Raw genomic sequence first — 72089 nt, forward strand, 5'->3', positions numbered from 1 at the left:
CGTCCAAAACATGCCTAAGTGGGCTTGTTCGAAAGCTTTGCCTGTCTACTGTCCAACCCAATGCAAATTTCTGAATTTTAAGCTCATTTGCCCCTCCTAAACTTCATTCTCCCAAGACTGCTTTCTGTGTGTCCAAAAAGTGGCAGAGGGGCCATTTTTGGGTGTTTTGTGACCTTTAGGAGACCCAAAACTTATCAAAATTTCTTTCCTGGACACCAGTAGACATATTTTTTGATGCTGAATCCAAATATGCAAACCTTTTCTTGATTGGAGTGCTAAAATTTTAGCGCCGTGCGGGGTGCGCGACGCACAGGGAGAAAAACCATATTTTTTGACCAAAAACTTTCCAAAAACACAAAATTGCCCCAAATTTTTTGAAATTTGTGCTGGGGGCTCTCTATGGAGTGCCATGCCGAGCCAAGGAAGCCTCAACCAAGATTATAAGCCTGTCTTTTCCTTTTTCCCGTTTTTCCCTTCTTGTGTCTTTCCTCAATTTTGCTTTCAAACTCCTTATTCAGGCTCTCAAACTCAAGTTTCGTGCCCTGTAATGACGAGCCATGTGTCGTAGCAGTGTGTTGTCTTCATCGGAATTATTCAACATGTTGTCCAGGTGCATGTTAACTCTCTCAAGAACAGACTCACGATCATCAATAACCTGTTGCTCCAATGAAGTGAATTCAATCCTCCTCTGCTGGGCAGTTAAGCGATCCTCACGGATGTTCTGCAGCTCCATGATCACATGCTGGTCTTCCAGCTGTTTGTTCCTTTACTCCAGATACCTAATGTTCCATTTGGCCATCTCCAACTTGAGTGTCAAGGATTGAATCTCTGTCTCTTGCTCCTGGAAGATCTCTTTCAGCTGTGCATTTTGTGGACGTATATTTGCATCATCATCATCATGAAGGAGAATGAATCCAGTCTCTCGTTTACCTGCTGGCACACCTGAAGGCCACTCCTCATGCTTGGGCTTCTTGCCCTTGTCCCGTACCTTTATTTTCGATGTATTAAGTGAGGCCCCTTCCACCCGAGGTGGAGATAACAGTCGCTTTCCTACTGCAAACAAAGTCCCGGTGCCTTTTGGATAGCCTCTCTGATGTGTGATGGAAAATGGCACCACCGTGGTCTCATGGCGCTCATGCTGGTGAGAAGGACCACCTATCTCATGCCTTGCCTCTGCTACTGCCTCTGGAGCATTGAAGAAGTCACGGGAGATGAAGTCCTCCCAAGCAATGCTCTGCAATCCCAACTGATCGTCCACCAAAATTTGGATAAGAGCAAAGTGATAAACATTGTTGAGTTGCTGCCGAGGGGTCTTGTGTTGCATGAACTTTCTCATCCTCTCTATGTTCCCGCAAATGAAAAATGGGAGCTTCATAATACACACCCTGGTAAAATGCATGAGCAACCTGATGTGATAGGCATGAAGGCGAGAAAACCTCCCCTCACAACTGAAGTATTTCATGATCAATTTCATGAGCAGAGCATACTCATCTCTCAAAAATCTGAATGGGAAAACTCTAGTGAGATGACTCAAACAACTGGCCTTAATGTAAGGCTCATAAAGTTCCCTCTTCACCTTCATCCTCTTGTGCCACTGTTCTCGAACATTCGGTATGCCGGTTGCCACTGATATGGTTTCAGGTGTCAATGTGAAAGTGACCCCTACCAAGATAGACTGACCTCCATGTAGGTGAAGTGCAAAAAGACGGGCCAACTCATGATGAATCCTGACATTTGCCACCCTCTGACAAAATTCGAAGCATGCTAAGTGCTGGAAGCAAGACATAGCGAGAGGGCATGATTGCAACTAAGTGAGGGTGTTTGGTTCATCCCTGACATGTATGCCACTCCTGGGTCTCCGGGGAGCCTGTTCTCCTGAAGCTGTGTCACTGTGGGTCTCCCCCTCATATTTTGATGAATTTTCCGATGCCATTTCTGCTGCTTGTACCCTAAATTTCTTTGCTACCCTCTAAACCCATTGAACTGGTAGATGCTTTGCAAATCTGTCACCATGGGGACAATAAAATAGGGAGTATTAGGAGGGGAATGATGAAATAGGGATAGGGGTTTAAGAGGAGAAAGTTATCATGGATTTAGGAGTATTTTGGGTATAGATTTGGTGGGGTAGGGTTTGAATGTTTAGTCATAGGAATAAAGGGGGAAAAGGGAAAAGGATTACAGGGGTGTTAGGGTGATGACATAGGGAGAATGATGCAGGGAAAATGGTGATAGGGGTAGGGTAGGGGAACACTTTGACAACCTTGTTACTGTAGCAAAACCCTAGGAGTTTGAGTTCTTTGTGTCTCCTTTTGTTGGCTTTATCAAAACTTTTGCATTTGATTCATATTCATCAAAATCCTAGTATTCTTTTCAAGTTTAATGCCAAGAGTGAAGGCAGTTGGTCTACCTTTCAGATTTGATAGGCATTCACAAAATTTTAGGTGATTTAATGGATTGTTGGGCTTTTAAGTTTGTGCGCCGCGTGCATTGTCCAGTGCGCCGTGCGCATTTCCCAGTGCGCCGCCCGCCGGGTATGCGTCGTGCTAGTGGAAAATTTGCACTGTGGCTAGGCTCCCAGTGCATCGCGCTCCCTGAGTGCGCCGCGCCACCATGTGTGTGCGTCGTGCACTATTAAATTCGGCCGAATTTGCTTGAAAAACAAGGGGTGAGGGTTTAGGGCGTTTTCCTTAGGAATCACGATGGGAATGGAGGCGAGAACAATAAGGAGTGAGGAGACAAGGGGAGGGGAGCAGACCTTGGTGACATTATTGCAAATTTGCAACCCCGTTTATCATTTTTTCTTTGATGAATTATTTTCATGGATGGCCAATATGCTTTGGATATCATTCAACATCTTACAAAATCCAAAGCATAGACAAAATTGATGAAGAAGAAGTTTCAACTTAGCCTACCTCTTGTTTGCCCACCTCCACTGAGATTTTGAAGTAGTTTGCAAGGTTTTTTATCCTCCTGGCTCTATGCACCGCATGGCAAACCCAGTGCACCGCGCACCTTATATGTGCCACGCATGTGGTGATTTTACACTACGGTTTAGCTGCCAGTGCGCCGCGTGCTGTATGTGCACCGCGCGACCTGGTGTATGCGCCATGCTCTCTGTAATCGCCTCCCAACTCACTCGACCATTCACAATATCACTCTTTTACCTTAGCACTGTCTCTCCCAGGCTTGCAATAGCATAATGTTTTTGATTTTTGGGCCAAATATGTATTTATAGGCTTGGGAGAGACTAGTTTAATTTTTTCTTCCTTGAAAACCCCCTTTCTAATGTTTTTTGTTTTGCACTTTTCATTGACTTTTAAAACACTCTGTTTTTCCTTTTTCTTTGAAATTTTGGCTCTCATGATGAAATTTTCGGCATTTCTTTGCGGGGACTGTGTGACTGAGCCTCTGGCTTTCGAAATCCATGACTGCATCTGAAAATGTCAACTGTCGATTTTTTGGAAAATTTTGCCATAGTTGACCTTGTTTGACTTTTCTTCAAAACAGAGTTTTTGAAGAAGAGTCGATGTCTCTTGCGGTGATGATGAAGCTTTCTGCACTGTAGGTGTATAAGATCTCCTTCTGGCCTGCATGGCTTGTTTTCTGGACATGTTTTTCAAGGACCAAACTGATGAATTTCTAGACCCAAACAATAAAAAATGACTCTGTCCTGAAATAGGACCAGACCTTGACTATCATGAACTTCATTGATTTTTGGACCAAGACCTGAACCAGCAGAGGCCCGTCATGAGGGAAAATGAGTAGCATGACTTTCTCCATCAGATCATGACATGTCCCTAGTGAAATGTAGCTGAGTGGATGAAGCGGGACACCTAAAATTGAAATGCACAAAGAGCTTTGATCTCTGATAGAGGGCTGACCAGACCGACTCTAACATTGGCTCAAATGGGGGATGGTAGCTCCCATGGTGGTGCCAAGAATAACAGATCTCTGGAGGAGCTAGACAGTGCCTCTTGGTCCATTGGGCTATGGAGTCATCATTTTGATAAACAGCACAAGACTCTGACTTATTTACAAAACTGGAGTAATCAAGAAATTGACTCAAACTTGACAATTGGAATAACTCAAAAACTGACTGTACATACTGAAACGAAATTGAAAAAAAATGGTATTTACAATGATAGTGGAAGCAGCGTTAATAGATCAACAATGACACCGCTTGAGCAGCCGACCATTGATCGGCCCCCCAGGACAGTCTTCCCCATTCATTTCCTTCAGAAGAAAGGCATTTTGACCTCTATATGCTGCGATTTTGAAAGGACCTTTCCACAGATTTTCGAACTTTCCGTGCTTGCCTTTCTCTTCATTCCTTGCATCCCACTTCGGCACCACATCATCCAACTGAAATTTGTCCGCTTTATCTTTTCTGTCATAAATTTTCTTTATCTTCTCCTGCAACTTAGATGTGTTTTGGAAAACTTCTTCTCTTGTTTGTTGCAAGTGGATCATTTGATTCAGCCTTCTCTGCATGGGATCTTCCTCACTGCCTGCCTCCTAAAGAAGTCTGACCACCAGGGTAGCAAGGGTGGTTGGGAATACTGTTTCTACTCCATAAAACAGCTCAAACGGTGACATACCAATAGAATTTTTCTGACTGATTCGATCTACCCAAAGTGCACGAACTAGCCTTTTATTCCAGCTCTTCTTATTAATTTCCAGCAGCTTCTTGATGATGTTGACCAAAGATTTATTTTAAGATTCTGCCAATCCATTTCCTTGCGGATGATAGGCAGTTGAATGACCAAAAATTATATGATATCTATGACAAAATTCTACCATCCTTTTCGATTTAAAAGTTGTTGCATTATCAGTGATTATCTTGTTCGGACAACCAAAGAGAGACAAGATGTTATTTTCAAGAAATGAAATGATTACCATGTCTGTCGCTTGTCTGATATGGGGCTGCCTCAATCCATTTTGTGAAGTAGTCTGTGGCTGTAAGGATCCATCTATGTTATCCAGAAGAGACGGGATGAATTTCCCCAATGAAATCCAACCCCCACTGCTGGAATGGAGTGCTCACTTCGATAGGCTTAAGTGGCAAAGGTTGTAATTTTTGTTTCCCTTCGAAAATTTGACACTTATGACAACTCTTTACCATCTTATGCACATACATCAGCAAACAAGGTAGGCCAGTAGTACCCTACTCTCAAAATTTTGTTAGCTATTGATTTCCAAAAAAGATGACCACCACACTCTCCACCGTGGAAATCTTCCATGGCTTTCTTTGCCTCCTCTTCCACTAGATAGTTTAACAAAATTCCATCGGGATCTTTCCAATACAATGCAGAATTCAAAATACAAAACTTGGCAACTTTCAATTTAAGTGTCCTCGCTTTGTTTCTAGCCATGCCGGGCGGTGGTGATAGATTTTTCAGCACATAGATTATATCAAAATACCATGGGGACAAAGCAAACATTTCAGATACCTGAAATGAAGTTCCTTCATCATTCTCCTCGGACAGGGCAACGATCAGATTTATGTCCAATGCATGCAAGTTTGATTCTGCCATTAGTTTCGCCAATCCCTATCCTTTGACCAGCTTTGCAGGCTTTATCTCCACATCGTACTCTAGCAAGGCTGCGATCCATTTTCCTCTTCTCCCTTGCAGATCGGTCTGCACTAAAACATCTTTCACAGCAGTATTAGGAACATAGGCCAGAATGTGAGAATGTAAGATATACACCCGGAAATCCTTTAGTGCCTTCACCAATGCTAGGGCTTGCTTCTCAATGATATTGTATTTCAAAGTTGCATCCCTTATAGCCCTGCTGAAGAATGCAATGGGTCTTTCATGATCATCCCTTTTCTGCAACAATACCATTGCCATAGTGTGCTCAGAGGAAAATGAAAACAATATGAAATCTTGAGTGTAATCCAGGCTGACTAGAACTGGAGCTGAAGAGAGAGCCAATTTGACCAAGTTGAAAGATTTTACAGCCTCATCCATCCATTTCACATGGCTGTCCTTATTAAGCATGTTGGTCATTTCTCTCAAGTGTTCTGCAAGATTAGGCACAAAGCGACGTAGAAAATTCATCTTACCATTGAATGCATGTATCTCCTTGTTGTTCCTAGGCAGATCGATTTGCTGAATTGCTTGGAAACGTGCTGGGTCTATGCAGATGACATCTTTTGAAATGATATGGCCAAGTAGTTTTCCTTCCTCCATGGCAAACAAGCTCTTCTTAGGATTCAGAGATAGGCCATATTTCTTGCATTTTTGAAAGACAATTTTTAGGTGATGCATATGCTCTTCATCAGATTTTGAAAACACCATCAAGTCATCCAAGTACACCACCAAAAACACATCCTTCTCATTTTCAAATGCCAATTCCATTGCACGCTGAAATGTGGCACCTCCATTCTTCAAACCGAATGGCATTTTGGCATAGTGAAATGTTCCCCATGGAGTTGTGGATGCTCTCTTATCCCTATCATCTTCATGGACTGAAATTTGGTTATATCCGGAATAACCATCGAGAAGAGACATAGAAGATGCCCCCACTACTCTCTGAAGTATATGGTCCATCTTGGGCAGCGGATAGTTGTCCTTCAATGAGACCTTGTTTAGATTTCTGAAATCAATGCATAGGTGGATCTCACCGGTCTTCTTTCGTACAGGAACTAAGTTAGATATCCAATCTGAAAATCTGATAGGCATAATGATACCTAACTTGTACAACCTATTTACCTCCTTTTCGATGGATTGCAGCAACTTTGGATTAATCATTCTCAGCTTTTGTCTAAATGGTTTCTGATTGGGCTTGATAGGTATGGTGTGCTGAATGATGCTCATATCATAGGTCTTTAAATCTAAATAATCCCAAGAAAATACATCTGCAAATGAAGCCATCAAACTGATATATTTGTCCTTGATCTTTGGCGGTAATTCTTTGGACAATTTCACCAATTTCGGATTTGCAGCTGTACCAATGTTCACTTCTTCCACACCTTTTTCCGTTGGCTGCAATGTTGGCTTGTGGGCTACATCATCGTAATCAAAAAGTTCCTCTAGGGGTATCAAGCCTTTAGGAATGATGTTATTCTTCAGCTATAATACGTCTATTTGATTGATCTGCACTTCTTCTATACCATTCCCTTTGTTCTCATCGTTTTCCACATCAATTAAGGTTTCTTTCAACTTGCCTTGGTTGAGCAGAAAATCCTTTATCTCCTCATCGTCTTGGAACACTTCTCAATGTCGCTGATTGTTTGGAATGGTTGGACGATGCTTGACATGGATTTCAAATTTGTTGCTGGAGTTCATGGGGATCTTCAAGCTGCTCGCTACCTTGGCAAGAGCATTAGCAATATTGTTTTGTATTCGTGGCACACATGTCAAGGTGTATTCGGAAAATAGATTCAGGATGTCTAAAACTGCATTTCGATAGGCCCACATCCTAGGATGTTTTGCTTGATATTCACCTCTGACATGTTTTATTACCAACTCAGAGTCGCCATATATTGAAATCCTCTTTGCATTCAGCTTTCTAAGAATCTTCAAGCCAACAATCAGTGCTTCATATTTAGCCTCATTATTGGAACATTCAAAGGCTAGCTTGTAGGAGCAAACTCTCACGTTTCTAGGTACCTTGTTTGTGGCGGAGAAAGGACTGCATACCCAATTACCAATACCCACTCCATCATTCCCTACTTCTCCGTCAAAATCCATGGTCCATAAGCCTTCTTCTTCTTCTTGCAAGTGCTGAAAATATTTTTTCTGTCCATTGCTTGTTTGCTGTCCATTGTTTTAAACTGATTTCCCAATCTTTTGTTGCTTTTCTTGTCTTTCTTTCTTCAAAATCTCTCTAAAATTTTCTATTATCTCTGGAATGTCGTCTTCTTCTACTATTTGACTATCTATTTCATTTAAACTATCTGAAAACAAAACAAATGACTCTAAATCTGTATGTACATAGTTTACAGGATGATTGATCGGTTTCTCCTTGCTTGTGATCATGTACTTCATCTTTTGTTCCCGATATAATTTCCTCATTTGTCCAAATAGAGGGATTGTTGCATAGGAGAAATCCAGCTGTACTGTCACCTTCAATTTCGCTACCCAAGACCTGGAAAGAAGCATGCCAAACCTTGGAGGAATGTTTGCTACCACTACATCCATCAGAACATTTTTCATAGGAAGCTGATCTAGACTCACGACTAAGTCTTTGATGAGCCCTATACACCTTACTCTGCTAGAATCGAATGAATAAAGATCATGATATTGCCGAGTGATGTCGAGACCAAGCTTATCCATGATAGACTTTGGCATGAGATTGTGAGAGGCTCCCGAATTGAACATGGCATTGTGTAGCACAAAGTCATGTAATCGTAAACTGATATAGAAGGGTGGTACTTCGCTCTCGGGAGACTCAACATTTGTCACTGGCCCAAAAATCATTTTAGGCTAATCATCTACCACATTTACCATGTCAGACATTGGGTCTAAATTCAACATTTCAGAAATCTTTCCTCTATCACTGTTGTTTTTCATGATTTCAGTCAAAGGTATTGATACCTTTAGCTTATAAATCTCATTCTCTAGGCTGAAAGTGGGAGTTCTTTCCACCTCTTTGACTGGGATCTCTTTCCTTTCCTTCTCTTTTGAGGTGGATGGTTGCTGTGATTTCTCTGTTGATTTCGATTTGCTACTCTCCGGAACAACCGCCTCCTTTCCCTTTCTTTGTGTAGCAGATGGATCTTTCTTTGTTGTTTCATCCTCCTTTTTTTTCTGAATTTGTTTAGCTGGTACATCTCTGTTTCGAAGGGAATATCACTATTGTTGTGTGGACAAAGCATTCATATACCCTGTTTGATATTCTTCTGACTCTTCTTCCAACACGGTTTCGTTAGCTAGGATATAATCAGTGTCTTGGTGTGTAGCTAAATTCACTGCACATTCTTCTTCTTCAGTGATGTAAGTAGGTTGCTCATCTGGAGTAAAGAGATGGTTTTCTTCGCCTATTACATTCCCTTCCTCATCTGATTCCGGTCCATGTACAAAATTCTACTGCAAAGGTGTTTGTATCGGCTGTTGTGCTGCCTGCTCTTGAGTCCGCTGATCTCTTTGTCTAATTCTATTTTGTGGCTGATGTTGCCCACGAAAGTTAGGATTCCTAACTTGTGGCTCTGGCTTGTCAAGTTTTACCCTTTCGAGAATTTGTTCTACCTTCTTTAGCAGTTAGTCCATTGAATAAGATTCTTCTTTCACCGTGGTTTTCTTCTCCGCTTTCACTCTTGCTCTTTTGGACAGCAGGTTAGACTCAACGCTGACTGCAAATTTCTGCATATCTTCCATTGTAGTCGGTTATGTCTCTCAATTGGTACGCCATGTTAGCGTCGAAACCATCCGAAAACTTCATCATTGCTAGTCCCACTGGTGGCTTTAGATGGTCTGGGATATCATTGTAGACTGCATTAAATCTAACACAATAATCTTGGACCGACTCACCATCATTCCGCTTAATTTGTTCATACTTGGCCAGAATTTGAAGGGGATTATTTTTTACTTCCCACCTGTTCAAAAATTGTGTTTGCGGCTCAGCCAAGGTAGTGATGCTTGCAGCTGTCAAACCCTTGAATCATTTCCTCACCTCACCTGCAAATGTTTGTACAAAGAGCCTCATTGCCACGTTCTCCGCATCGATCTCATGAAGTTCATAGAAATATGCCATTTTATCCACATGTTGTTGACCAATAATGTTGTTAGGAGTGCCATCAAAAAAAATAATTTTACTTTGATAATCATTTGGCATGTCATCTAGGATTTGGGGGAGAACTAGAGGAGAAAAACGGGCAACCATCATTCTAGGTGGATTTGGCCTTGGAGGTGTTGGAGGAGTACGCACAGTTTGCAAGGGGCATGCAATTGGAGTTTGGGGCTGTGTGGCAATGTAATTATCAATTAATCTATTAGCTCTTTCCATCTCAAGGTCTACATGAAATTTCGGATTAGGGATGGTGTAATCAACAGCCTTTTCGGATTTAGATTCAAACAGTGATATCTCAAATCATACGTCAAACTCAAGCTCTTCGAGATACTCAAAAATATCAGGACATGAAGGGGATTTGAACACGGGAGTTATGGTGCTTTCTTGACGAAGGAGTCTTGGGATCGAATTGTGATTTTCGTAAATGTGAGGAGGATCCAGGTTTGGATTCGCTCTAGTATATCGTCGTGGAGCCAGAGTGCTACTAAGAGGAATTATGGAACACAACCAACTCACTCAGCCTTTCCAATCCTAAGCCCATCATCTGGGAGCCTATAATTCTTATGAAACAAGGGGATTTGATTTTCAACTTGTCCCCAGTGGAGTTGCCACTATGTTAGCACCTAAATCTACCTTAGGTTGAAGAAGGAAAAAATTAGGGTAACCACAAACCACGCTCAGTCTGGTAGCTAGCCCTACCAGAGCAGGAGAGGGCTCTCTCCGAGTCACACTCAGCAAATGGATAAGAAAAATGGTCTGAGATGACTTACAATACGATGTTTACCTTAGGCTAGTAAGTGAAAAAAGGATCTTGGAAAAGATTTTTGAAAGTGACTGAACTTCTGAGATGTATATGGGACTGGCGCTTTGCAAAGAACAAAGAATTGAGAATGAAGGCACAGATTATTCCGTGAGGCAAGGTAGGCGGGAAGTGCAAGAATTTCAACTTAAGGTGACACGGAATGGAAAGATTGGTGAAGATGGTGAAAAGGGCATGGTCGCGTGAATCCTTTTCAACAGAAGAATAACACTGCATATGAAATTTTCCCACAGGCAGAGCAATATAAATTGAATTCTACCTAATCTCACTTAGAAAATTTCACTGAAATGAAACATGAAATGAAATATGAAACATAAAAATATACATATGGAACATAAGAACACATTTGCTACACTCACAACCACAAGAATCTCATGAAACAGAGCCGCTGCCTTTCATTAAACTCTCTGTCAAAAATACAAAGTGCAGAAACAAAGTTTCTATCCCACAGTCTCTCAGAAGTTACAAGCCAGCCAACCCTTTGTAAATAAAATGTATACAATATATAGAATATGTGGAGAAGAGATGGAACACCCAGGGGTTGGGAAGTTACTCAAATCATTTCGAAATGGAGATGGAGAGCCAACCATCAGCTACAGGTGTAGTGCTCTCAAGCGTGACATTTGGCTGTGGTGACCCTTTGCATTCTTCGCCACTTGGATGGATGCCCACCTGGAGAGAAAACCATTTAAAAGACGCCTTTGGTGCCAAAAAACCAAAGAGCGGATGACCAGGCCCACTTGGAGAAGTCGCGACCTGAAATTTCGTGAAATGGGAGCAAATTGGGCAGAATTTCCTCTGTGCGCCGCGCGCTTTTCTTTGTGCGTCGCGCTACTTTGGAGCCTGTTTTGGGGCACTTGCGGGTGTCCAAAACGTGCCTAATTTGGCTTGTTGGAAAGCTTTCCCTATCTACCTTCCAACCCAACTAGAATTTCTGAATTTTAAGCTCATTTTCCCCTCCAAAACTTCATTCTCCGAAGACTTCTTTCTGTGTCTCCAAAAAATGGCAAAGGGGCCATTTTTGGGTGTTTTTTGACCTTTAGGAGACCCAAAAATTATCAAAATTTCTTTCCTGGACACCAATAGACGCATTTTTTGATGTTGAATCCAAATATGCAAACCTTTTCTCGGTTGGAGTGCTAGAATTTTAGCGCCGTGCAGGGTGCGCGACGCACAGGGAGAAAAACCCTGTTTTTTGACGAAAAAATTTCTAAAAACAAAAAATTTCCCCAAATTTTTTGAAATTTGGGTTGGGGGCTCTCTATGGAGTGCCATGCTGAGCCAAGGAAGCCTCAGCCAAGATTCTAAGCCTGTCTTTCTCTTTTGCCCATTTTTCCCTTCTTGTGGCTTTCCTCAATTTTTCTTTCAAACTCCTTATTCGGGCTCTCAAACTCAAGTTCCGTGCCCTGTAATTATGAGCCATGTGTCGCAGCAGTGTGTTGTCTTCGTCAGCCTTTTTCAACATGTTGTCTAGGTGCATATTAACTCTCTCGAGAACAGACTCACGATCATCAATAACCTGTTGCTCCAATGAAGTGAATTCAATCCTCCTTTGCTGGGTAGTTAGGCGATCCTCACGGATGTTCTGCAGCTCCATGATCACATGCTAGTCTTCCAGCTGTTTTTTTCCTCTGCTCCAAATACCTGATGTTCCATTTGGCCATTTCCAACTTGAGTATCAAGGATTGAATCTTTGTCTCTTGCTCCTGGAAGATCTCTTTCAGCTGTGCATTTTGTGGATGTATATTTGCATCATCATCATCATGAAGGAGAATGAATCTGGTCTCTCGTTTACCTAGTGGCACACCTGAAGGCCCCTCCTCATGCTTGGGCTTCTTGTCCTTGTCCTGTAACTGTATTTCCGATGTAGGAAGTGAGGTCCCTTCCACCCCGGGTGGAGATAACACTCGCTTTGCTGCTGCAAACAAAGGCCTGGTGCCTTTTGCATAGCCTCTCTGGTATGTGATGGAAAATGGCACCACCGTGGTCTCATGGCACTCATGCTGATGAGAAGGACCACCTATCTCATGCTTTGCCTCTGCTACTTCCTGCGGAGTGCTGAAGAAGTCACGGGAGATGAAGTTCTCCCAAGCAATGCCCTGCAATCCCAACTGATGGTCCACCAAAATCTAGATAAGAGAAAAGTGATAAACACTGTTGAGCTGCTGCTGAGGGGTCTTTTGCTGCATGAACTTTCTCATCCTCTCTATGTTCCCGCAAATGAAAAAAGGAAGGTTCATCATACGCACCCTGGTAAAATGCATGAGCAACTTGATGTGATAGGCATAGAGGTGAGAAAACCTCCCCTCACAACTGAAGTACTTCATAATCAATTTCATGAGTGGAGCATACTCATCTCTCAGAAATATGAATGGGAAAAATCTAGTGAGCTAACTCAAACAACTGGCCTTAATGTAAGGCTCATAAAGTTCCCTCTCCACCTTCATCTTCTTGTGCCACTGTTCTCCAACATTCGGTATGCCTGTTGCCACTGATATGGTTTTGGGTGTCAATGTCAAAGTGACCCCTGCCAAGATAGACTGACCTCCATGTAGGTGAAGTGCAAAAAGATGGGCCAACTCATGATGAATCCTGACATTTTCCACCCGCTGACAAAATTTGAAGCATGCTAAGTGCTGGAAGCAAGACATAGTGAGAGGGCATCATTGGAACTTGTTAGAGTCGGTCTAGTAGCCCTCCATCAGCGATCAAAGCTCTTTGCATTTGCATAAGTAGGTGTCTCATCAGTGTCATCTTATTGCATTCCATTAGGCATGCCATAACCCTGATGGAGGAGCTTTTGTCTTTATTCCCCTCTTGGCACTGCTGGATCCAGTTTGTTTCAGTCAATAAAATTCTTTACAGGGTCATTGGTCTTGTCTTGAAGTCAAGGTCCTAGGTTTAGGGTTTAGTCCAATTTTGTCTTTTTAGGTCATGTCTTTTAAGGTCAATAAATGCCCAGCAGGCCAGAGGGATGTCCAGCAAAGCATCACTTCAAATGATTTCATATTGTATAGCTAATTTTTACCTTGAGTTCAAAAACCCTGTTTTTGATGGCAAGGTCATTTTCTCATTTTTTGTAAAAATTTGTAAAAAATTCAAACTCTCTAGAAGTTGGCATGCAGCCTTGGTCTCCTTTGCCAAGACTCCTGAGAAGCTATCCCTGCAAAAATTTTCAAGAAAAAGCATCATTTCAACCAATTTCATAACAAAAGGAAACCACAAGTCAGCAGCAATTAGTTTTAAAAAGTGTCATTGAATAAACATTATAAAGTGGGTTTGAGGGGAAATAAATTTAAATCAAGCTTATAAAAGCCCCTCTCTCCTCATTTTGTAATTCTTTTATCTCCAAGACTCCAAGAGCAAGTGTGAAAGGCGATTTAGTGTGAAACTGGGCGAATTTGGTGACTGCACCTGCGCGCTACGCATCAGGGCCTGCGCGCTATGCGTTGGGCACGCGCTATGAGTCAAGGCAGTCTCTGCAGTGCAAAAATTGGTCGGGCGCTACGCGTTGGGTGCGCGCTACGCTCCAGAGCTGCGTGCTACGCGTTGAGTTTCCACCTTCAGAAATTTTCCAGTGAGCCACAAATCGACTTCTTCCTCCTCAATTTCTTCAGGTAGGCCTCAAATCATTTGAAGTTCTTGCTTTGTAAAGATAACATGAGCGTGAAAATGTATCAAATGCCATCAAGCTGAAATAGAAAATTCATATGTATTATGTTTAAAAAATTCAAATGCATGTGAGCTAGGGTTTTACATTTGCTGCCCAAGGTCATCCTTTTTCACTCCCTCATTTCCCCACATTCCCATTATCCCCTCCCTTGTCATTTTCACCTAATCTCCCTAACAAAAAAAAAATCAAAAGCCCTAAAACCCTACCTATCCCTAAAATTCAATAAAATCTCCCTAAACCCTACCTCCTATCAAACCCCTGCAAATTATGATTATGTGATGATGTATATGTCACAATTCTTTCCCTAAATTCCCTTTTATATATATATATATTCCCTAAATCCCCTCAAAAGTCCCCCTCCCTAACATCTCCCTTGTGTTTTTTGTCCCCTTGGAGGAGCATTCAAACAGTCAAAAAAGAAAGTCATTTGAGCAGAAGTAGCAGTACATTTCAGCCATTTTGCTCTTGAAACCATGTCAGAAACCGAAACAGATTATGAGCAAAGTGATGACCGTGAGTCAACACCGGAGGTTGAGGTGCCAAGGATGCCTCAAAGGGGTGGTAAGGGTGGTCAGCATGTGAGAGAGGAGCCCACCTCTTTGGCCTATTTGCAAGCTTGTCCACTTGCAGTCACATGTTTCCGTCATCAATCATGCTATGAATATTGCGAGAGAATTTCCCAAATTCAGCACCACAGGGAATCGGTCCGCTTGTTTGTTTTGCATTTGCACAATGGGCATGTGAATCTTGCAAGTGTGGATTTTATATTGTCACCTAAGGTTGTTGCTCAAGAAACAGGGATATCCAATGTTGGAGAAGAGTGGAACAAGCGCCAGCTGTTGGACATATTCTAGTATGAGCCCTACATTAAACCTGTATATATGAGTCACCTAACTGGTGTATTTCCTTTCAGATTCTTGAGGGATGAGTATGCACCCTTGATGAGGCTCATCATTCACTATTTCACCTGTGAGGGCAGATTTTCAGGTTTGTATTCGTACCATATCCGCTTGTTGATGCATTTCACACGGGTACGGATGACGAACATACCATTTTTCATGTGCCGGAATATTGAGAGGATGGTGCCCTTGGTGTAGAGAAAGAGCCCAACACAGCAACACAGGAGCATCTACCATTATGCTTTGATCAAGATTGTGGTCATGCATCAGTTGGCCCAACAGGGTATTCCATGGGAGGATTTCATCTCTCGAGATTTCTTCACAGCGCCACCACCCCCTGAGGTTGTTCATGAGGAGGGAGGAGCTTCACAGCAGTATAACATCCCTGAGCCCAGACATGTCAGCTCCCCTCCATTGGTCACATATCAGAGAGGCCACAGGGCCTTATTTGCATCAGCTCGGCGAGTATTTTCTCCACATCAAGTGGAAGGGGTCTCACTTTCTTCATCAGCACCGCGAGTGTTATCTCCACACCAGGTGGAAGGGGCCTCGTTTCTGACAGCAACACAGGTATCAGAGAGGGGCAAGCAGCCATGATTGAGGAGGGATTATCAGGTGAGCCAGATATTGACATCATTGATCTTGACACCCGTTTTCCTAGCTCGTAGCTTAAGGAGATCATTCAGCAATGGGAGGATGAAAATTGCTTGTTGCAAAAAAAATTAGAGATGGCACAATGGACAATCACATATTTAGAGCAGCGCAACAAGTAATTAGAGGATGAACACACTCTCGATGAGTTGCGGAGGATCCATGAAGACCGCAACTTGGCTCGTAAGAGACCCGGTGATTTGGTACCCATTGAGCGAGAGGTTATTCTTCTCCGGGTCAATGCGCATTTGGAGAGGTTGCTGGCCAAGGCTAACAAAGATAAGGACATGCTTTGGAACATGAAAAGCCATTATTGGGCTCGAATGCACGTATGTAAGGCAAAAATGAAGGTGCTCAAAGGACGGTTGGCCAAGGCACTAAAACGAAGAAAAAGGCCCGATCCCCTCCACATCTTGGTTGAGGCTTCCTTGAAGGAGCATGGTGATAAATGACTTACCTTCTTCACAAATTTCAAAAAACTTTGAGCATTTTTTGTCATTTGTGAATTTTTTGGCCAAAAAACAGGCTTTCTTCCCCAATGCGTAGCGCTCCGCGCGCTACCCTGAATATGGGCAACTCCTTTTCATGAAAACTCAGAATTTTTGAATTTTTCATGCAAAAATACACTTTCTCAGCAATTGCCAAGAGATTCCATCAAGTTTTGAGCCTCCAGAAGGTCAAAAAACAAGCAAAAAATGACTTTCTGCCACTTTTTTGACACATAGGAAGCAGTCTTGGGAGGTTGCAATTTTGGAGGGGAAAATGGTCACCAAATTCAGAAATTCCACTTGGGTTGGAAAGTAGACATCCATAACTTTCCAACAAGCCCACTTTTGCCTCATTTGGACTCCGGGAAGTGCCTCAAAAGTAGGCCCAAAGGTGCGCTACGCGTTGAGAATCAGAGCGCTACGCATCAGGCTATTTTTCCAGAAATGCACCTACAGCGCAGCAAAATGCAGTTTTGACTAGGTTTGACTTTTTGGAGTTGGTTTTGATCCTCCTTGATGTAAATGATGTAATTTTATGATAATTTGACACTTATTTATCTCTTCTAGAAGATTCATTCATGAAATAGGCAAAAATTTAATGAATGAATTGGTTTCCTAGCTTATAGAGGCAAGTTGTTTTGACTGCCTAGATTTTAGTGCTCAGTTTGGAATTGGTTGAAACAGCTCCTAGGATAGTGAGCTCGACCCCTAGAGGCAAGGAAAGATGTTAGATTTCCTATATTATGTACTTTCTTGGTGATTTTCATGGTTGGACTCTTGAGGGAGAAAGCTTCTATTGTATTACTCATTGTATCTCTCCAATTTTTGGCAAAGGAAGACCAGGGTTTTGCAGTCCTTTTTGGGATTCCTGTGGTTACATGTATTGATGGTGTGTTTCTCTTTGTACTTGTAGGTTTGTTATGTGAATCATGTTCTTACTTTTTCTTCTGCAAATTAGGCAAATGAAATGTTAAGGTAGAATTCATGGTTGCTATGCTCTGCCTTTAAGTTTGCTTAATATCAATGTTTTCAGTTGTTTAAGGAGAATTCAAGGTGATTGCTTGCTCTCCTTAGCTCCTCACCAGTCATTCTCATCCATCCAAATCTTTCAAAGGCATTAATACAGTCTCCTACCTTGCCCCAAAGAACCCCCTGCGAAAACTGTGTCTAATCCCCGCACCCAAAATTGCCTTTCCCCAATTTTCCACCAAAACCCTAAAAATCCCAAATCAAACCTTTTTATCAGTTTACTAGCCTAAAATCAGTGTTCTTTATTCTGCCTGTTGAAGATCTTTGCAGAGATAGACCAGAGAGAGCCCTCTCCTGCCCCGTTGGGCTAGCTACGAGGCTAAGTGGTTTGATGTTGCCTTAGAGTTTACCTTTTTCAGCCTGAGGTGAAATTTCAAGCGCTAACATATTGGCGACCATACTGGGGAGAACAAATTGTTTGCTGACTGATGTGTTTATTTCATAAGGCTTAGACGGAGTCTGAAGATATGCCAGGTAGCCTTCGAAACGCTTTTGCTTTGCATAAGCGCAAGTAGATAAACGTTGCTTCAGTCGACCTCCGTGAGCTTGTGAATGTAACACTTCATTTTCATTTCACCCCAGTATATTTGCAAACTTTGAACTTTTGGATGATTAGTTAAGAGTTTTCACAAGCTGATTGGTTATTTGTTCCTTGATATCCAAACTGGCTTCCGATTCTGGTCATATATTCAAATCTCATTCATGTCCAGCTATTTTTGAGTATCTTGAAGACATTGATTTTGACGAGAGTTTTGAGTTGTCCTTGTTCAAAACCAAATCTGAAAGTGCACTTGATTCTCTAGTTCCCAACCTTGATTTTGCTGCTGCCCTTGAAATTGAGAGACACAATAAATTGGTTGACAATTTCATCCTAAGAACTCTTCAGTCAGATATTCACACTACCAATCTTGCTGAGTTCGTTGAAACTATATCTGTTCATATTGGATCCACTATCACGGTGCATGAGCAAACCAATCCTCCTTTTATTTATGTTTCTCCTATAATCACTTATCCAGAATCTACAGTTGGTTCGCCCTCTACATCCCATACCACTTCTCCTCCTCATACTCCTCATACTACAGCTACACCTACTCCACCTGCTACTCCTAGACCCAATTTACCCAAAGCAATGGCTGCCCGATTTGCTCCCCTTGCTCTTCCCCAAAATCTGCATGATATGCCAGCCGACTACCAGAGTAAAATCCCTATGTTTGATGGCACTCCTCAAAGTGTCTCTGCTCAGCAACATATAGACAAAATGACGACATTCTTTGATCTATATGAGATAGATGAAGAGGATGTGACTATGCGTTTGTTTGTACAAACATTTGATGGAGAGGTAAGAAAATGGTTCAGAGGTTTGACAGCTAGAAGCATACCTACCTTGCAAGCACTTCAGAGGCAGTTTCTAGATCGACGGGAAATAAAAAAGGATCCACTTCAGATCAATGCTGAGTACAACAATCTCAAGCGCAATCATGGTGAGTCCGTTCAAGATTACATTATCAGATTTAACACAGTTTACAATGCTATTCCAGATGATTTAAGGCCATCTAGAAAATCAGCACTTCTCAAATTCCCGGATGGCTTTGATCCAGAGATGGCTTATTCATTGAGAGATAGAGATCCTCCTACCTTGGAGGATATGCAGAAAATTGTTGTCAGTGTTGAGGCAAACTTGAATGATAAGAGATCAAGGATGAAGGTGGAAAAACGAGTCACAATCAAAGAGGAAGCTTCTACATCAAATCAACTCCTCCGTAAGGTTGAAAAGATTGAAAGAGAACTTGAACATGTTAATCTTGACAAGCCGGACCCTCAGATTCGCAATCCAAATTTTCGATGTCCGCAGCAGCCGCAATATAGAATCAAATAGCGTGAAACAAGAGCACAAGAGGTAGCAGTTCAGCAGCAAATTAAACCTCCACTTCATCAAAATTTTGTGAACCAAGAATCCGAGGATGAAGGTGATACGGTGGGAGAGGAAAATCACTTCTTCACTCCTGATGATCTGCCCACTTATATTACAAAAGAAGAAGAGTTGGTGAGAAACTCCATCGTCCCTCAGGATGAGCATTATATCTTGTCAAATGATGCAACGCTTGAAGAAGAATTGGAAGAGTATCAAAGAGGGTACTTGAATGCTTTATCCGCTCAGCAGAGACAATTAAGAAACCGAGTTGTTCCCATAAATCCCATCTAGAACAGGACAGATACTTCAACAAAGAATGGTTCAGCTGCCCCACAGAAAAAAGGGAAAGAGATAAGAGATCCTCCAGCATGTCAATCATCATCAGCAAGCAAGATAGATCAGCCATCAAGTACACCGAAAGATAAAGTTGAAAAAAGAGAAGTTCCGACCAAAGAAGGTGAGAAGCTTTCAGTTTTCAGTTTAGAGAATGAAATTTCAAAGTTGAAAGTGTCCATTCCTTTGACGTAAATCATGAAGAACATCACTTACCAAGGCCAAATCTCCAAGATGCTGAATTTTGATCCAATGCTAGACACGGTGAATGTAGAAGATGATCAGCCGGAATTGATTTTTGGGCCCGCTTTAAATGGTGAGTCTCCCGAAAGTGATGTTCCTCCATTCTATATCAGTTTGCGATTGCATGAGTATGTTTTACATAATGCCATGTTTGACTCGGGAGATTCGCATAATTTGATGCCGAAAGAAATCATGGAAAATATGGGACTAGACATCACGAGGAAATATCATTATTTGTATTCGTTTGATTCCAGCCGGGTAAAATGTATTGGTTTGATAGAGGACTTGGTAGTGAGCCTAGATCAAATCCCAGCAAAGAATGTTTTGATGGATGTGGTGGTGGCGGATATTCCTCCGCGATTCGGAATGTTGCTTTCGAGATCTTGGGGAGCTAAGCTCAAAGGTACACTTCAGCTCGATTTTTCTTATGCTACAATCTCGGTCTTCGGTCAGATGAGGAAATTATATCGGGAACAAAAGATGAAATACATGACCACTAGTAAGGAAAAGCGAGTTAATCATCCTGTAAATTGTGTACATACAGATTTAGAGTCATTTGTTTTGTTTGCGGATAATTTTAATGAGATCGATAGTCAGTTAGTTCAAGCAAAAGATATACCAGACATTACAGAAAATTTTAGAGAAATTTTGAGAAAGGAAAGTGAATAAAGGTCCGCTGTCATGGAGCCAATAGCTAAAATCAATGGGCAGCAAATAGAAAATGCAGAGACATCACATTTTCAGCACTTAGAGGACGATGAGGATGGTCTTTGGACCATGGATTTTGACGGCGCTGTGGGCAGCAATGGTGCTGGTATAGGTGTGTGGATTCGAAGTCCATTTTCTGTCTGAAACAAAGTCCCAAGCAAGGTACGAGTATGTTCTTACAAATTGGCATTCGTTTGTTCAAACAATGAGGCGGAATATGAGGCTCTCATTGCTGGCCTGAAAATCCTTCGGAAGCTGAAGGCAAAGAAGATAGCAGTATATGGCGACTCTGAGTTGGTTATAAAGCAAGTGAAAGGTGAGTTCCAGGCCAACCATCCTCGTATGCGAGCATATCGAAATTCTGTCCTAGATATCTTGAAGCTGTTTTCTGAACATACTTTGACATGTGTGCCCCGTATCCAAAATGGTGTTGCGGATGCATTGGCTAAGGCAGCAGGAAATCTAAAAATTCCCATGAATTCCAGCAATAAGTTTGAGATTTATGTGAAGCACCGTCCTACAGTTCCAGACAATCAAGGATGTTGGCAAGTTTTCCAAGATGACGAAGAAATCAAGGATTTTCTGCAAGTTGAAGGTGAGTTCAAAGACATCTCCATAGATACAGAACCTGAGGAAGTAAATCAGATGGATGTATTGCAACTTAAAGATAATTTTATTCCTAAAGGATTAATTCCTTTGGAGGAGCTGTTTGATCAAGATGACGTGGCCCGCAAACCAACTTTGAGGCCAACGGAAGAAGGTGTTGAAGAAGTGAATGTCGGAACAGCTGAAAATCCAAAGATGGTGAAACTATCGAAAGCATTGTCGCCAAAGGTAAAGAAAGAATATTGTTGTCTTCGTTTTCTAATGTTTTTGCATGGGATTATTCAGATTTGAAAACTTATGACACAAGTGTCATTCAACATACCATTCCCATAAAGCCAAATCAAAAGCCTTTCTGACAAAAGTTGAGAAGAATTAATCCTAAGTTACTGCCTTTGATTGAGAAAGAAGTTAACAGGTTGTACAAGTCTGGAATTATAGTGCCAATCAGATTTTCCGACTGGATTTCCAACTTGGTGCCCGTGAGAAAGAAGACCAGTGAGATCCGCTTGTGTATAGACTTCAGAAATCTGAATAAGGTGTCGCTAAAGGACAATTATCCGCTGCCCAAGATGGATCATATATTGTAGCGGGTAGTTGGGGTATCAAGGATATCGCTACTTGATGGTTATTCCGAGTATAATCAGATTTTGGTGCATGAGGATGACCACGATAAGACTGCATTCACTACTCCATGGGGGACATTTCATTATGCCAAGATGCCGTTTGGATTGAAAAATGCAGGTGCTACCTTTCAGCGGGCGATGGACATGGCCTTTGCTAATGAGAAGGATGTCTTTTTGGTCGTTTATCTTGATGATTTAACTGTGTTTTCTAAATATGATGAAGAACATTTGTATCATTTAACAATGGTGTTTCAAAAGTGCAGAAAATATGGTATCTCATTGAATCCAAAGAAGAGCCTTTTCGCCATGAGTGAAGGCAAGCTGTTGGACCACATCATTTCCAAAGATGGCATTCATATAGATCCTGGGCGTGTGGAAGCTATTCAACAATTAGAGCAGCCCCGAAACAAGAAGGAGATTCAGTCCTTTAATGGCAAGTTGAATTTTCTGCGTCACTTTATTCCGAATCTTGCCGAACACCTCAGAGAAATCACTAGCATGCTAAAAAAGGACAGCCAGCTCAAATGGACTGAAGAGGCAGTAAAGTCTTTCAATTTGGTAAAGTTAATTTTATCTTCAGCCCCAACTCTAATCACCCCGGATTATACAGAAGATTTTATTCTATTTTCATTTGCTTCTGAGCATACATTAGCAGCTGTGCTGATGCAAAAGAGAGATGGAGTTGAGAAGCCCATTGCTTTTTTCAGTTGTATTATAAGGGATGGAGCGCTGAAGTATAATATCATTGAAAAACAAGCATTGGCGCTGGTAAAAGCCTTGAAAGATTTCCGTGTGTACATATTGAATTCTCACATTTTGGCATATGTTCCTAACGCAGCTGTTAAAGATGTTTTGGTACAAGCAGAACCGGAAGGAAGGCGGGGTAAGTGGATTGCTGCACTATTAGAATATGATGTGCAAATTAAGCCTACCAAGCTGATCAAGGGTCAAGGTCTCGCTAAATTGATGGCTGAAACAAATCTCCATGTCCTAGACATTAATTTGATAGCTGCCCTATCCGATGAAGACGAGGAGAATTCAGCACTACAGGTACCTGACATCTTTATTTCTTCTCCTTGGTATGCTGATATTGTATATGTGCTTCAAAATTTGTCTTCACCTCTCGGGATGCCTCGAAACAAAGCTAGGACATTGAAATTAAAGGCTGCCAAATTTTGCATCATAAAATCTGCACTATATTAGAAAGACCCCGGTGGAATATTGCTGAATTGTTTGGTCGAGGAGGAAACTAAGAAAGCTGTAGAGGATTTCCACAAAGGTGACTATGGGGGCCACTTGTTTTGGAAGACCAAGATCTTAAGGGCAGTTTTTTATTGGCCTTCATTGTTTTCAGATGTATATAAAGCAGTCAAGAGTTGTCAAGAATGTCAAATTTTTCAAGGAAAGCAGAAATTACAACCATTGCCTCTCAAGCCCATTGAAGTCAGCGCACCATTTCAGCAGTGGGGCTTGGATTTCATTGGCGAAATTCATCCAGCATCTTCCGGAAAACATTCATGGATATTGACAGCCACCGATTACTTCACGAAATGGATTGAAGCCATTCCCACCCGGCAGGCCACGGACTTGGTAATTATTTCTTTCCTTGAAAATAACATATTGTCACGTTTCGGCTGTCCACATAAGCTGATTACAGATAATGCAGCAGCGTTTAAATCAAAGAAGATGGTTGATTTTTGCTACAAATATAATATCAGCTTGGGGCATTCGACCGCCTATCATCCGCAAGGAAATGGGCTGGCTGAATCTTCGAATAAATCCTTGGTAAACATCATAAAGAAATTGCTGGAAATCAATAAGAAGAGCTGGCACAAAAAGTTAGTAAATGCATTATGGGCTGATCGTGTAAGTCAGAAAAAGTCAATTGGTATGTCACCTTTTGAACTGGTTTACGGGACAGATGCAGTGTTTCCTACTTCACTTAGTATTCCGGTAGCAAAGTTGCTTCAAGAAGCTGGTGGTGAGGAGGATTCCATGCAAAGGCGGATTGGTCAAATGATTCATTTACAACAGACACGGGAGGAGCTTCTTCACAATGCTCTCAAGTTGCAAGAGCGCATAAAGAAAATCTATGACACGAAAGCAAAACCGGATGATTTCCAAATAGATGATGTTGTTTTGAGATGGGATGCCTGAAATGAAGGCAAAGGGAAACATGGAAAGTTTGACAACTTGTGGAAAGGTCCCTACAAAATTGCAGCATACTATGGTCCAAATGCCTTTCTTATCAAAGAAATGAACGGTGATAATTGTCTCGGAGGGTCGGTCAATGGTCGATTGCTTAAAAGGTACCATGTCTGAGCATTTTCTGCTCTAGTCATTATCATTGTAATTACCATTTTACTTTGATTCCACTGCAAGTGTGAACTAATCTTTCATCTTTAGTCTAGGGCCCGTGGTGAAGGCTATAATTCTGAAGATGAAGATTAGTTGGTGTGAGTTTGTCATGTTGTTTGTATCAGTTCATTTTATGTTTAAAGTTGAAGTCAGTTTGAGTCAAAATTGGTCCAATTTTCAGTCACTTGTCAAGTCAATAAAGCTGTCCCAGTTTGGGTCAAATATATAAATAATGACTCCATTGCCCAATGATTAAAAGGCATTGGTCTGCTCTCCCAGAGGTCTAAGGTTCTTGGCACCTCCAAGGAGCTACCATCCCCATTGGAGCCAATGTTAGAGTCGGTCTAGTAGCCCTCCATCAGCGATCAAAGCTCTTTGCATTTGCATAAATAGGTGTCTCATCAGTGTCATCTTATTGCATTCCATTAGGCATGCCATAACCCTGATGGAGGAGCTTGTGTATTTATTCCCCTCTTGGCATTGCTGGATCCATTTTGTTTCAGTCAATAAAATTCTTTACAGGGTCATTGGTCTTGTCTTGAAGTCAAGGTCCTAGGTTTAGGGTTTAGTCCAATTTTGTCTTTTGAGGTCATGTCTTTTAAGGTCAATAAATTCCCAGTAGGCCAGAGGGATGTCCAGCAAAGCATCACTTCAAATGATTTCATATTGTATAGCTAATTTTTACCTTGAGTTCAAAAACCCTATTTTTGAAGGCAAGGTCATTTTCGCATTTTTTGTAAAAATTTGTAAAAAATTCAAACTCTCCAGAAGTTGGCATGCAGCCTTGGTCTACTTTGCCAATACTCCTCAAAAGCTATCCCTGCAAAAATTTTCAAGAAAAAGCATCATTTCAACCAATTTCATAACAAAAGGAAACCACAAGTCAGCAGCAATTAGTTTTAAAAAGTGTCATTGCATAAACATTAAAAAGTGGGTTTGAGGGGAAATAATTTTAAATCAAGCTTATAAAAGCCCCTCTCTCCTCATTTTGTAATTCTTTTGTCTCCAAGACTCCAAGAGCAAGTGTGAAAGGCGATTTAGTGTGAAACTGGGCGAATTTGGTGACTGCACCTGCGCGCTATGCATCAGGGCCTGCGCGCTACGCGTTGGGCGCGCGCTACGCATCAGGGCAGTCTCTGCAGTGCAAAAATTGGTCGGGCGCTACGCGTTGGGTGCGCGCTATGCTCCAGAGCCCGCGCGCTACGCGTTGGGTTTCCACCTTCAGAAATTTGCCAGTGAGCCACAAATCAACTTCTTCCTCCTCAATTTCTTCAGGTAGGCCTCAAATCATTTGAAGTTCTTGCTTTGTAAAGATAACATGAGCGTGAAAATGTGTCAAATGCCATCAAGTTGAAATAGAAAATTCATATGTATTATGTTTAAAAAATTCAAATGCATGTGAGCTAGGGTTTTACATTTGCTGCCCAAGGTCATCCTTTTTCACTCCCTCATTTCCCCACATTCCCATTATCCCCTCCCTTGTCATTTTCACCTAATCTCCCTAACAAAAAAAAAAATCAAAAGCCCTAAAACCCTACCTATCCCTAAAATTCAATAAAATCTCCCTAAACCCTACCTCCTATCAAACCCCTGCAAATTATGATTATGTGATGATGTATATGTCACAATTCTTTCCCTAAATTCCCTTATATATATATATATATATATATATATATATATATTCCCTAAATCCCCTCAAAAGTCCCCCTCCCTAACATCTCCCTTGTGTTTTTTGTCCCCTTGGAGCAGCATTCAAATAGTCAAAACAGCAGGTCATTTGAGTAGAAGCAGCAGTACATTTCAGCCATTTTGCTCTTGAAACCATGTCAGAAACCGAAACAGATTATGAGCAAAGTGATGACCATGAGTCAACACCGGAGGTTGAGGTGCCAAGGAGGCCTCACAGGGGTGGTAAGGGTGGTCAGCATGTGAGAGAGGAGCCCACCTCTTTGGCCTATTTGCAAGCTTGTCCACTTGCAGTCACATGTTTCCGTCATCAATCATGCTATGAATATTGCGAGAGAATTTCCCAAATTCAGCACCACATGGAATTGGTCCGCTTGTTTGTGTTGCATTTGCACAACGGGCATGTGAATCTTGCAGGGGTGGATTTTACATTGTCACCTGAGGTTGTTGCTCAAGCAACAGGGGTACCCAATGTTGGAGAAGAGTGGAACAAGCGCCAGCTGTTGGAAAGATTCCAGTATGAGCCCTACATTAAACGTGTATATATGAGGCACCTAACTGGTGTATTTCCTTTCAGATTCTTGAGGGATGAGTATGCACCCTTGATGAGGCTCATCATTCGCTATTTCACCTGTGAGGGCAGATTTTCACGTTTGTATTCGTACCATATCCGCTTGTTGATGCATTTCACACGGGTACGGATGACGAACATACCATTTTTCATGTGCCGGAATATTGAGAGGATGGTGCCCTTGGTGTAGAGAAAGGGCCCAGCACAACAACACAGGAGCATCTACCATTATTTTTTGATCAAGATTGTGGTCATGCATCAGTTGGCCCAGCAGGGTATTCCATGGGAGGATTTCATCTCTCGAGATATCTTCACAACGCCACCACCCCCTGAGGTTGTTCATGAGGAGGGAGGACCTTCACAACAGTATAACATCCCTGAGCCCAGACATGTCAGCTCCCCTCCATTGGTCACATATCAAAGAGGCCACAGGGCCTTATTTGCATCAGCTCGGCGAGTATTTTCTCCACATCATGTGGAAGGGGTCTCGCTTTCTTCATCAGCACCGCGGGTGTTATCTCCACACCAGGTGGAAGGGGCCTCGTTTCCGAAAGCCGCACATGTATCAGAGAGGGGCAAGCAGCCCATGATTGAGGAGGGATTGTCAGGTGATCCAGATATTGACATCATTGATCTTGACACCCGTTTTCCTAGCTCGGAGCTTAAGGAGATCATTCAGCAACGGGAGGATGAAAATCGCTTATTGCAAAGAAAAATTAGAGATCTGGCACAATGGACAATCACATATTTAGAGCAGCACAACAAGCAATTAGAGGATGAGCACACTCTCGATGAGTTGCGGAGGATCCATGAAGACCGCAACTTGGCTCGTAAGAGACCCGGTGATTTGGTACCCATTGAACGAGAGGCTATGCTTCTCCGGGTCAATGCTCATTTGGAGAGGTTGCTGGCCAAGGCTAACAAAGATGTTAGGGTCCCACCCTAACCCCCTTATTTATGTCATGGGATCACGTCATAGTCAAGAGTCAATAAAGCCCATATTAATAATTGTAAGTGGTTAACCCGCAATTAATGACGGGACCACAGTTAGTTGCAAATGGGCGGAAGTATTAGTTAGATGGTAAATGGGCGGTCGTATTAGATAGATGGTATTAATAAAATCCACGATATTGGCTCGTGGTATTGCATGTATGAGTCATATGTAAAGGATAGAAACTGCCTGCGAGGAGTATTGTGTCTTGTTTTGTAATCGAGCTCTGCTCTATTGGAGGTCGCCCCCTCGAAGAGGCCTGTGAACATTTCTCTCTAGATAATAAAATCATTGCTATTCTGTGCTCTGGGTATATTTTCTTCGCATATTTTATGTTCTCGGTATCTTTTCTTCGCAAATTCTATGTTTGGGTATCGGTTTGTAGGTTAAGAGCATAACAAGTGGTATCAGAGCGCTTTCCAGGGCTCGGTGGGATCTCCAAATTTTAGCAAAATTTTTTAGGCTAGAGACGTGTTCCGGCGTCTTTAAACCACGGGATCTGTTGTTAAGCGCACAAACCTGCGGATTTGGGGAGGCATGCACGCAGGAAATACAAGAGGTGGTCACGTCTGTTGGACTCCCTTGTAACCCCTGTGGGTACCCCTTCGAGTAGTAGCGCATTAGACAGAACCGCGCACGGATTGTCTTCCACGTACCCTCTGGGTATATAGGAAGCCCCCTAGCTCCCTTGAAACCTCGCCATAGATAAAACTTCGGCCGTCTTGTTGCTACAGTACACCGAGAACAACACTCGGAGAGATTACTCGCCCGTACGATAGGGTAGTCGGGTTGTACGGCTAAGGGTACGGTCGATCCTCCTTAGTTAGAGCCCTGAAACATTGGTCCGAGTACTACTGTCAGACCCTTATGTATATTGTGATCTGTAGCACCTGACACTCCCCAAGACCTTAGTTCCCTTTCGCTCGAGGGATCACACATCATCTATTCCAGATCTTCTCGGGCGCTTATTGGTGACCTAGCCCATCAGAATTAGGACGACGAGCTGAGCAAGGTGGTACCATTCAATTCTTGGCAAAAAAAAAAAAATTCGGCAGTCCCAAATTTTAGTCAGACGGGTGTATGGTAGAAACTCGCGCTCAAGCAATGGCCAATGAAAGGACTCAAGCAATGGCCAATGAAAGGATAGAAAAAATAGAAGAAGAGGTGCACTCCCTCCACTCTGTGGTGGAAAGGGTCGAAAAGCATCTTAAAGGATTAGAGTGCCTACTACATGACAAGGGCAAGGAGCCAGCCCACGAGGAGGAGTATAAGGATCATGAATACCATAAGGGGGAGTCTAGCCACTCTCCTCACGTCTGGCACACCCATCCACCACCCAATCAGAGACCTCCCAAGTTGGATATGCATAAATTTGACGGTTCTCACACGTCCGCATGGCTAGCACAAATGGAGCAGTATTTTCAATTGAATCATATCACAGATGAGGGGACTAAGCTTATGGTGGGCACCATGTACTTGGACAGTGAACGATGGCAATGGAAGGAATGGTATCAGCATTGCAATGGACAATTTAAGAGTTGGGGCCAATTTACCAAAGCTCTTCGAAATCGCTTTGAACAGGAAAACTCTTTTTTGGGGCGTCTTACTAAGCTCCGACAGACGGGTACAGTGGATGAATATATTACCGCTTTTGAAGCCTTAGCCTTCCGCACTAAGGGTCTCACAGATGAATTCTACATGGAATGCTTTATCAGCGGTCTTAAAGAAGCCATCAAAGCTCAGGTTCTACTCCACCACCCCCCCACATGGAACGAGGCTTGCCAGGTAGCCCGTAAGGTGGAAAGGGCATTAGCAGCTCAATCCAGCCGCCCCAACTTTCCCGCTAAAGGTCGTCCCTCACAGGCTCCCAATATGACCCAAACACTTAAGGTTCAAAAGGTGTCACCTGCAGAAATGGCCGAAAGAAGGAAGCAAGGACTATGTTACTACTGTGATGAAAAATATTCCCCGGGTCATAAATGCAAAGAGCACAAGTTTTTTCAAATAGATGCCACTGACTACAGCTCCACCGAGGAAGATCCACCACTTGAGGAACTAGAGGCGACCGAAGAAGATAACCAGCAGGAGATGGTATCTGACGAACGCATGATTTCGCTACATGCATTGGCAGGAATTTCTTCACCTCAAACTCTCAAAATCAGGGGTTTTCTTAAACATTGGCCAGTAATAGTTTTGATTGATAGTGGAAGTACCCATAATTTCATCCACCAAAAGATCACTGAAGCAGCACATTGTTATGTCCGAGCAGTTTCTAACTTCCAAGTCCAGATTGCAGATGGAGGCACAATGAAATGTGAAGGTCGCTGTGAAAATGTCAAAATTCAAATGGGGGATTATCACTTGAAAACCCACATGTTTGCAATACACATGGGGGGTTGTGACATTGTCCTAGGTGCGGAATGGCTCCACACTCTTGGGCCAATCACAATGGATTTCCAGGAGTTATATATGAGTTTTAAGCAGAACGACTACACACATACCCTCCGTGGGCTACAAGCGGGAGCCCCTTCTATCATAAGCTCGCATCGTATGGAAAAATTGTTAAAAAAGGGCCATCATGGAGTAGTAGCTCAATTTAATGCCATCCAGGTAGTAGATACCATGTCTTCGCCAATTCATCCTGAGATGCAACAGATTTTGAATAAACATCAGACGGTCTTTGACAAACCTCATGAACTTCCACCCTCGCGAGGAGAACATGATCATAGCATCACATTGGTACCAGGGACCCAACCCCCAAATGTGCGGCCATACAGACATCCATTCACCCAAAAGAATGAAATAGAAAAAATCATCAAGGAATTGTTGGAAGCAGGTGTCATTCGTCCTAGTATTAGTCCTTACTCATCTCTAGTCGTCATGGTCCTCAAGAAAGATGGGGAGTGGCAGATGTGTCCAGACTTCAGGGCCCTCAATAAGTTAACAGTCAAAGATAAATTTCCCATCCCAGTGGTTGACGATTTGCTGGACGAACTCAATGGGGCTCAATTCTTCACTAAATTGGATCTTCGCTCAGGCTACCACCAAATTCGCATGAAGGAAGTTGACATTCCCAAGACAACTTTCAGAACTCATGAAGGCCATTATGAATTCTTGGTCATGCCATTTGGCCTCTGTAATGCCCCCTCTACTTTTCAGAGCCTTATGAATCACCTCCTCAGACCATATCTCAGAAAATTTGTCCTGGTCTTCTTCGATGACATCCTCATCTATAGTGGCACTTGGGCGGCACATCTTAAGCATGTAGATATCCTCTTGCAACTGCTCAACAAGCATAAACTATTTGTCAAAATGTCTAAGTGTGCGTTTGGCATGGAAGAAGTTGAGTATTTAGGTCACATTGTGGGCCGTGAAGGTGTCAAGGTTGATCCCAAAAAGATCCAGGCGATGCAAGAATGACCTCAACCTAAGACCTTGAAAAGCTTGAGAGGATTTTTGGGTCTCACAGGCTATTATCGTAAATTTGTCCGCAACTATGGCCGCATAGCGAAGCCCCTGACGCAACTTCTCAAGAAAAATTCCTTCTTCTGGAACGAAGAAGCACAACAGGCATTTACCGCTCTCAAAACAGCCATGTGTTCCACTCCGGTCTTAGCCCTACCGGACTTCACCAAAACATTTGTCATTGAATCTGATGCTTCGGGAACAGGTATTAGAGCAGTCTTAATGCAGGAAGGGCGACCATTGGCCTTCACCAGCCAACAACTAAGTGGGAAGAACTTGGGCCAATCTACCTATGAGAAGGAAATGATGGCCATCTTACATGCAGTTGAGATCTGGCGGCCCTACTTGTTGGGGCGAGGTTTCCAAATCCGCACAGATCATCACAGTCTTAAATATTTTTTGGAGCAACGCCTATCTTCCCCCCAACAAAATAAATGGTTAGCCAAAATGCTGGGTTATGATTATGAGATCATTTACAAGAAAGGGAAAGACAACAAGGTAGCAGATGCATTGTCACGCCAATTTGAGGAGGAAAGTACTCTGCTCGCAATATCCCTCCCCATTCCAGAGTGGATTGAAGAGGCTCGCGGGGAATGGTTTTCACATCCTGAGCTCTCCCAACTCATTTCTCAATTACAGGCAGATCCTAATTCCAGCAAGGGCTACTCGTGGCAGAATGATATTCTTCGCTACAAGGACAGAGTCGTCATATCACCAACATCCACCCTCAAAAGTCGCATTTTGGCAGAATTGCACTCCTCTCCCATTGCAGGACATTCGGGCTTTCAGAAGACATACGCTCGCACCAGAAGATCATTTTTTTGGACCGGCATGAAACAGGACATCCTTACTTTTGTAGCAGAATGTGACGTCTGTCAACGCCACAAGGGGGAAACCGTCAACACACCAGGCACATTACAACCATTGCCCATTCCGGCGTCAATTTGGATGGAGGTCTCCATGGATTTCATTACAGGTCTTCCAAAGTCTGGGAACCAATCAGTCATCATGGTGGTTGTGGACCGACTATCAAAGTATGCTCATTTCTGTGCTCTACCCTAACCATTCACACCTACTTTGGTTGCTCAAACTTTCATGGATCAAATCTTCAAATTGCATGGCATGCCCACTTCGATTGTGTTCGACCGCGACCCAATCTTCACCAGTAATTTTTGGCAGGAGCTCTTCAAAATCCAAGGCACTCAACTCAAACTCAGTACTTCATATCATCCGCAAACAGATGGTCAAACCGAAGTCGTCAACAAATGCCTAGAAACCTACCTTAGGTGTTTCACTTCAGAAAAACAACACCTTTGGGCACAGTGGTTACCTCTGGCAGAATGGTGGTATAACACCAACTATCATGCCACCACCAAAATGACTCCCTATGAAGCAGTCTATGGACAACTTCCGCCGTCCCCTACTTCTTATCTCACGGGGTGCTCCAAAGTACAAGCAGTGGATCAACTCTTACAACACCGTGCAACCATGCTGGCCCACTTGCGCGAGAATCTTCATCAAGCTCAGAACCGTATGAAGCAACGGGCTGACCAACATCGCTCAGAGCGCCAATTTCAAGAAGGGGATCAGGTCTTTTTGAAGCTGCAACCATATAAGCAAACATCACTCAAAGACAAGGGCTGTCAAAAGCTCTCTCCAAAATTCTACGGACCATATCAAGTACTTCAGCGCATTGGAGAAGTGGCTTACAAGCTGGCTTTGCCACCTACAGCAAAAATCCACCCAGTTTTCCATGTATCGTGCCTCAAGAAAGTGATTGGGAACAATTGCCGAGTTCAAACCAATCTACCTGAATTGGATGAAGAAGGATCAATCTGGCTTCAACCTGAACAGGTTCTAGACACAAGAGACAAGCACCTGCGTGGCCGCGTGATTACGGAGGTCCTAGTCAAATGGAAAGACACCTCGCCGGAAGATGCAACTTGGGAACCAGCCGCTATTCTTCAGCAGTTTCCGCAGCTTCAGCCTTGAGGACAAGGCTAGTCTTAAGGGGGAGGGCATGTTAGGGTCCCACCCTAACCCCCTTATTTATGTCATGGGATCACGTCATAGTCAAGATTCAATAAAGCCCATATTAATAATTGTAAGTGGTTAACCCGCAATTAATGACGGGACCACAGTTAGTTGCAAATGGGCGGAAGTATTAGTTAGATGGTAAATGGGCGGTAGTATTAGATAGATGATATTAATAAAATCCACGATATTGGCTCGTGGTATTGCATGTATGAGTCATATATAAAGGATAGAAACTCCCTGCGAGGAGTATTGTGTCTTGTGTTGTAATCGAGCTCTGCTCTATTAGAGGTTGCCCCCTCGAAGAGGCCTGTGAACATTTCTCTCTGGATAATAAAATCATTGCTATTCTGTGCTCTGGGTATATTTTCTTCGCATATTTTATGTTCTCGGTATCTTTTCTTCGCAAATTCTATGTTTGGGTATCGGTTTGCAGGTTAAGAGCATAACAAGAGAGGTTGCTGGCCAAGGCTAACAAAGATAAGGACATGCTCCGGAACATGAAAAACTATTATTGGGCTCGAATGCACGTATGTAAGGCAAAAATGAAGGTGCTCAAAGGACGGTTGGCTAAGCCACTAAAACGAAGAAAAAGGCCCGATCCCCTCCACATATTGGCTAAGGCTTCCTTGAAGGAGCATGGTGCTAAATGACTTACCTTTTGCACAAATTTCAAAAAAATTTGAGCATTTTTTGTCATTTGTGAATTTTTTGGGCAAAAAACAGGCTTTCTTCCCCAACGCGTAGCGTGCCGCGCGCTACCCTGAAGATGGGCAACTCATTTTCAAGAAAACTCGGCATTTTTGGATTTGTAATGCAAAAATACACTTGCTCAGCAATTTCCAAGAGATTCCATCAAGTTTTGAGCCTCCAGAAGGTCCAAAAACAAGCAAAAAAATAACTTTCTGCCACTTTTTTGACACACAGGAAGAAGTCTTAGGAGGTTGCAATTTTGGAGGGGCAAATTGTCACCAAATTCAGAAATTCCACTTGGGTTGGAAAGTAGACATCCAGAAATTTCCAACAAGCCCAGTTTTTCCTCATTTGAACTCCAGGAAGTGCCTCAAAAGCAGGCCCAAAGGCGCGCTACGCGTTGAGAATCAGAGCGCTACACATCAGGCTATTTTTCCAGAAATGCACCTACAGCTCAGCAAAACGCAGTTTTGACTAGGTTTGACTTTTTGGAGTGGGTTTTGATCCTCCTTGATGTAAATGATGTAATTTTATGATACTTTGACACTTATTTATCTCTTCTAGAAGATTCATTCATGAAATAGGCAAAAATTTAGTGAATGAATTGGTTTTCCTAGCTTATAGAGGCAAGTTGTTTTGACTGCCTAGATTTTAGTGCTCAGTTTGGAATTGGTTGAAACAACTCCTAGGATAGTGAGCTCGACCCCTAGAGGCAAGTAAAGATGTTAGATTGCCTATATTATGTACTTTCTTGGTCATTTTCATGGTTGGACTCTTGAGGGAGAAATCTTCTATTGTATTACTCATTGTATCTTTGCAATTTTTTGCAAAGGAAGACCAGGGTTTTGCTGTCCTTTTTGGGATTCCTGTGGTTACATGTATTGATGGTGTGTTTCTCTTTGTACTTGTAGGTTTGTTATGTGAATCATATTCTTACTTTTTCTTCTGCAAATTAGGCAAATGAAGTGTTAAGGTAGAATTCATGGTTGCTATGCTCTGCCTTTAAGTTTTCTTAATATCAATGTTTTCAGCTGTTTAAGGAGAATTCAAGGTGATTGCTTGCTCTCCTTAGCTCCTCACTAGTCATTCTCATCCATCCAAATCTTTCAAAGGCATTAATATAGTCTCCTACCTTGCCCCAAAGAACCCCCTGCGAAAATTGTGTCCAATCCCTGCACCCAAAATTGCCTTTCCCCAATTTTCCACCAAAACCCTAAAAATCCCAAATCAAACCTTTTAATCAGTTTACTAGCCTAAAATCAGTGTTCTTTATTGGTTATCTCTGCCCATTGAAGATCTTTGCAGAGATAGAACGAAGAGAGCCCTCTCCTGCCCCGTAGGGCTAGCTACGAGGCTAAGTGGTTTAATGTTGCCTTGGAGTTTACCTTTTTCAGCCTGAGGTGAAATTTCAAGCACTAACAGAACTCAATGAGGGTGTTTGGTTCATTCTTGAAATGTCTGCCACTCTTAGGTCTCCGGGGAGCCTGTTCTCCTGAATCTGTGTCACTGTGGGTCTCCCCCTCATATTCTGATGAATTTTCCGATGCCATTTCTGCTACTTGTACCCTAAATTTCTTTGCTACCCTCTGAACCCACTGAACTGGTAGATGCTCTGCAAATCTGTCACCACGGGGACAATAAAATAGGGAGTATTTGGAGGGGAATGATGAAATAGGGATAGGGGTTTAAGAGGAGAAAGTTATCAGGGATTTAGGAGTATTTTGGGTATAGATTTGGTGGGGTAGGGTTTGAATTTTTAGTCATAAGAATAAAGGGGGAAAAAGGAATAGGATTACAAGGGTGTTAGGGTGATGACATAGGGAGAGTGATGCAGGGAAAATGGTGATAGGGGTAGGGTAGGGGAACACTTTGACAACCTTGTTACTGTAGCAAAACCCTAGGAGTTTGAGTTCTTTGTGTCTCCTTTTGTTGGCTTTATCAAAACTTTTTCATTTGCTTCATATTCATCAAAATCCTAGTATTATTTTCGAGTTTAATGCCAAGAGTGAAGGCAGTTGGTCTACCTTTCAGATTTGATAGGCATTCACAAAATTTTGGGTGATTTAATGCATTGTTGGGCTTTTAAGTCTGTGCGCCGTGCGCATTTCCCAGTGCGTCGCGTGCCGGGTATGCGCCGCGCTAGTGGCAAATTTGCACTGTGGCCGGGCTCCCAGTGCGCTGCGCGCCCTGAGTGCACCGCGCCACCATGTGTGTGTGCCGCGCACTGTTAAAGTCGGCCGAATTTTCTTGAAAAACAAGGGTTGAGGGTTTTAGGGCATTTTCCTTAGGAATCACGATGGGAATGGAGGCGGGAACAATGAGGAGTGAGGAGACAAGGGGAGGGGAGCAGACCTTGGTGACATTATTGAAAATTTGTAACCCCGTTTATCATTTTTGCTTTGATGAATTATTTTCATGGATGGCCAATATGTTTTGGATATCATTCAACATCTTACAAACCCCAAAGCATAGACAAAATTGATGAAGAAGAAGTTTCAACTGAGCCTACCTCTGGTTTGCCTGCCTCCACCGAGATTTTGAAGTAGTTTGCAAGGTATTTTATCCTCCTAGATCTGTGCGTCACGTGCCAAACCCATTGCGCCACATGCCTTATATGCGTCGCGCCTGTGGTGATTTTACACTGCAGGTTAGCTGCCTGTGCGCCGCGCGCTATATGTGCATCGCGCGACCTGGTGTATGCGCCGCGCTCTTTGTAATCGCCTCCCAACTCACTCAACCATTCACAATATCACTCTTTTACCTCAGCACTGTCTCTCTGAGGCTTGCAACAGCATAATGTTTTTGATTTTGGGGCCAAACATGTATTTATAGGCTTGGGAGACACTGGTTGGATTTTTTCTTCCTTGAAAACCCCCTTTCTAATGTTTTTTGTTTTCCACTTTTCATTGACTTTTAAAACACTCTGTTTTTTCCTTTTTCTTTGAAATCTTGGCTCTCACGATGAAATTTTCGACATTTCTTCACGGGGACTGTGTGACTGAGCCTCTGGCTTTCGAAATCCATGACTGCATTTGAAAATGTCAACTGTCGACTTTTTGGAAAATTTTTCCATAATTGACCTCGTTTGACTTTTCTTCAAAACAGAGTTTTTTTGAAGAAGAGTCGATGTCTCTTGCGGTGATGATGAAGCTTTCTACACTATAGGTGTATAAGATCTCCTTCTGGCCTGCATGGCTTGTTTTCTGGACATGTTTTTCAAGGACCAAACTCATGAATTTCTAGACCCAAACACTAAAAGATGACTCTGTCCTGAAATAGGACCAGACCTTGACTATCATGAACTTCATTGATTTTAGGACCAAGACCTGAACGAGTAGAGGCCCGTCATGAGGGAAAATGAGTAGCATGACTTTCTCCGTCTGATCATGACATGTCCCTAGCGAAATGCGGTTGAGTGGATGAAGCGGGACACCTGAAATTGAAATGCACAAAGAGCTTTGATCTCTGACGGAGAGCTGACCAGACCAACTCTAAAAAGAGTCACAATTTTTTGTTATTTTTGTCGCGTAGAATCCTCATGCCATAATATTTGTTGTGTTGGTCAACCTGTTTACATCCCACCCACAGGGTGACATTCTGGACTTAGTCATCTTCTGGATGAGGTGCTCCCCTTGAAAATTGTATAGTTATGGAGGGAAACCAACCTTCCCTCCAAAAAATGTGCAATTCAGCTGGGCTGCCTGCTAAACTTGAGAAATGCGCAATTCTACCAGGCAGCCTTCCCTCTAGAAAATGCGCAATTCAGTCAAACACTAGGATTTAGCTCAGAAATTGCGCAATTCTAAATGACAACGAGGGCTTCAGTCTAGAAATTGCGCAATGCATGAGGGATAGGCAGACATGCTTAACCCAGAAACTGCACAATCCTAGGGAAAAAAACATCCCTAGATTTTAGTGATCCATTTTTAGCAGCTAGAGGTTAAATGCAAAATCCGTTTTAGAAATCTCCCGTCAAGTGTTGATTTTTCCTAGATTTGTGGCATGTGCATCATATGCCTCAATATTATCAAAACTCATTCGACACCACAAATCTCATTCCTCACATCTATCTTAGAGCTTTGACATCCCACATCGAATTCTACAAGAATTCGACACATTTAGCTTAGATTTTTCCAGGTATGTATGCTTTTCATGTATTTTCCTGGTGTTTCTCTTTCTGTCAGTATTGTTTTCTTTGTTTCAGTGAATGGTTTATGTTGCTTGGATGCATGTTAGCTTGTAGGAGCACTGTGTCAGTTTTTCATTACATCTCACAGCTGTCGAATGTATGACACTATTTATGGTGACTCGCTTCACACACATGTTTGTTTTCCCATTTTCTAAATCTTGGACTCACTATTTTCATGCATGATCATTCACTCTTGTTTTCACTTAGCTTCGCCGTTCATTGAGAATTCTCATGTTTTCAGTCCCTTGCTGGTGAGTCCAGGCTGCCTTTGCCCAGACATTACCTTTCTCATCTAGCAATGCAGATTTATGATAGTGAAGGATCACCATTCCCTCTAGAAGCTGAGCAAATATAGCCCAGCATTAGCCTTGAGGATTACTATGCGTAATTCTGGGAGGTAGTGCCTTGCTGGTCCCAAAAATTATGCAATGTAGTTGTTGGGTTTGCATGTCATTACTCACTGAAGTTGTGCATTGTGCAGTTTTAGTCCTCATAAGGACAAGATGGACTGTGCATTGCATAGTTCTAGTAGTCACTCAGCCTCCTAGGAACCTTGACTATGCCTTGTGTAATTTTGGCAGTCAGTCTCCCAGCCTCCCGGTGAAAATTGCGTAATCTTCACAGTCAGTCACACAGGTATGTTGCATGCCAGTCCCTAAATTTTTTTTGTTTTTCAATTGATAGATTTCTTGCCATGAGTATTTCTATGTCTCTCGATATCATAGGTGTTGGTCTGCCTCTCAACAATATAGTTACAATGGCCTCCAAGGGAGCTAGGTTAAAGGAAACTGTTAAGAGTGCAACTAGAGATGTATTTGAGAAAGTGTCTATGATCTTGCCTATATATGAAGACACCATGTTGTTCATAGACAAGGATATCAAGATGAAATGAAAGTGACATCTCATGGAGCAACACCATCATCAGGAGCAAAGGGTAATAGACTTGCACATGAAGAAGGAAAGAGGAAGGTTGTTGACAATGCAAAGGTGGAGAAAAGTCTCAAGTTCAAAGAAGATCTACTTGCGATGAAAGGAGATTTGGAGATCGAGGCTAAGAGGTGAAAACATAACAAGAGGATTGCGCAAAGGAAAAGAGAGAAACAAAGGATGGATGAAAATGAGTAGGAGTTGTAATAGTTGAAGCAACAACTTAGGGAAAGTAGGAACTGCGTAGAAGAGAGAAGGAAGCACAACAGGAATAGGTACAATAGGAGGCACAACATGTAGAGATTGATGAAAATATGCCCATATAGGTTGTAGACTCATCCGAGAATCTGGAACAGAGTAGATGGGGTGAGTAGTCGTAGGAGTAGGATTTGGTTCAAGAGATTGAACATATGCTAGAGAAGATGGACACGAATATGGTGTAGTCTAAGTCAGATCAGGACACTAACCTCATGCCTCAAAACGAAGAGGTCACCCTACCAGCTTCATCATATATGGAAGCAGAGCAAGTCCCACGTGATAAAGGAGACAAAACACAAAGTTGTGCAGTCACGCAGAGTGCCTACTCTGGATTTTCACATATCTCCTGTGCAGATTGAAGAATGAGTAATCGTATCTAATGTGCACAAGCATCTGACAGCATTGACCGATGCTACCTGAGCATATGCCGAATCCATCAACTCAAGTGTTCAAATCCTGATAGTGGAGAATGAGCTCATGGCTAAGGAGTTACAAACGACCAAGCAAGTAGGAGAACAGGTTACAACATTTGCTGAAGTAGAGTTTAGGAAAGAAATACCAAATGAAATATCGTCTCTCGAGACAGTTATGTAGACATTGTATTCTAGATTCATCACCGTGCATAAGTTAGTTGTCCATCTTAACGGTTGACAACAACGTTGTGCTATGAGAGCACGCATATTGTTAGATTTTCACACTATTGTCAATCACATGTAAACATGGATAGTGAGGTACAAAGGAGCACCAATGCATTTTCCAAAGTTGATGAAACCAAAGGTGGTAGAGTTGAATGCACACATCTGGAGTCAGATCTGGAACTCTGCGGAACTTTCGTAGTGCATCACTATCTTTCAGGCTTCACATGCACAGGTGTTGAGAAGCATGGATGTCATTGTGCGCATGCATGCGATCCCATCCATTGGCACACTCACTGAGCCATAGACAAAGAACCAAGTTTGACTGGAGTTGGACATGTACTTTCATGAGTTGATGTGCGTAGCCACCAGAGTAGACTAGGAGATCAGCACAGACACTATGTATTAGTATGTAGCTAGTCCAACTGCACTCAAGACTATGATGTTCATGTTATCAGATGAGTTGGACAGAGGCTCCAAACCAGTGCACCTGGATGCAACAAAGGTAAGAGTTTGCTTTCAGAAGGATGTCACCTCAAATTACATGGACACCATCACAGACTACCAAGCTTGGCATCAATTTTCCACCGTCGATCATCATGAAGATGTCCAAGAGTTGGTCTTCCCACAATTTTCTAAGTCTTAGTGATGTTTTGCATGGCTTACTCAAGACATGTACATATTTTAATGTAATATCTTGTAAAAGTGAAAGACCAAGTTTCAATAGTAGAATGTAACACCCATGTAGTAGTTGAAGAGTCATGAGGGTAGGTGAAGAGTGACAAAGGGGGAATTTCAAGGGTAACCCCACCCTTTGCTATTTATAGAACCTCATAACTCATTGTACTTGTTTTTGGTAGCCAAGCTTCACAAATGTGTAACTTAGAGAAAGCTTCAAGTGTACTGTAACGCTCCTTGGATTCTCCACGGTGCAAAGCTAGTACATCTCTTTGGAGGAATAAGCGGAAGTGACTCTGATATTCCATTATCGGGTCTAGTGGTTGGTCATGGTTGTATGTATGATTGGATATTTCACTCTTAATATAACACATCCAACACGTTTCATGTATATGATATTATTGTAGTTTAGCTATCTTGGTTACTCTAATGATATATGTAGATGTTATGTACGCATGTATGCATGGACTTTTCTGTATATGTTTATGTGAATCTTATTGAAATATGGTGTTAGTATACCCACCACTTTGGATCATTTTCTACCCTGCTTTCCAGCTTGTGATGTCTTTCTTCTTGTGTGTTCCCTTTTAAGTTGCATGCTATCATATGTTTCTAAGGGGTGCACTCATGCCCCTTTTCGTGTGTTCGAGCATTTCAAGCACCTTCCTTGACTTGCTGCACATGTCACACTCTTTCTACCAACAAGGACATCTTACTTACCTCTACGAGCAACCGCGGTCAAGGAATTAATGTACTACCCCACTGTTGGGACTCCTACACCAAATGGTTTGAGGTCTATTTGGGACTTCTTAGCGGGTAGAGCCCTTGACATCTTAGCGGATCCATCACCATCACTGTCAAAACAGGTTGAGCCTCGGGATCCAAAATCCCAAGAGGGTCCACCTCGTATAAGGATGTGAGGAAGGGTAAAGTATTTAATACATCATATTTACCACAATATAATTCTCACCCTTACATTGTTGAAAAACAACAACAAGTGCATATCATGGAGGTAAACCTAACAAACGTAAATGATTTATTTTTCTTTTGAATCTAGGGAAGTGATTTGCAGATTCAATGGTTTTTGGCCCATGTATCATTCTCTGCATTAATGGGTTTTCATATCTTTGACCAAAACCTACGAAATATATCGATGCCTGAAATGTTTCTTCAGTGTTCAGTTTGATACTCATGAATATTTGGAGAGGGTACTGAAATAAGGGCCTAGGTTTTGGGGAAATGTAGGGCTATTCATTACGCCTTGGCTTTTGTATTTTTATGCCACAACAATGGTGGTCTCAAAATTTCTAGTATGACTGAGGCTATGAAATCTTCCCCTTCCTTTCAAGCATCACAATTTTCTTGATGAAATTAGAAACACGCCGGGGTTGTTCAAAAATATGGACTTCAAGAGAATGTAGAAAGTGTTATTTATCTTCCCAATAACTGTGTAGAAATAGATCTAAGTAAATGCCTTTGAGATTAGATTCAACTTAAACATGAAAACCTCCTATGGACACAACTACTAGAGTATGAAAATATGACATTAAAATTATGATTTTCCTTACAAACAGGTCACTTGCATGACACATGCCCTTAGGCAAAAAAACATCCAAAATTGAAAAAGCGGTCAGCTTGCAAAAGAAGAGGATGACAAGCTTTTTATCCCTAGCTCACATAAGAAGGGGAAATCATAGAGAACCAATCAAACAAATAAAATGAGGTTCTCAGGTGTAGAATGACAAAGCAATGCACAAGAAAAATGGAATAGAATTAGAAGTGATCCCAAAAGCAAAACAAAAAATATTGTGGAACACAAAGAGGACCAAATGTTGAGAAAAAAGAGTGCACATTCTTTCAAAAGTTTCAACTTAAATGAAAAAAACCCTACAGGGAAAACCATGAATGATTTGGAAATGGTTCCTATGGACCATTATGTATGGGGATGACAAAAGGTATAGAAAAGGAAAGGAAAGAGAGGGGACATAAGTTATTTTATATCACCTAATCTTTTCCTTCTTATTTTGTATCTATAGTTTTCGTCTATATTCTTTAGTTTCAAGGATTCTAATATTGGATTCTTTTAGAATCTGCAAAATGTAATTTTGTTCCTTTTCTTCAAGAGTTGAAATAAAATTATGGGTATTTTACCTTATGAAAAATATTAAAATGTTACATAAATTTTAATAACATTATATTTTATTATTATAACACTAATATATTAATATATTATTATAACATCCACCTAGGGTAGCTCAAGTGGTGATGCCTATGGAAAGAAGTATGACTAAATTGGAGATCTTGGGTTCGAATGTTGTGCTACCCTCCCCCTGTGGCGAGGTGAATAATGGACATGTAAACTCAAAATTCGCAGAGTAAATGTAAAAAGGAATGTTTAAATTAATAATGCTAAAATGATTTAAAATTTGTGAGAAATATTAAAAGAATGAATGAATTTGAGTTATATAGAAATACAAAATTCCTTAAAAGGAATATCAAGGAAAGTTGATCCAAATGGGGTAGGGAAAATGTAACATTGATGAGAAACTAAGTTGAGAAAGGATAAATTAAGGATAAGAGGTATAAAAAGGCTAAAAAGAAGGAAAATAGAGATGGAATCAATGGAAAAGGAGTTGGAAATAAAATATGGAAATTAAGAGAGAAAAGGTATTGGAAGCTTCAATGCTCCAGATTGTGATGTAGGAACTTTATATTTGGAAGATAAAATGTGGGAGGAGATGCTAATGTGACATTTTTAAATATTGTGATTTGTGTAGATATAATGGGTATATTTTCTAGGAAGTCCATGTGCCTGTAACCAGAAAGGGGTAAACCTTGGGATATTTGGACTTGAAGCCTACAACAACAAAAATATTGAATCTACTATATTGAAACATGAGGAAAGCTCATAGGGTTTCAATAAGGGTAACATTTTGGAGAACTATACAACAACATAGAAAATTATGGCTGAATACCTACACAATGTTTGTGGGGCACGTTAGAAATAAAACAACAAGTTCCATTGTGGCTCATGATAGAAAGGGAAAAGATCATGAACTAACTACTTAAACTACTTATTTTCTTGTTAGAAACTTGAGAAATATTATTTACCTATCTACAAATTAGAAAACCTATTACTGAACTAATCAAATGCCACTATTGTTTTCTCAAAAATCGGCCCAAATAAGGTTCTTCCTTAATTCCACTAGAGATGGAATATTCAATAATATTAACACATCAAGGAAACACTTAGTTTATACCACAACACATCATTTCCCTTCATCGGAAATGGATTTTTGTACAACACATCTTTAGGAACCTGAATTTTTCTAGAATATATTTTTATGGTTTCGATACTAAATATGACATTGTTTTTTATCTATTCTATCATTCCATATATTATAGTCTTAGCATGTTATAGTCTTAATCAAAACAAATGAATCTTGACTATTTAATTATCTTAATTAACACAAAACAAAAAATATTTATGGTTGGACTTCATAACACGTTGAAAGTCCCAGGTGAGAAGGATAATGTGTAGGAAGGTTTGATTTCCTTAATTATTTTACCTAATTGAAATTCTCCTTAGATAACTAAAATGGCACATTTATTTTTATAATTCCACCTATTTTATGTTGGTAAGGACATCTCATAACTTTAGGTGATCATTTTATTTTAGATTGCTTAAATGGGCCATAGTTTTAAATATTCCTCTATTTAGCATCAAGACAATTAAGTACTTGTGGTGGTGGATTCAATATGTTAGTTCCTGGATTGTGCTTCCTATTGCTTTATATATGTCAATGTTTGTGGGCCTGATTTCCATGTTGTTTGATATGATAAGTTGGGACTAAGTAGTTCAATCTTGTAGTTAGTGATTGTCAAACAGTGTTATAAGATTAAGTCATGATAGTGTAATAATATTTTCATTCATTACACTAAATAAACAGTGTTTTAAGATGAGATTAAGTCATGATGGTGTAATAATATTTTCGTTCATTACACTAAACAGTGTTTTAAGATGAGATTAAGTCATGATGGTGTAATAATATTTTCATTCATTACACTAAACAGTGTTTTAAGATGAGATTAAGTCATGATGGTGTAATAATATTTTCATTCATTACACTAAATATAATGGAAAAATGTATATCCCACTTTACCGTCGAGAGCATAATCACTTTGGAAAATCGATTTAGTACATTTTGATTTTTTATTCTATCTAAAAAATGAAAATATATTTCGTTATCAGTAAGAAACATTAAGGGAGTGCCACAAATCTCAATTTGCAAAAATATCGCAGAAAACTAACAACTTTCCAACTTGTGAAAGGCATAAATATAGCTCCTCACTAAAATATGATCTAGTGTATTTTATAATCTATTAGGGAATAAATTTATGTTTAGACTATGGAAATTAGTGTAAGTTCTTTTTTTTTTAAGATTTATAAATATTTTAGAGCACTAATATTCACTTATAGTTTATTATGGTTTTGTTTAACTTTGTTTGACAACTAGTTATGTATAAGTGTTAGATCACCCACTAATTAGCACTTAATAATAATGTTTTCTATTTTTGTTCCACAATGAGTTATAATAGTTTATTTAATGATATTTTGTTCTAGATTTTTGATTGACCATTTAGTTATGTGTAAGATTTCTCAAATAATAAACTACTTAATTCACAGTAGCTTAGGATTAGTGGCACTCATCTACCTAATTTATTCTCCCCTCAACCCCAATAAAATTAGTTGAAAATTCTCAAATAATTATGATGGAAACATTTGCTATGGACTTTAATGATTATTGTTTTTTACTAATCTGAAGATTTCAATTTTCATGTCCCTTAATTTTAATTATAAATATTTTATATGGGAATGACCTAATAAATTTAAATATTTGTTTTTTTGTATTTTGTAATATAATTCATACTCAAATTTAAATATGAAAATGTAATATTCTATTTTTAAATTTTCATTTTTAATATATAAATACATTTAATTTTCTAAAGAAATTAATTCTTTTTTAATCAAATTTTAAATCAAATGAATAAAAAAAATGGGATTAATTTTTTTTAATAAGATGTCTAGAGTAAAGTAAATTTCAAAATATTTAATCTTAATCTTTCCTTTATGAAATTGTTAATGGTGGTTAATACTAACTTTCATATGATGATGACAATACAATTGATATGGAAGCTTGCTCTAAATGTGGGAATGCAAGGCTTGTTTATGACTGCACCAATGAAAGTTTCCAAAAGCAAAAATACCATGCAATTAGAGAGTGTCAGCTTGCATATTTTGCATTGCACATTGTGACCAGTGTAGAAGGTGTATTGATGGTAGTGAATATGAAGGGAAATGACTACATGCATGCTTCTGAACTACCAGGAATCTGAATAGCTTGCCTCTAGTAAATACACATTATCATAATTTTAGCTTTACTTTAGGCTTCACTGATTTTGGGCCATTTCTTGTAATGTTGGCCCAAAATTGATTGTTTTGACGCTATCTCAAGGAGGTGTGGAAGAAAACGAAAACAAATCATCACCTTTGTGTGTTTTGAGGTGTACATATTAGTTTTCCTTACTTTGAGAATCAAAGGTCTATTGAGGACGAAAAATATGAAGAAATGCTATCCCAATTTTCATGATAAGAATAGAACAACAGTTTCGCCTTTGGGAGATTTTTTATAATGTTGGTTGATAATTTAGACCCTATGGTATTAAAATTTTTGTTTTTAGGCCTTGTTCATGAGGAGGCTATGAAACAATAAAGCTACACGTGGCCTGGTTGTATATAGAAGTAGACAATAGTTGTAAATTATCTACATTTATTGATCTTAAACAAAAAAGTTACACAAAAAAATAATCTGATGGGTCAAAAGAGAGAAACAATGTCTTCCTTCAAATGTTGGGTGTGCTTGTTGGGTTGTGATATGTTAGGTGGACACTATCATAGAGCTTCCCCACTTATAATATTATTGGAGAAGGGGCCATGGTAATGTCAGGATGAAACACAATCAGAAAGGTGGCTTACTTATCAAATTGGTGTGTTGTTTATGGTAATCTCAAGACCAGGATCATATTTTTTTAACAAAATCCATTCATTCATTTAAATAATAAATAGGCAAGCCTAAATTACTTCTAATTTTCAGCTACTTTTGTGGTCAAACAAAACCTAAAGGAAACAAGGGATCATAGTGTGCTTGTCCCACACATTCATATGCAATTGATCAACACTTTTGAACCATATTCTTGGAAGCTTCCCTATGACATATGTCAGAGCCAAACCCGGCCGTCTACTCGGTCCCACCTCCAAGCAACCTAGTTGTCTCCTTCGACTGGAATCAACAAACAATTCATGCTTTTAGCCCTTATATTCATGAGGATTTTACTGAACAATAAAGATGCATCTTACCTATCTATAAAATAGAGTTGCCAATAGTTTCTAATTGGGTACATTTGTTAAAGTCACTCATTAAAAAATGTGAAGGAAGATACTAGAATTATGGACCTAGATAAACAATGACTACAAGTGGAATATGGCTTGGTCTATCATATTTTAAGGAGACATTATCAAAGAGATGCCTTAGTTATCAAGGTAATGGGCCATGACTTATGGTAATGTCATGATTAATATTAAATTAGATGTGCATAAAATAATGATTGCCTTCAATTTTATGTTAACTAGAGAAAATAAGGTTGTCTGTGATCGTGTTATTCAGCCCCAGTCATCAACTGTATTGTATTTCAAAATGTCGCCAATTTGTATTATTACTGTAATTCTTTTGTACATATTTTTGTGTTCTAAAATTGAGAAATTGACAAAAAATATGACCATATAATTTTGATTGTTCAAGCCAGCTAAACTTTGAGTCTTTTTTTTTCTCTTAGCTTCTGTGACACTATATTGGTTTTCCTTATTTTGACAGTTTGGTGCTAGGGTAAGGGAAAATAGGAGCTATATTGATATGATTATAAGGGCTAGCTCGAAAATTGGTGGAGAGTTATTTCTAAGGGTGAATCAAAAAAAGTAAATGTTGTCATTACTCAAGCTTAAAGGAAGGGTTTGAATTTTGTTCATCATCTAATTGTAAGAATTTTTTCCACACTTCCAAGAATTTCATGTTCTTGTGTTGACATACAAATCTATAACTTAGTTTTCCTTTCCATTGAAGTTATTTTTTATTTCACACTACTGGTGCATTTATAACTTCTTGCTGGATGTCGGGATATGATATACCTATCATTATAAAGTAAAGAATGTTCAAGAAAGATTGTAATTTTTTGGAAAAGTTTATTAAATTTCAACTTTGCATCAAATAGTCCATAAGCTATTTTCTAGTATTAAGAATAATGAATGTCAACAGTCAATCTGCTTCTACTGATTTAAATAGCCTAAATTCTAACTCGTTTAGCACCCTCAAGCACTTAATGAAACTGAGATTGTTTGTACCTTGCCAACCCAAATAAGCCTAGAAAGGAACATGTTAGAAGTGGAGTTTGGACATTCGTGGGGAGGATAAAAATGTTCCTCTTAACCACCCAAGCTAGCTAGGCCCAATTGACATATGGGTTATTATTACGCATATTTTAGCCTAGTTAATTATCTTCATATATGGTAATTTGAATACAAATTATACTGAATCGTAAATTTGTATGTTCAACATTGGAGGGTCATTATCATGGGTTCATGTGGTCTAGCGTTTTGGGATTTTCTAATACAAATTTGAGTAAAGATACTACCACCTATGGCCAAGTCTTTGACGCTTTATTACAGGGATCTCTTGAGAATTTTATTTGAGAAACTTGTGTTTATTCAAGTTGTAGTTATCAAAATTCATTTCAATACTCAAATTAATGTTCCCAGTATATGTGTTCTCCAAGAAGAACAATATTAAAGAGGATGCAATGAGAATAGTCATATTTTGGTCACATTGGGAGCTTTAAATTGCCAACATTGCACCCCAGAACCCCACCTAACAGGATGCATTGAACCAAGAAGTAATATCTTTCTGTGAATAAAGGAATAATTGTAGTTATTTTTTTTTGGTTGTTGAATAAGTCATTGCCACAAAAAACCTAATATAGAAAGCCTTTTTAAGTCTTTAACTTGTTATAAATGACCCTTGCAGGGTTGACAATGAGTTTTGGTATTTCATTCTACCCTATAAGTAAAGATAGATTTCTCTTTCAATCAATAAATATATATTAGTAACTTCATTAACAATTTCATATGGATCATAGAGATAGTCATATTTGGATCGGCGTCTGACATGTTGTGGCAAGGAGTAGTCGGGGCTCCCTATCCTGGTGGGGATGTACTTTTATTCATTCGAGGGGAGAAGTAATGTCGACCTTGTATCAGCGGAGAGTTACTCAATTGTAAATTCATTCATCAAAATGGGTAAGCTGCATCCAAACATGTAAGATGCATGTAGACAAAATTGTAGACATCCCAAGCCGCCTCTGCTCGAAAGCCTCATGGGAGTCACGTGGGAGATGGAAGAGAGGGGAAAAGAGAAAAGAGTCAATTATAGAAATTGAGCTTGCGTAATTACATATATAATAAATGAACACTTATAACCACACTGTTCATGGGGTGTTTAACCCTAACAAAACACTACTACCACAGTTACTGATGGGAATGAGAGGCTGGGAATGATAGAAGGATGGTTCCACCAAAAAGTTGTTCATGAGGAAACAATGCTCACTTGACCTAAGAAGGGTTTGGAAGGATGGATAAATCGACCTAAGAAGGGTTCAGAAGGATGGCTAAATAGAACTAAGAAGGGTTCAGAAGGATTGCTTGCTTGCACGTAAGTTATTTGTTACTCAACCCTAGGAATTCATTCCTTGGCCAAAAGGGAGAGGTATGTTAAGTGACTCTTAGACCTAAGAAAGGTGAGGGTTCGAGAGGATGGCTCACCTGAGAATAAAAGCTAGGATAATCTCAAGTTTCTAAATACAAATGCGTTATATTTCTAGTTTGGAGATCTAGATGATAGATTAGACTTGGGGATGGAAAGTGGCCTTGTAATACAAGAAAGACCAGTTGTACCACACCTTGAGATATGGTAAATTCAATCCTTGAAGGTGGCATTTCCCATCCATCCCATGCATCATATCTAGTCATACCAACAAGCAAGAATACCAACCATATCATGCATGTAAATGGAAGGGTATCAGGCTTTGTTGATGGGTTCTAAACTGGTTGGGTTGGGGTTATATGTAGTTCCCATTAGAATCCCATAGCGTAGCGATCAATAGAGGTTTCCTACCTATGGGGGGACCAGATCAGGAAAGGCTTCAAGGCTGAGGCTTTCATATCCCACCTTCCTTATCTCTCTTACCTATGATAAGGAACAAAATATTCCAAACTCGTTGGAGAAAGGGGGTAGGAGTATGTATGCCATATTAATCTTAAAAAAATTTACTATCGCACAAGAGCCGAGCTAAAGGGGACTGACTCGATACAGGGAAGCTCTAATAGTGAGCTATTTCTTATATAGATGATAGTGAAAGCTAACTTTGCCTGCCTTTCTTCTTCTCTCTTGACAGGCAGAATCTCAAAGTATTGAGATTAGACATTATGGGTGATTATACCTCCAAGGATTTCAAGGCTTTCTACAAGGAGGCAGGGAACAAGAGGCAGCTAACTATTATGTAGAACCCACAATATAATGGGGTTGTATAGCAAAATAATTGGTATATCATAGGGGCCACTAATGGAGTAAGTTAAAGGCCCTGTTTATTCTGCCGAGGTGATGTGAAATCATGTTGAAAGCAACTTCAAACTTGTGTAGCATCCAACCAAGACAAGTTGCAAGATATATGGGGTTTAGGGGTCCCCTAGCCAACTGTTGTGTCACAACCTTCTTTCCCTAAGTCAATAAGCGATGTAAGTGCTAGTATTAGGGGATGGGTGTGGCTGGATGAAGCAATAGAGCTACCACCTTCACGGGGCAAATGAAAGTGATTAGGAGTGTCAATAAGATTATTTCCTAGCCCACTGGCTCTATGAGTCTTCAGTCTTTCTTGTCTTTCCAACCCTAAGGAGATGGAACTAGATATGAAACAACTAGATTCACAAGGTATAAATCTAGAACCATATCGTTAACCACAACCAGATTCAGAACTGGAACAATGGACTTTGGCACTCTATCTAGCTCATATGCTGGTAGCTCATATGCTACTGTAGGATCTGTATAATATGAATCTTTAATCGGTGGAATGACATCTCAATCTGTAACTAGAGTATATCAAACTAGTACGGGCTTTAGATCTACCATTACCTGGAACTATATATGCTTCATGTTATTCCCTTGGTGTTGGTGCTACTTCTAATGCTGTTGGGTCAACTACTGTTCATGTTTCTTGATTTCGATCAGGGACTGGAACTAGTATCATATAAGCTAACCCACTATTTGGACTAGGTTGGGAATATTCAAACTAGGTACCTCCCATCCCATATGCCATGTTCGTGCAGTAGAAATCCAAAAAATAGAATATGGCTAGGTTTGAAGAGCAACTTTTCCCATTCATGTGCTAGGTTTATGCAGTATAATCTCCCAGCCCATACACCTAAACATAAGAGAATCTCCCATTTCTATACACCATGATAAAAGGTCAAATTTCCCAGATACCTATGACAGTATCCACTTCGCGTTATCATCGAAAGCCTCATACAACAGCTTCACTAAATTGAATAGCTTTTTCCCACCAGTTATAAGAGTAAGCTTTCCCCTCCCCTATGCCTTTGTAGAGGGGATAATTGTAAGATACATACGCCAGCTTCATGCAGGAAAATTTACCATATAATTTGATAATAGCTAGAGATTTTCCACATATCATACTCCAGCTTAATACATATATATTGACTAGAGCCATTTTCACTGAGCAGCAAGTTTGACCATTTTATACGCCATGCCAATAGAGACAAATTTCCTACCTCCTTTGCCAGCCTCCTCACAGAGTAGCTTAGACCCTCCCATATGCCATAGGAAAGGTTTCCAATACCTAGGCTACTAATTTATACCACCACACATGGTCAGTAGGATTTCAATTCGCCATGTATTGTATCGTTTATAGAGGTCTAAGTGGATATTTCACATCTCCACCAATATGCACATATATCCTAAATCATTGTACCTATCAATCCCACGGTAGTATGAGTAAAAAATACACAATCTGGGGGAGTAAGAGCTTAAACAAAGATACATTCACACGATATGAATCCCAAAATGACTTCTATATTTACGTTCCAATGTGTCATGGAGAAGAACAAAGATGGAAGGCGTAGAAAGAAAAAGCCTTCAATAGCCATAATGACCAATATTTGCATAATTAGCTAATGATGAAACAAGTCTAACATTGATGCCTTTGGCTGTCTGAATTGGGCATATACGTCCATAATGACTAGAATGAATATCTTGTATCTAAAAACTAGTAGTTTGAGTCAGTTATAGTAGGCGTTAAAAAACCGAGTAGAATACTTTTCATACATATCTTAATGAAGTGTGAGGCGGAAGGATTTGTTGGTCCCCCTTGGTGGAGGAACGAATTATAGCTTTTCTGTTGGGCGATGGTAGATGGAGAGTGAGTGGAAAGTTAGTTGGTTATTTCCACCATTCAATCTATTGGGTTTCTCATCAGCTGAATTGTTTTCAAGATCCAAATCCTCATCTAAATTCAGAACTTTCTAATCTTATGCTGGAAGATTAAAATTCATTTCTTTAGGATTGAAATTCCAATCTATATCCGGGTAAGCAACAACAAAAACCCTAACATTCAAATAATAGTAGTAGTACACCCATCCATGTGGTCTCTAGAGTGGGAATCAAAGAGCCTCAGGGTGGCCTTTATAATACTATTTCAAGATCCAAATTGCAAATGTGCTAGGAAAAAATAAGTGTATATGTTGTGGTTTTGGTTGATTGAGACAAGAGCATCTAGTGAAGTTCTATGTATAAGCATTAGAAGCATGTGTAAAAGAGATGTTACATGAATTCAAGAAGAAAACACAAAGTCAAGGAAAGGAGAAATAACACGAGAATGACAGAGCATGTACATATAGAAGCATACTGAAATAAATCAAAAATTTGGATAGAGAATCCAATAAAACAAGTGAGGCAGGTTGAGAAGAAAAACATGATAAATGAAACCACGCTTGAAGACAAGCCATCTAGCCTAGATTCCAACAACAGCACAGTCTGGAGATATATAACATCACAAAGGAAAATGAACAATAAGGCAAGGCAGATGAAGAGACTACAAGGGACCTGAAGAGGCAGACAAACAAGAGAAGAGAGAGTCGACCAAGATCCTAAAGGAGAACCAAGAGCTATCAAATTTTGAATGGTTGCATCGATCTGGGAATTTAGATTAATTATAAGAGATGTTCCTTTGGATTGTGCACTGCTTATGTATGCGTGAATGCATGCTTGCATGATTGTTAGTTAGAAATTATCACTATCTAGCTCATTTTCATGTCAATGTGGATAGGAGTTGGTGAGGAATTAGGAACACAACACACATGTTGCATTAGTGATTCTTCAATATTAAGGCAAGATCATGGATGAATAAACATCAAAGTATCCCTAAGTGGTAGAAATTAGAGTACACAATGAGGCTTTAACTACCAATCGTGGATTAATACCACTCTACAAGTTTTCATAGGATGAATTAGGAATATCAATAGAGATTCATATGAAACCCTAAAACAAAACCAAAATCTAGACTACAGGACTAGTGATGAGATTTGAGTAGCCCAAACTCGTGAACTATAAACTACAAGTATAAGTTCATTCCCTTTCCAATAACGTTTCAAAGCTAGAGTTATAAAACCTTGTCCTCGAACAAATATTCCATGACACCAAAACTGAGGAAAACCTCCGACCGCTAGATGACACTCTTCATGTTGAAACTATGGACCTCAGAAACAAGTAAGAAGAATTAGATCCCAATAGTACCTATTCAAATAGGAAACTAAAACCCAACTTCAATCTCAATTTAAGAGAGTCCATGGGAGAGACAAGACCCCACCCCGGGCAAAGGTAGAGGAAGTGGTACAAGCTAAGATAATTGAAGAATGCTCCATGTGGGTGTGGGAACTTAATCTAAAGGTTCAAGCACTTGGCCCCCCCCCCCACCCAAATTTGACACCCACAAACCCTATGCATGTAGTGACCTCTTTTATCCAGGACACCATTTTCCCCCTGATCTGAGCATTGAGTGCTTGGTCTAGTTCAGATTCCACTACCCTCTTCTTTGGATTCATGACTCTGGGTGACAAACTGTTAGCTCTTTGAGCTAAGTGGAGAGTATTCTCACTTCGCCATAGGATATTCCTGGACATATACCTTACACTCTCCCAAGTTGTGAAACTTCAAATATATGGTGATTAAGTAGTAGAGGCATGGAAAGCATGGAAGTGGGCAGTCATTTAGGATCTCAAAGTAGTTATTCGGGAATCCCATCCCCTACTTCTTGGAATGCCATGGATGTTTGACAAGAAGGTTTTCCATGATGGCATGGAGAATACATATGAATTAAAGAAGAATGGGCAGTGTTACAGACTGGAGCTAATGGCTGAGGAAGTGGTAGTAGCAACGGACAACAGTGGAAGCAAAAATAGTGGCATCAGTAGCAGCCGAGTCATTTTGTGTTCAGCCAAAGAGTTTTTTAGGGAACAAAATAAAGAAAAGTTCTGTTTGGCCTTAATGTCGAATATAGTTCAGGGAGCTTAGGAAAAGAGTCATGTGCTAGTAGAGATACAACAGTTGTTGAAATAATTTGAATAGATTTTATCTGATGATATGTCGATGGGTATGCCTCCCATGAGGAGTATTTCATACAAATCGACTTGATATTAGAATAAATTCTGCTTAATAAAGCCTATTACATGATGACACTTAAGGAGAGTGAACAAGTGAATAGGTAGGTACATGAATTGCTGGATAGAGGGTTGATAAGAGAGAGTTGAAATCGTGGTACTGTACCAGCAGTGTTGGCACCCAATAAGGGTAGTGAATGGTGAATAACTATTGATTTGCGGGCTATGAACAAAATGAATCTAAAGTACAAGTTTACTTTACCTAGAATGGAGGATCTCATGGATTGCTTAAGTGGAGCAAGGTAATTTTTGAGGTTAGACTGAAAAGTGGATACCAGTTGCCGTGTTTGTTCACTCGATAGATTTGTTCTTTATATTAGAGGATCCTACATATTATGCCATATATTTTCATCCCTGTTGGTGTCTCTTATTGATTCCATTTGCCCAACTTCGATAAGCACAAGTCTAGTTATACCCCCCTTGTGCTAGACAAGAACCAACCTAAAGTGATAAGAGGGTTTGTTGAGGTGATAGTGACATCCCCTTTGAGTTACTTTTAGGCTTGCTTTGCTTAGGACTTTTGTAGCTTAAATGCAAGATTTATCACTAGCATGCATGATCAATAATGAAATCATCACATCCTAGAATAGGTAAGGCCTTATAAGTTAAATGAATCACCATATGTGCACCATAAGGAGAATCCATCAAGTCTAGCAATAGTGAGACATACCTCACTTGGTCCTAAGGGTGAAAAAGAGACACATGGCATGTTCTACAAGTTCACTCTACTGAACTAATCTATAATTAGGTCATCGCGGGAGATTGGGAATAAATATTTCTTCTGGAATCCAATTGTGATCAGACTTGCAGAGTTAGAAACAAGACTTAGAGGGCTATTATAAGTTGAAATTACAAAAATTAAATATCTAAAATTACAGAGTTACAGTCATTTCAAGTACACGCTCCTAAAATCAAGAAAAAGCGAGATGAGGAAGTTTGATGGCAAGGATCCGGTAAATTGGATACTACAGATGAATAAATATTTTGATCTACATGGTGTACCACTTTTACAAAAGGTATGTATTACATCTAATTATTTAGATTCAAATCAATTTTTATGGTATAAAGGGCTTTGTTCTCGTAAACCACTTGTCACGTGGTCAATTTTCACGGAGGAAATGATAGCACATTATGAGGATACAAAGAGCAACACCTTCTTTAGCCAATTGATAAATCTCAAACAAAAGGGTTCAATGGCAGAGCACACTAAGGACTTTTAAAAATTGAATATAAGGGTAAATGGTATTCTAGAGAAGCAAAATATAAATAGTTTTATCTATGCCAATGAAGCTGATATCGATGGTATGAAAGCATATTGGAAGAAAGGCATGGAAGCTTTGAAAAAATACATGGAAGGTTTGAAGGAAGGTGGGACAAAGATGCTACAAGAAAGGCCTCCTAATGACAAAAAGGATCAAGAAACAACAAAATAAGAGAATATACACCGAGAACCAACCCTAGAGAATGAACAAATGAATCCGACCATATCTTGTATTGCAATGGCAGGAATTACCACTCCTCAAACTCTCAAGATAGAATAACATATCAAGAGGAAGGTTCAAGTAGTGAAATATGAGGAATAAAATTATCAAGAAACATCAAAAGAAAAGGATACTCACAAGGAACAGACCGCGGAGAAAGAAGAAATGAATCCGACCATATCTTGTAATGCATTGGTTGGAATTACTACTCCTCAAACTATAAAGATAGAAGGACATATCAAGAAGAAAAAGGTAATAGTGTTGATCGATTCAGGTAGTACCCATAATTTTATTCATTGTAAGATAGCAAAGGAATTGAATTGCATCCTATATCGAGCACCAGAGTGTGAACTGACAGTTGTAAGTGGAGGAACCATAAATTGCTCTGGAAAGTGCCATAATATCAAGCTATCCATGGGAGAATATGTATTGAATAGCTCAATGCTTTCCATTCCAATTGGTGGTGCTCATGTTGTACTAGGAGTCCAATGGCTACAATCCTTGGGTACAATAGCTTTTAATTTTCAAGAACTTTTCTTGAAATTTTCTTCGAAAAGAAAGGAAGCTGAATTAAGGGGTATCACAGGGAAACCAGGAAAGATAATTAGCTCTAACGGAATGAAAAAGCTTCTAGAGAAAGAACAATGAGGCGTAATTGCACAATTATGTTCGCTAATGGTTCCCACACCGAAATCATCAATTTCTCTAGATATCCAAAAAGTCTTGGACATTCGTTCCAAGTTATTTGAGTCTCCCAAAGGACTCTGACGTGTTTGTGATCATGATCATGCTATTCATTTGTTTCCAGGATGTGTTCCTCCAAACATCAGGCCTTATAGATATCCATATCCCCAGAGGAGTGAAATTGAACATATGGTTGTAGAAATGGTAGAGGTTGGTATCATTATCCAACCAACTTTGATAAACAAAGCAAGCGATGACTGGAAGAATGGCGAAGCAGGGTGGGCAGTCATTCAAAAGTTTCCGAAGATCCCAATTCCAACAATATTGGAACCTGAAGCATTCACATATTCAAGAAGTTCACAACTACGAAATCAATCAATTTCATAGTATCTCATTCACATATTAGGTCCGTATACTACTAGTGCAACCCCTTATTATTATTAGTACAACCCCCTTATTATATTGGTGTGCCCATGTAGTACCCATATTGTTATTATCATGCCCCATAGAAGCCCACTTTTGTTATTGTTGTGCCCTTACATTATTATTGTTATGTTGGCTCTAATTATATTATGACCCCTTAGACTCCTATATATAAAAAGGAGGTCTTGTCATTTGTATCATCCAAGAATTGTTCATTTGCGTAATGTAAAAGAGGTTTCCCCCTTGAAGAGGCTCACTTCTAAGTCATTGATCTATCTTTTCTATCTTTTCGTGAGTTGGTTTCATAACATAAAACAAATTGGTTATTTCTCTGATCTTTACTTATTAATTTTTACTTATCTAATGGTACTTATTTAGTTTTACTTATTTGGTGGCTTCTACTTATTAATTTTCTTCTTTGTATATTTCAACCTATAAAGGCTCAAACATTATGAGTATTACTGGAAAATGTTTACTTGTGTTGAGGCATGGTTTTCTCATAATTGGCATGACAGTAAATTCTTCAAGGAAGGAATTGAAGCTCTTAATAAGTCATCGAGCTTATCATGGGCATGTTTTAGATTGAGCTTTCGTTGAGGTAGGTTGAGTTATGTGTGGTTTTAGGGTTATTTGAGAACAATGACATGTAGAACATGTTTATACCTCTTTCATGTATATCATTAAATTCCTATATAAGATCTAATCACTTGCACAATTTCATTGAACATATATGATGTTTTTAGGTACCCAATTCTATCTTAACTATTAGTTAATCCCAATTATTTATGCGCAAAGGGTTTAACACCATTTTGAGAATAGCATCTATGTAGGCCATTTACTTAAATTCCTACATAGAAACGCATAAATAATGTATCACACATATATTAATCTAATTGGATGTTGCCTTACCTATGAATTCTAGAAAAAATGCTTAAGAACTTCAAAAAATGCATGAAAAACGTTTCAACTGTTAGAATGAGTTTCCAAAGTATATGCAATGGACAAGCTATAATAATATTTCAAGAATATCTCATGATTTGCAAATTTCTCCACTTGTCGAATTTTTTCAATGCCAAGGGAGGAAATAAACAATCACACAAGATTCTTTCAACCAAGCTTCACAGGTGGGGAGTAAGGGTGATTAGAATGAAATCGAGATGGGGCAACATCCCATTGTTGCATTACCTTTTGTGAGTTGTCATCAACAACATCTAGAGCTCCAGGAATAATTCCATTTTGGTAAAATTTGGGTGTTGTTACAACCCCCACCAGGTTTCAAGTCTCACCTAGGATATCTGTATGTTTGTGTTTATTGTGCACCAGTACTTGCGAGAATGCTTGGGCTCCTGCAAGTTCTAAGTGAAATTTTATGTCTGAGATACTCCTCAGTTACTTGAGCTTAGTGCAAAAGTACTTACGACAACACTTAGACTCGAGGGAAAGTTCTCCATGAAATTTGTTGTCATGGCTACTCCTTAGTTATTGAAGGTTAGGCCAAGGCTTGCTTTTAGTACTTGAATAGGAGGTTTTTTTTCATTATGAGCTTAATTGTTAATAACAGTAATGGTTAAGAATACGTGCTTCTTTGTAAAAGGTCACAAGTTCAAATCCACATTATTTACTTCTCTATGGAATTTTACTTAAGGATGATTTTTTATATGAATGATTTTGTATACTAAACATGACAGAAATACATCCAAAAGGACACATGATGCCAAAGAGAATGGGTACACATGTACCCTCCCTCCCCGCCCCATCATAAGTATGGAAGCATGCCTTTTGGGCATCAATTTCTAGAAAATTTGTTCTCCAATATGGCTAAATGTAGTGGACGGTGTACCATTTCTCCCTTATGATTTTATTCATGGAAATCTTTATGAGACAAATATCACTTCTTAATAATTGGCAATTGTATTAAAATTTATTATTCATTTTGTCCATCCTCTCCCTCTTCAAAGTGGTGGGAGGATATCGGGACAAGGATGGAATGCAAAACACATGAGGCAACTAAGCTAAAAAACTCAGTTGGAAGAAGAGGTCTATTGTTTACACAATACACTTGAATTTCTGAAAATGCTCCACAAACTCCACCTCTAGCTCTTAGAAGGTGTTGGCAATGAGGCTCCTGCATTGCATTGCGTGTTTCCCTCTCTCTTTAGGTCCAAAATGAATGGATTGCACTATTGTTAAACAACATGACTGTGAGGTGTGTCTAAAGGCTTGGTGCACTAATTCGTTGCCTTCATTGGAGCCTTTGGGAACATGACAACATAAAACATTGCAGGCTTGCAATTCCATTTTTCCTCTCAATTGATATTGCAGAATAGGTACAGACTAGAAGATGAATTATCTTTACATTTATAGCATAAATTGCTTTCCCTATTTGTTTTTCAAGGCTAGAGATTATTTCTCCTCAATTCAGAGCATTAGGATTAGTTGTTGGTATAGAGAATGAGTATTCTTGGCTACAAGGAAGAAATGGGAAGTGAAAAGTCTAGATTTAAATCAAGAGATTGTGACCTTGGAACAACACTCTAAATTTGATTGTGTGGTATAAATTTTATAGTACAAGTAAATCTTAATTATTGTATTCCTATCGAATCTCTACTGTGAAATTGTATTAATTCCATATTTTTCTGTGTAATCTAATTGTGGTTGGCATTTGATGTCATAATCTATAACAAAATTTCTTTCTTTCTTGGTTTTTTATGTACATCACCAAGGTTACATGCTATAACTCACAACATTGAAGTGAAGTATCATTTTGTTCATGATCAGGTTGATAAGGGCAATGCACATGCATAGCTCTATGAGACAAGGAAAATGATGACATATGTAATGATGAACTTTTTAATTTTGGAAGAGCAGCTTCAACTTGATAATAGATGCAGTTTGACTAGAGTTAACATTTTTAATAATTTGGCTAAGTTGGAATATTAGGAATACATAGCTAAGTTGTTTACAATACAAGAGGAGTAGGTGAACCTATGGTTTTCATAGATTCAATAAATGAAACAAATTGTAAAACCAAACATCATTCCTATTTGTATGTATTTTTGCAAGTATATGATTCATATATTTGCAATAAAATTCTCAATAAAATATGCATCCTCCAGCCTAACAAATCTCGAGGTGTGAACTCATTCCCAGGTTTAGATGGTATGTACAAATATCATCGTATATCTTTCATATTTCTCAAGCTACAAAGCACCAAAGAAATGCATACCTTTCGTTTCGAAGATGCACGTATATACGAAGCCCAAGTTTGAAGAGAAATTAAATGCATCGTTCCTTTCTTCTCGTCTGCATATTTAATAAAATAACAGGAAAGACTTCTTCTTGTCTGCATATTTAATAAAATAACAGGAAGGACTTTTAGAATTCCAGCGAAAATGATAAGGAAAAAGTTTCATTGCAGGTTTTCTCTCAGGATTTTACTGTTGGAACACCAAAAAAAACAGGAGTTACATATTCATTATAGAAAAATTGTAATATCCATTATTTTTCGAAATGCGAAACTAGATAAGCTGAGCCAATAACACCAAGAACGCTAATAAAACCACATATGATGTACAAATATAGAGTTGAATTTATTTTATATCGTCAGTTTTTCAAGAAACATTATGCATCTTCAGACAAAGTTTAAGCTGAGCCCTAACACCAAGAACGCTAATAAAACCACATATGATGTACAAATATAGAGTTGACTTTATTTTTTATCGTCAGTTTTCAAGGAACATTATGCATCTTCAGACAAAGTTTGTAGAAAACTGAAAACTGCCCACATACACACCTCAATCAATTCGTTTAACCATTAAGAAATTATAAACATGACAATCTGACTCACATTAATTGTCTTTGCATATACAGAATTTTCCCAGTGACATGCCATTTCTGACATGAATGATATGATAGTTAAATAGAAATTACATGTATCGGATAATGCCTTGAGACTGCGTTTTTAACGCACAAAACAATATTCAATAAAATCCTAACAAAATGTGATAATAAAAGTGCAGAAAGAACTATCAAAAATAAAAGCTAAATTCACAAATTATTTCAGTGATGTCGCCTTGCTCGCGACCTTTCTTCAATGACTGCCATTTTTCCAAAAATAAGTTGCGCTGCTCATTATTACTTTCGTTTGCAAACCAGAGTTTGACTTCCTTGAGCGCAGGGGCTATTTGAAGAAGGCAGCCCAACAAACGAAGCTCCCTCTCATCATATTCTTTGATCTCTATCTCTACTGATTGAAGATTCGGCAGTGGAGACATTAAAAATGGCTGGGTGGGATCTCTCTCAGGCTCCTCCTGCTCAGTTAGCGTACATTTAAAGAATAGTATTGGTCAAAGGAAGAGCAGTTATTGTCTTACCAGAATTAGGTGTCCGAGCAGGTGGAAACGCTCCAGATTAGGAAGCCTCGACAGAAGATTGAACAGAGGAACAGCAATCCATTCTTCCCCGGGAAATAGAGGCATCAGTGAACTCATCGAGAGCACTTTCAGTGATGTCAACGTTCCCATTAATTCAAGAAATCTGTTCGCAGAGAGAGTGCCTGCTGAATGCCTCGATTCCAACGATAAGCCAATCAAATTACCGCCGACCTCCATTTCGAGTTCTGTAATTGAGTCGGAAAGCTCTTGAAATCTCATTCAATATTTGATTATTCAATATTTGAAGGTTAGGGCAATTAACTGTCCATCCCTCCTCGTCATCAGCATCTATATTTAAATATGTAATGTTGGAAGATGAGATGACAGGCCGTTCGAGGCCGTCACAATGCTCTATGTTGAACTTCTGAAGAAGAGGGCAAAGAGAAAGAAAACGGGCTAAAGATTCATCGGTCATTCTGATAGAGTTAAGGGTGCACTCAGTGAGAAGCTTGAATCCGGCGAAAAGAGTCGGAAAATCGGTGAGAATATAATTGTAAAGCGTGAGGGTAGCGAGACGAGTGCATGAGAAAAGGGCCGGCGGCGGGATTTCCATGTTTATGGAACATTTGAGAAATAGGTGTTGTACCTTCTTTCTGGCAACACATTGCAGCCATTCCCATAGGGTTTCGCGTCTAAACTCTCCTAACATCGGAACGGTATAAAGATCCCATAGGGTTTGGCGTATAAACTCTCCGAACATCGGAACGGTAATTTCAGCGTCAGTGGAGAGTAAAAAGGCGTCCAGATCCGACGAATGCAACCGTGGGATATTCTGGTTTCCATCGCCGCCATTGAGGGGAGGGAAGGTCTGAGCGTAGGTTCTAGACGCAGGAGACGCGTTGGTGTAAGAAGAGCGGGGGACAGGACGAGCTGGGGCATTTCTGTGGAAAGAAAGCGCCATCGTTTAGAGAGAATTGAACAGCCGATTGCATCTGCAATGGGGAGTTTAGAGAGAATCAGAAAGGAGCTCGTTAGGAAGTGCAGACAATCTATCGGCCATCACTATAAAATTAACGTGAGACAGATTTTAGCGTCAGAGACGAAATACAGGACAATTGGAATATGCTTCAAGGGCCTCTGAAAGTATTACAAGGTGAGTGAAAAGGTTACCACCCGTTTGGCAATGGTAAGGAACTGATCGAATATTTAAGATGATCTGGCATATTTATAAGATCTCATATCACTTTTGAATTTTCAATATATTAGAATATATTCCTTTTAAATATATATTTGATATGAGTTTCATTTTTTTTTAATGTCAATTTTTTTTATGGACCTATATTATTTAAATATTTTGAATAGTTTATGAGAGAGTTTTTGGGGTAAATCACATAACGTCAATTTCTTTTTATGGGCCAACATTATTTACATGTTTTGAATAGTTTATGAGAGATTTTTCTAGATAAATCACATAATGAGAGAGGACTACTAGAACATCAATAATTGTTGGTCTTAGCCCTCTCTTCCTCTTTTCCTCCCCGCCCTCTTTCTATAACCTATTCTAGTTTTCTTATAAGTTAGTTTTTTTTCTCTCCTTGTGATCCTGTAACCTTCTCTCTCTGACTTTTTTCTTTATGGGATTGTCTTTATAGTATGAGAAAACTTTAATAATTATCCCCCATATCTATATATATATATATATATAGAATAAAATCTAAATTAATATAAATTGGTTAACACTTTTGAAGAAAACTCATATGTGCCATGGTCTTTTAATTTAATAACTAACTATTAATTTAATAATTAGTGAATTCCGTAACTTTAACTTATTTTAATTTTTATTTTATTTTTTTCATTTTTATTTTTTTGCGACATTTTCCCTGGGTCCGGTCAAACTAGCCGTTTCTGGTCAAATTTAGCAACATAGCCATTACCTAGTCTAAAATTATAGCCGTTGGATATTCTACTTTGACTATTTAACATGCAAGTTGGATCTGTTTCTTCAACTTTTCTTAACGATGAACCACACTGGTTGGTTCGAAATGCCTTGACAAAGGAAACATTATATGATTTACCCCTAAAAATCTCTCATAAATTTGATATGGATCAAAAAAGCCTCAACTCAAGTTTTGAATAGTTATTTTTTTATAGATTTTTTTAGATTTTTATTATGACCGACATAAGCAAAATTTCAATTTTGATGATAAAACTACATTGTTACACATCATACTAAACGGTAGAAAGAGCAGCTAAACTCAATAAAATTTGATCTAGTGTATTTTATAATCTATTGGGGATAAATTTATGTTTAGACTATGGAAATTAGTGTAAGTTTTTTTTTTTTAAGATTTATAAATATTTTAGACCACTAATATTCAAGTTTATTATGGTTTTGTTTACCTTTGTTTGACAACTAGTTATGTATAAGTGTTAGATCACCCACTAATTAGCATTTAATAATAATGTTTTCTATTTTTGTTCCACAATGAGCTATAATAGTTTATTTAATGATATTTTGTTCTAGCTTTTTGATTGGCAATTTAGTTATTTGTAAGATTTCTCAAATAATAAACTACTGTGAATAGTTATGTGTAAGATTTCTCAAATAATAAACTACTTAATTCACAGTAGTTTAGGATTAGTGGCACTCATCTACCTAATTTATTCTCCCCCGACCCGAGTAAAATTAGTTGAAAATTCTCAAATAATTATGATGGAAACATTTGCTATGGACTTTAATGCTTATTGTTTTTTACTAATATGAAGATTTCAATTTTCATGTCCCTTAATTTTAATTATAAATATTTTATATGGGAATTGACCTAATAAATTTAAATATTTGTTTTTTTATTTTGTAATATAATTAATACTCAAATTTAAGTATGAAAATGTAATATTCTATTTTTTAAATGGTCATTTTTAATATATAAATACATTTAATTCTCAAAAGAAATTAATTCTTTTTTAATCAAATTTTAAATAAAATGAATAAAAAAAGGGGATTAATTTTTTTTAATAAGATGTCTACAGTGAAGTAAATTTCAAAATATTTAATCTTAATCTTTCTTTTATGAAATTGTTAATGGTGGTTAATATTAACTTTCATATGATAATGACAATACAATTGATATCAAAGCTTGTTGTAAATGTGGGAATGCAAGGCTTGCTTATGATTGCAACAATGAAAGTTTCCAAAAGCAAAAATACCATGTAATTAGAGAGTGTCAGCTTGCATATTTTGCATTGCACATTGTGACCAGTGTAGAAGGTGTATCACTGGTAGTGAATATGAAGGGAAATGACTACATGCATGTTTCTGAACTACTAGGAATCTTAATAGCTTGCCTCTAGTAAATACACATTATCATAATTTTAGCTTTACTTTAGGCTTCACTGATTTTGGGCCATTACTTGTAATGATGGCCAAAAATTGATTGTTTTGACCCCATCTCAAGGAGGTGTGGAAGAAAAAGAAAACAAATCATTACCTTTGTGTGTTTTGAGGTGTACATATTAGTTTTCCTTACTTTGAGAATCAAAGATCTATTGAGGACAAAAAAATGAAGAAATACTATCCCAATTTTCATGATAAGAATAGAACAACAGTTTCGCCTTTAGGAGATTTTTTATAATGTTGGCTGATAATTTAGACCCTATGATATTACAATTTTTGTTTTTAGGCCTTTTTCATGAGGAGGCTATGAAACAATAAAGCTACATGTGGCTTGGTTGTATATAGAAGTAGACAATAGTTGTAAATTATCTACATTTATCGATCTTAAACAAAAAAGTTGCACAGGAAAATAATGTGATGGGTCAAAAGAGAGAAACAATGTCTTCCTTCAAATGTTGTGGTGTGCTTGTTGGGTTGTGATATGTTAGGTGGACACTATCATAGAGCTTCCCCACTTATCAGATTATTGGAGAAGGGGCCATGGTAATGTCAGGATGAAACACAATCAGAAAAGTGGCTTACTTATCAAATTAGTGTGTTGTTTATGGTAATCTCAAGACCAGGATCATATTTTTTTAACAAAATCCATTCATTCATTTAAATAATAAATAGGCAAGCCTAAATTACCTCTAATTTTTAGCTACTTTTGTGGTCAAGCAAAACCTAAAGGAAACAAGCGATCATAGTGTGCTTGTCCCACACATTCATATGCAATTGATCAACACTCTTGAACCATATTCTTGGAGGCTTCCCTATAACATCTGTCACAGCCTGACATAATTTAGTAGAAAATGTGTTCACTTTTTTAAATAAGAGATGGGAAAGCCTAAATTACTCCCTTGGATTTTCAGTGATTGTTGTGGTGAATCAAAACCCCAAGGTAAACAAGGAATCATAGTGCTTGTCTCTGACATTCAGATCAATCCAAAATCCAAGGTAAACTAAGGATATAATGCTTGTCCCCAATTGTCCCATATATTCATGTCAATTTGAAACCGAGGGGAAGTAACAGATTATAGTGCTTGTCTCCTACAATAATAGGTAGCCTTGAACCATGTTCTTGGCAGTTTCCCTTGCAAATTATAATCTCAAAAAATAACATCTGTCACACCTTAGCTGTCGGTTCCTGGAATCCATGCAACAATAAAATCATCCACCAATGGAAGATAAGGTTCAACAATGGGTTGCCTTCCAGATCAAGATTACAAGGCATTTCAAGGACCTACAAACATTCTTAATCGTGTCGCTTCCACCTAGGGGAATGGTAAAATTATGATTGTCTCCAAACATTTCTGTGTAAGGTGCCTCACCAACAACCACAATGGAATATGAAAACCCTTGTATTTTGACGTAGTTAGCATCTGCATTTTGCTCATAAATCTGTAGAAAATATGTGTAGGTTAACCCGATAATTCAATATAAATCAAAGAAGAATACTATAACCTACTTCTATTATCAATTTGCGGAATCTTAAAGATCGAGCTACACAATATAACCAAAATAAGAAGAATTAATGGCCCAATACACATGAAAATATTGTGGGGAAAACCTCAGTTAAAACCCCCACACTATTGTATTATCACACCTGATGGAAATACATAGGAATTATACAAAGCCTTAGCTCTCACAGCTAGCCAGCTCTCAGTACAATCCTCACAGATGCTCACAGGCAATCTTGGCTTCTCTCCAGCCTTCCTCTCTGCCCTCCAAGCTCCTATTTCCTTGTGTTTTTCCTCGTGGATGATTCGCCTATTACTAAGTGGAGAACCTCGCTCTTCAAAACTGTGCAATCCTCAACGATAAATCCTTAACTGCATGCATGAGTTTTCTCCATGACAAAACACATGTGGCTGATAGTACATTGTCCTTGAGCATTAATCTCAACTGGGTCTTTCTCAGAATAGACATGCATGAGTTTCTGATGAGGGAATCTTCAGTGAACTAGAGTAGCACTAGTTGAGTGCCCTAATGCATCAACTGACTGTTAACTCGCTATTAGATCCTCAAATATTTTGGAACTAATTTAACTGGAATTAACTCAGTAAACTGAGTTAACTAATTACAACTCAAATATAACTCAATCTTATCTCCTTAATTTAAGGGATAACTCTTACATGACTTCAGAAAGACTTCTAAATTGAATTTCTCCAACTAATTAATTTAAAATAAATAAATTAATTATTTCCAAGCAGCCGTTAAGACCAAATTCGATTTTAATTTACAATTTAATTCAAGGAAAAATTAAATTGGAATATTCTTGTTTCCATATTTCAACACTCCCTCTCAATAGTAAAGGGATTATCTTACACTTCGATCCTGTCTCTATGGAACTCGAATTTACACTTTGACAATGTCTTTGACAAAATGTCAGCATCTTTCTCCTCTGTCGAAATATACTGTAGCAACTTGATCCTCTCGACCTGTGAAAAGCCACGGGCAACAAATCTTGCATTATGCTTCTCCACACTACCATCAACAACTTGCTTTACCTTGTAAAGTCAATGGGAACTCACAACTGACTTGTTCTCTAGTCTCGGAACGACGTCCCAAACACTGTTATGAACTATGAAGTCATACTCCTCCATCATAGCATCAACCCAAATTGGTTGTTGCACTGCTTCCTCAAAGGAAGATGGTTGGGTCTCAACACATTCCCCAGTAAGGGCCATGTATCTAGTGTACCTCTCGAGTGACCTCCTCTGTCTACCCTGAGAAGATGGTGCTCCCACATTCTCTCTCACATCCTCCAACAATCTGTCAGCTTCTCTTATGCGTTTCCGTCCATCTCTAGAAGACACTGGAAGACACTATTTAATTTTAATTCAAGGACTAATTAAAATTGGAATATATCCTGAAATGCTATTTATAGCAATGCTATTTTTAGCATTTCTATTTTATCATTCCTTGTTGCTATTTTCCACAGTAGTACCTGAAATTCTATCTATAGAAATGCTATTTATAGCATTTCTATTTATAGCATTTCAAGTTGCTATTTTCAACACTACAAAATTCTTCTTAGGGTTCTCTAGCTCTGAGTTTTGTTTCCCTTTCATCCTAGAGATAGGAGAAATACATGCAATGTGTTATGAATTTCTTAGGGTTTTCAGAAGTTATGAATTTCTTTGGTTTTTTTTTCTTGTCCTTCATCTCTAGTGCCATTGGCCTTTCCCTCCTTGGATGAATTGGTGAAGGAGAGTCTTTCCGCAATGACAAAGGAAGGTCAATCTAATGTTCAGAATATCTAAATCCATCTGCAATGTTAAAATTTTGAGACAAAAGGATATTTATAATTTTAACGTTGCAGATGGATTTAGAGATGCCATTTTCTGTAAATTTTAACATTGCAGATGGATTCAAAGACCCTTGTATTTAAATGAAACACTTAAGTAGCAACTACAATTTTCCATTTTTAGAGTGACACCTTTAAAATTTACTAACATAAATGACTAATTCATATACTTATTGTACTTATTATTTAGTCGTATTTTTATTCTTGGACTATAGTAGTCATTTAAGTTAATCATTATTAATTTTGTCACATATTATCTAGTCATATATTTTAGTCCTAGACTAAATTAGTCATTTCTATTAGTCGCTTTTTGTTTTGTCACTTATTATCTAGTCGTATATTTTATCCCTAAAATAAATTAGTTGTTTATGTTAGTCATTTTTAGTTCGATCACTTAAAATTGCTCAGATTTAGTAGTAATTCACTTGAAATAATTGTGGTGACTAACCATTTTAGTCACCTAGGTGCTAATTTCATCTTTTTTTACTAGCGCCTTAAGGAAGTGGAACCGACAAAACATAACTAGATTGACCATCCACAAATCCTATACAACCTAGAGGAGCTACCCCACCTTTCTAGGTGACCAACACCTGAGGAAACTTAGCAGTTAAGGACCTATAGCCCCAGTCACTCCCTTTCCAAGCCCTCCAAGCGACTGAGGGTCCCAGTCACTCCCATGAGCCTACCTATGTGTGAATGTAGCCTTTTTTGTCCAATGTTATGCTAGCGACTATGAGATTTAAGGCTAAATTCCAGGGCTAGGACCCAATCACTGGCTAGGACATCATAGAATTTAGAGAAATCAAAAGAAACATAGAGACAATGATAACAATGAAAATTCTTGAACAAAGACTTGACTGGACACCTTCTAGCTATGATGGAAATTTTGTCAAACATGTCACAAATATGCATTCCATAGGTCATAATAAGGTATAGAAAATAGGGGTATTATACTTATCTGAGAATCACTAAGAAGCGTTGATGCCTTCTCACATTATCTGAATTGTCATCTATTAGGTCATAAACTTATTGGTCAATCATTTACAAATCAAAACATGATGAGAACCATACATTTTCCTTGCCATAAAACATATTCATAACCAACATACAAATAACAAAAATAGTGAGGATAACAACCATAAATGACACATATAATCCACTACTTTTACATAACAAATACCAAGGAAAGGAACTCTTAATAATGAATGAAAAATCTAACCTAGTATGGGACTGCCACATTCACACGACCAAAGATTGGTTGAGCCAAATATCTCTTTGGCCAATAACCCTCGTGCCATATTCCAATCATGAATGTGGGACTAAAACAAAAAGACCTAACTAGGGATTCCTAAGGCTAAAATACCTAACCCTCATTAATAGAATGAGGCTTTACAGCAAGCCTCACCTGATCACTAGTCCATAAACAAGCATGGCTACCACCGGATTTCTCCACCTACCCCATGAGGAATTTTGATGTCTCCTATTCTCTAGGCCTTACTGCAATCCACAGTCTGATACAAGGATTATTGGGCAATAATCGAGACAACACCCTTTAGGATTTACCCTATATCCCATCATTCATGAGCAAGGATTCCTAGGCCTGATCAAGAGAAACCACCTTTAGGTTTTACTATGTATCCTGCCATTCACGAGTCAAGGATTCCTAGGCCCACTCCTAACTCCCTAAGGGTTGGCATAGTTATCAGGACTATGTCAATGGTTAGGAGAAGATTCTAGATTGGGAATGACTGTGGTTAGATTTGATGTAGGAGGAGATCAGGAGGAACACTAGGGATCGGTCTTCCTTAAAGACTAATGATGAGGAGAATTGTGCCTTAGTGATTAAGGAGAAGAAGGGGAAAGGGAAAGCATCCCTTTCCAAATTGGATTCTTTCCATGGAGCTAAGAAGAAAGACATGACGAAATTGAAATGATTTCATTGTCATGAGATAGGTCATTTTGCTACAAATTGTTCACACAAGAAGTCCAAGGGGTAGTCCTCACGAAGAGTGGCGAGTGAGGCTTTGGCATCTCAATTCAAATTATAATTTTCACTCATTGCATGCATGGTGTCATCAATGATGGGAAGTGTATGGTACTTAGACAATGAAGCTCCATTCCATATGACCGGTGTCAGTGACCTAGAGGAGAAAGATATCCCTATGCATATCGAGATGGGTGATGACAGGAAGTATAGTGCTACTGGATTGGGCACGGTTATTTTTCGAGGGAGCATGTGGCTCCACTCACCTTGAAGAATTTTATGTATGTGCCCAGGCTGAAGAAGAACTTGGTATCCATTACCATGCTTGAGGATAGAGGTTATGATGTGATCTTCTAGAAAGAAAAGAGATTCCTTCGACACATATCCATGGGTCAAGTAAAGAAGATAGGGATTCAGGTGAAGGATATCTATAAGCTAGAGGTAGAGGATTGTGCTAATTTGAGCATGAAATTAGAGATAGTGTAGAGTCAAGACATTGGTGAGTTGCAGCACATGGGATTGAGCCATTTGCATCAAGGGGCTTTGACAATCATGCAGCAGATCTCCACCGGTTTACCCAAAGCTACACTAGAGCAATTTGATAAATGCAAGGGGTGTACTTTGGGTAAATACACCAAGTCTTCCTTTCATGACAGAGATAGTTGAGTAGAGGCTATTCTAGAGTGAATTCATTCAAATGTGTGTGGACCATTGTCATAGCATCCACGACCAAACACAAGTATTATGTTATATTTGTTGATGACTTTTCTCATAAATGATGGATATTTTCATGCAGAAGAAGGATCAAACCTTCACAAATTCAGGAGAAATTGAGTTTAAAGCATTCGTGGAGAAAGAGTCAAGCAAGAAGGTTAAGTTTCTACAGAGTGATAATGGTGGTGAGTATGTCCCAAATGGAATTAAGAACTTATGTGCATTGAAACAGATTAAATGGGATTTGACGACACCCCATAACCCTCAATAGAATGGGGTGGATGAGAGGAAGAATGAAATCTTAATAGGGGCATCAAGGGTGATGTTGCATGATCAAGGCCACCACTACACTTGTAGGCTGAGGCATGAAACACAATGGTTTATCTATGGAACTATAACCCACATTGGATTCTTGGGATGAAGACACTAGACGAGGCTTATTCAAGTAAGATCCCAGATGTTGGTCACTTTAGGATTTTTGGATCATCAGTATATTTCCATGTTACTAAAGTTGCATGAAAGAAGCTTGACCCAACAACAGAGTTGGGGATATTTGTGGGGTAAACTAATACACCTCACAACTATCGGGTGTACTTGTCCACTAATAGGATGACAACAATTTGCAGGGATGTCAGATTCAATGAAGAGAAGGCCATGTGAGTTTCCCTTGAGAGGGAGATTTAGGTACATGCAATTGATGATATTTTAGCTCCTAAGGTTGAGGGACCTCAGATTGATGTGGAGAAGCCACATGCAAAGAATCTGGGAGTGGAGACATCCACTCAAGTAGAGTCTTCCGGAGATGGGAGAAAGCACACCAGAGAGGAAGATAGATTATTGCTAGATGCTAGAGAGAATGAGGTACAACCCACATCACAGCGCAGGCAAAGGAGGTCACCTAATAGGTGCACTAGATACATGGATCTTATGAGCAGATGTGTTGTGATAGAGTCATTTTCCTTTAAGCAAGCAGTGTAGTAGCTGATTTGGGTTAATACCGTGGTGAAGGATTATGAATCCATAGTTCTTAGCAGTGTTTGGGATGTGGTCTCGAGATCAGATGATAACTCCATGCGATCTCTCGTTGGATTTACAAGGTAAATCAAGCTGCAGATGGTAATGTCGAGAAGCATAAGGCTGATTTGTGGCCCATGTAGTTTCATAAGTAGAGGGGATTGACTATGATGAGACCTTTTCTCCTCTTGTAATGTACTCGTTAACAATATCTATATTTTCAGTATCACCATAGATGGGTTGGAAGATACATCAGATGGATCTAAGATAGCCTTCTTTAATGGAACGATTGAGGAACAGGTTTACATAGAGTATCCTGAAGGTTTTGAAACCTTTGACCATGAGTCACATGTGCGTTGGATCAAGAGAGCATTGTATGAGCTAAAGCAAACACCTCGTGCTTGGTACACTAGGATAGACAACTACTTCACCGTGTTGGGCTTCACAAAGAGTGAAGCAAATGCAAACTTCTACCACATAGTGGTGGAAGGTAAATTGTTGATCATTGTAGTTTATGTTTATGATCTCATACTGACACGTGATGATTAGTTGATCAAGTGTTGCAAGGAGGACC

This window comes from Pinus tabuliformis, chromosome X (genome assembly GCF_031772625.1).
Source record: "Pinus tabuliformis cultivar Carrire ecotype Pingquan chromosome X, CPIR1, whole genome shotgun sequence".
NCBI classification, from domain to species: domain Eukaryota; kingdom Viridiplantae; phylum Streptophyta; class Pinopsida; order Pinales; family Pinaceae; genus Pinus; species Pinus tabuliformis.